The sequence below is a fragment of the Taurulus bubalis genome (assembly GCF_910589615.1).
Source record: "Taurulus bubalis genome assembly, chromosome: 1".
In the NCBI taxonomy this organism is placed as follows: domain Eukaryota; kingdom Metazoa; phylum Chordata; class Actinopteri; order Perciformes; family Cottidae; genus Taurulus; species Taurulus bubalis.
In genome coordinates this window covers 34,111,310-34,182,280 of record NC_136589.1, presented here as the reverse complement: position 1 = coordinate 34,182,280, position 70,971 = coordinate 34,111,310, and the positions used below count along the sequence as shown (strand labels likewise).

At 40.5% G+C, this 70,971-nt stretch overlaps 6 protein-coding genes across 7 annotated transcripts in view; all 6 read left to right on the top strand.

Moving 5' to 3' along the window:
- kif1ab (kinesin family member 1Ab) overlaps positions 1-11,793 on the top strand; it is a gene marked incomplete at its 5' end in the record, with an annotated part of 22,753 nt that extends 10,960 nt beyond the window's left edge. The window contains 32 exons of the mRNA XM_079220632.1: positions 33-112; positions 216-322; positions 457-540; positions 738-918; positions 1,159-1,231; positions 1,389-1,479; positions 1,585-1,733; positions 2,736-2,914; positions 3,241-3,378; positions 3,469-3,587; positions 3,708-3,793; positions 3,974-4,109; positions 4,211-4,385; positions 4,893-4,983; positions 5,091-5,209; positions 5,315-5,370; positions 5,545-5,653; positions 5,830-5,896; positions 6,090-6,174; positions 6,271-6,376; positions 6,601-6,624; positions 6,780-6,894; positions 7,018-7,151; positions 7,271-7,332; positions 7,442-7,587; positions 8,293-8,481; positions 8,595-8,666; positions 9,368-9,477; positions 10,121-10,240; positions 10,484-10,676; positions 10,779-10,897; positions 11,614-11,793. Coding sequence (XP_079076758.1) covers positions 33-112; positions 216-322; positions 457-540; positions 738-918; positions 1,159-1,231; positions 1,389-1,479; positions 1,585-1,733; positions 2,736-2,914; positions 3,241-3,378; positions 3,469-3,587; positions 3,708-3,793; positions 3,974-4,109; positions 4,211-4,385; positions 4,893-4,983; positions 5,091-5,209; positions 5,315-5,370; positions 5,545-5,653; positions 5,830-5,896; positions 6,090-6,174; positions 6,271-6,376; positions 6,601-6,624; positions 6,780-6,894; positions 7,018-7,151; positions 7,271-7,332; positions 7,442-7,587; positions 8,293-8,481; positions 8,595-8,666; positions 9,368-9,477; positions 10,121-10,240; positions 10,484-10,676; positions 10,779-10,897; positions 11,614-11,680 — 3,582 coding nt within the window. The 3' untranslated portion in view covers positions 11,681-11,793. The remainder of the gene's footprint in view (positions 1-32; positions 113-215; positions 323-456; positions 541-737; positions 919-1,158; positions 1,232-1,388; positions 1,480-1,584; positions 1,734-2,735; positions 2,915-3,240; positions 3,379-3,468; positions 3,588-3,707; positions 3,794-3,973; positions 4,110-4,210; positions 4,386-4,892; positions 4,984-5,090; positions 5,210-5,314; positions 5,371-5,544; positions 5,654-5,829; positions 5,897-6,089; positions 6,175-6,270; positions 6,377-6,600; positions 6,625-6,779; positions 6,895-7,017; positions 7,152-7,270; positions 7,333-7,441; positions 7,588-8,292; positions 8,482-8,594; positions 8,667-9,367; positions 9,478-10,120; positions 10,241-10,483; positions 10,677-10,778; positions 10,898-11,613) is intronic.
- Positions 11,794-19,764: 7,971 nt separating this feature from the next.
- Positions 19,765-25,001, top strand: espnlb (espin like b; the record flags this gene model as incomplete). Its single annotated transcript, XM_079216122.1, has 5 exons — positions 19,765-19,794; positions 20,314-20,446; positions 20,593-20,711; positions 22,469-22,648; positions 23,427-25,001. The coding sequence occupies 5 exons, from the start codon at positions 19,765-19,767 to the stop codon at positions 24,999-25,001; spliced, it is 2,037 nt and encodes a 678-aa protein (XP_079072248.1).
- Positions 25,002-26,174: 1,173 nt separating this feature from the next.
- rab6bb (RAB6B, member RAS oncogene family b) lies at positions 26,175-32,625 on the top strand (the record flags this gene model as incomplete). Its single annotated transcript, XM_079230929.1, has 8 exons — positions 26,175-26,244; positions 28,327-28,385; positions 29,106-29,159; positions 29,662-29,767; positions 29,914-30,025; positions 30,165-30,258; positions 30,660-30,726; positions 31,613-32,625. 8 exons carry the CDS (start codon positions 26,175-26,177, stop codon positions 31,675-31,677), a joined length of 627 nt encoding a protein of 208 aa, XP_079087055.1. The 3' UTR covers positions 31,678-32,625.
- Positions 32,626-36,017: 3,392 nt separating this feature from the next.
- aire (autoimmune regulator) lies at positions 36,018-40,694 on the top strand (the record flags this gene model as incomplete). Its single annotated transcript, XM_079237302.1, has 13 exons — positions 36,018-36,164; positions 36,435-36,609; positions 37,117-37,263; positions 37,367-37,432; positions 37,512-37,622; positions 37,821-37,945; positions 38,042-38,163; positions 38,281-38,353; positions 38,636-38,758; positions 38,907-39,028; positions 39,578-39,659; positions 39,923-40,021; positions 40,575-40,694. 13 exons carry the CDS (start codon positions 36,018-36,020, stop codon positions 40,656-40,658), a joined length of 1,476 nt encoding a protein of 491 aa, XP_079093428.1. The 3' UTR covers positions 40,659-40,694.
- Positions 40,695-57,473: 16,779 nt separating this feature from the next.
- On the top strand, positions 57,474-65,151 carry LOC306740892 (angiomotin-like 2a). Of its 2 annotated transcripts, none has more exons than XM_079223133.1 (10): positions 57,474-57,607; positions 58,144-58,942; positions 59,411-59,579; positions 61,019-61,163; positions 61,265-61,354; positions 62,001-62,296; positions 62,408-62,583; positions 62,740-62,969; positions 63,189-63,320; positions 63,813-65,151. In XM_079223133.1, the coding sequence occupies exons 2-10, from the start codon at positions 58,227-58,229 to the stop codon at positions 63,896-63,898; spliced, it is 2,040 nt and encodes a 679-aa protein (XP_079079259.1). In that variant the 5' UTR covers positions 57,474-57,607; positions 58,144-58,226; the 3' UTR covers positions 63,899-65,151. The 2 variants fall into 2 exon arrangements, with proteins under 2 accessions (XP_079079259.1, XP_079079258.1); XM_079223132.1 differs by having other exon boundaries at positions 62,692-62,969.
- Positions 65,152-69,470: 4,319 nt separating this feature from the next.
- LOC306753424 (uncharacterized protein) overlaps positions 69,471-70,971 on the top strand; it is a gene marked incomplete at its 5' end in the record, with an annotated part of 3,822 nt that continues 2,321 nt past the window's right edge. The window contains one exon of the mRNA XM_079237291.1: positions 69,471-69,773. Within this exon, the coding sequence (XP_079093417.1) occupies positions 69,471-69,773 (303 nt within the window). The remainder of the gene's footprint in view (positions 69,774-70,971) is intronic.

Here is a 70,971-nt window from a genome sequence, read left to right as displayed (position 1 = left end):
CACTAAAACATAGTTATCCTTATTTCCCTTAGACGCCTCATCTGGTGAATCTGAACGAAGACCCGCTGATGTCAGAGTGTCTGCTGTATTATATCAAAGACGGCACCACCAAGTAGGGTTTTTTATATATTTTGATTAATTTTTTATATATTAATCCAGATACCGTTTAGTTTCTGTGAATTTATCTCAATTGTTTTTACCGTATCTTCTCTCAGGGTTGGCCGTGAAAATGCAAAGTCTCGCCAAGACATTGTTCTCAGCGGCCATTTTATCAGAGATGAACACTGCACCTTCAGCAGCACCACGAGTCCTCTGGGAGAAGGTAAAGGCTGGCTGCTCTCTCTTAAGGGTACCATGTTAAATAAATGTTGTAACATGTAAATACATATTGAAAATGAAGCCATCCATATTATATATGTCTTTGTTGTAATAGTTCTATAATCTTCTCTTGAATAGGATGTGTCATCCTGGAGCCATGTGAAGGGTCAGAGACGTACGTCAACGGGAAACGAGTTAGCTCTCCCATTGTTCTGCGATCTGGTATGTGAGAAGCTTCACATGATTTTGTTAAAACAAAGAGAAATGTATTAGGAGAAAGAGAAATGTCAATGTCTAATTTTTGGGTTTGGAAATCAGGAAAGCTTCTCAAAAATTTTAGTACGACAAAACAGGTCTAATCTGTAATTAATGTCTTTTCTTTATACCAAAACTCTTATGTTTTCGTGTGCACCTTTTAGGGAACCGCATCATCATGGGAAAGAGCCACGTGTTTCGCTTCACTGACCCGGAGCAGGCTCGTCTGGAGCGAGAGAAGACGCCGTGCGCTGAGACGCCGGTTGAGCCCGTCGATTGGGCCTTTGCTCAGAGAGAGCTGCTGGAGAAACAGGGCATCGACATGAAGCAGGAGATGGAGCAGAGGTGTGTGGACAACACATAATAATAATAATAATAATAATAATACTGCATTTAATTTATACAGCGCTTTTCATAATACTCAAAGTTACTTTACACAACATTTAAAATATCCTAAAAGCTATGCAATAAAACAAATAGAATAATAAAACAAATACAAATTCATAAAAACGATAAGAACATTATTACTTCATTGCATTTAGTGATATTACTTTTCTAGCATCGAGCATTTTGAATCTCTTTCAGGCTTCAGGAGCTCGAAGATCAGTACCGCAAAGAAAGAGAAGAAGCCAGTAACCTGCTAGAACAACAGAGACTGGTGAGTAAAGAGAAATACGGTTTATTGCTTATTTTACATCTTATTTAATAATTAACATTAAAATGCCCGATGAAAAGAAATGGCTGCTTCAAATGTGTATTTACTGCGTACAGAAGCAACGCACTGTTTTTAATCTAGATCATATGTTTTCTTTCAGGACTATGAGAGTAAACTGGAGGCTCTTCAGAAACAAGTGGACTCCCGGTACCTGGAGTCTCCTGAGGAAGAAGAGGAACCTGAAGAGGAAGGTGATACTGTCAATTTTGAACTGACTCATCAAAACAATCATCTCTGAATCTGGCTTTCATTTGGTCATAATGTACTCACTCATTTCATGTGCCTTTCCCCCTCAGTGCCGTGGACGCCACGTGAGACTGAGTTGTCTCTGTGGGCTTTCAGGAAGTGGCGTTTCTACCAGTTCACCTCCCTCAGGGATCTGCTTTGGGGCAACGCCATCTTCCTCAAAGAGGCCAATGCCATCAGTGTGGAGCTCAAGAAAAAGGTGGGATTTTTGTTACCGTAAAACATTGTTTTTATTCAGTGTCATGTGCCATTATTATTTCATCTAAGATTTTTAGGTAAGTATAACATTTTTCTAGCATAACAGAATCCAAATCTCGATCCATATACAGGTCATTTTCTTGTAAACGTCTTAACGGTGACTCAAATACGTCTTTTCTTGTTGAGAGTAAGCATTCTTTTTTAAGTCAGAGTGCATATATGGCATCATTTTAATGATGCTGGTGTAGGAAGAGTTTACTCTTCAGTCCAGACTAGAGGCAGACTGCATGTTATTAAGTGTCGACCACAAGTCTCAGCCCAGTGAGTCATCACAAGGTAATACACAGTGCTTCATATTACATTTGAGCTCTGTCCCATCATCTATCAAATAAAAGGTGCATATGACAAAGCATTTTCTTCAGCCGAAATGAAACTTTACTGTCTCACCCAGTTTTGGATTTCAATAAGCAGAAAAACAAACTCTTACTTGCTAAGACATCCTTCAGATGTTGTGCAACTGTAGGTCTAAATAATACCTCACTTTAATCTGTGCTATTTGTAGACAGTAGGCGATTTGTTAATCGTTATGTAGTTTGAAGTATATTGTAGATTCAAGACAAAAGCGCTGTGGATTTATCACAGTTAGGCTACTGATATTTCAGAGCCATCCTCAAGGCCTTAGACTCTAAACTGCACAAACCGTGGTCAGATAAAGTATCAATCAGACTAGACTAACATATTTAACTAAACAACCCCACTCTTTCTGCCACTAGGGAATGGAGCGGGGGAGGCATTTTAACAAGGGACATGAATTTTGTTCATTTTGCTAACAAAGGGAAAGGCATCTCACATCGCCTACTGCTTGTAGAAACCATATCACTCCTCTTCTTTGTTGTGGTGATAAAAGGCTTGGGATTTATTTTGCACGTGATGATACCATGATATAATGCAGTGGCATATAAACCAGCAGTCACTCATGTTTTACGTCTCATGTCGTCCACAGGTTCAGTTCCAGTTCGTCTTGTTGACAGACACTCTCTACTCTCCCCTGCCCCAAGACCTGCTGCCCCCGAGCATCGCCAAAGAGAGGGAGAGACGACCTTTCCCCCGAACCATTGTCGCTGTTGAAGTACAAGACCAGAAGAACGGAGCCACACATTACTGGACTCTGGAGAAACTCAGGTACAGTGGTCTTGTCATTAAAGACCAAGTAATTACAGGGTTAAAAGCTAATTTCATGTTCAAGGTATGTTTATTCACTCATAAAATCATGTTTGAGTTCACATCCTTGTCATTTGATGCTGGTTTAAATTATATAATATAATACACACAAAACTACAAAATGTACCATTGATATTAATAAATGCAATCTATTAAAGCTTTAAAAGAACCACACGCATACCAACTACTCTCTAACAGTGCCTTATATGTGTTCATATTTCATCTCTGTCTTTATATCTTGTTTTACTCTATTCGTTTATCTTTTCTTTTCATGCTTCCCCCTGCAGACAGAGGCTGGACCTGATGAGGGAAATGTACGATCGTGCTGCAGAGCTCCCCAGCAGTGCTGTGGAGGACTGTGACCACGCTCTGACCGGAGGCGACCCCTTCTACGACCGCTTCCCCTGGTTCCGTCTTGTTGGCAGGTACGTCACCTCCCTGGAGGCTGTGTTGATTCGAAACTCTCCTCTTTCTTTTATTGCACAATAAATCATCACGTCCTACCTTCCCCTCAGGGCTTTTGTGTACCTGAGTAACCTGCTGTACCCGGTGCCCCTGGTACATCGCGTGGCCATCGTCAGTGAGAAAGGAGAGGTGAAAGGCTTCCTCAGAGTGGCTGTGCAGGCCATCTCAGGTACAGGTTGAATAGCAGTCCTACCACAGTCAGATGCTGTTGAACATGGTGGTGTAGCTGTTCATTTGTATCCAGAAATCCCAGTACAACATATTATCTCTCTGTTTTGTCCCAATTCAGCTGATGAGGAGGCCCCTGATTATGGCTCTGGTGTGAGGCAGTCAGGCACAGCCAAGATCTCCTTTGAAGACAAGCAGTTTGAGAAGGTACTAACTGGCGATTGATTTGTACTGGTCTTCTCTGAATGTGTCCTGTACAACCAATACAAGGCCAATATAATTTAAGCACGAGTGTTAAAAAAAGAGAGTTGGAATTTGAAATTATTTCTGAAGGGAAATGTTCAGTGTAAATGGGATCCAGGCTTATTGTTTTCTATCTTGTTCCAGTTCCAGACTGAGTCGTGTCCTGCTGCTCTCTCCTACTTTAACACCTCCCAGGAGGAGCTGCGAATCGTGGAGGGTGAAGGAGAGAGTCCAGAGATAGGAATCTCTGCCGATGAAGTCAACAACAACAATTGTCCAGGTGAGGTTTACACCACTGCTGAAATAAATGTTTAATTTAAAGGGAAATTCATCTAAAAAGTTGTAATACCAGACACGTGTGTTTTCATGTAGCAGTCATAGAGGCTCCCCCCAGCCCAGCGAAGAGTTCAGCTCTGGGTCTGGATCTTCCTCTGGACCTCTCCCCGGAGAAAGCTCTGTCCCACCTGAAGATCGGCAGCACCTTCACCTTCAGAGTCACTGTCTTACAGGCCTCTAGCATCTCAGCCGAGTATGCCGACATCTTCTGCCAGTTCAAGTAAGTTTCAAGAACGTATCCACCAAAGTCTTGTCAATAATATTGTCTATCTGCTACACATTTCTTACTTAATGCCTTTTGTTTTTGTCAGAATCCTCTCTCTCTCTCTCTCTCTCTATCTCTCTCTCTCTCTCTCTGTCTCTCTCTCTCTCTCTCTCTCTCTCTATCTCTCTCTTCTGTAAACAATAAATTAATGCCTGCACATTTACACCTCTTAAAAATAATGTTCTTAAAGCTCATATCCCATTGTTTAGTCACTAAATAATGATCTCAAAAAGAGTCCTCAACGCTTTAGATTTTTCCCACACGTTGTAGTTAAAGCTGCTTCACAAGAATGAAATATATCAATAATGAAATGAACAAGAATGTTTAATGATTGTAGATGTTTGTGGCAATTATCAAAATGACCAGTATGCATGGTGGTCCGCCTGATGCGTTTGGTTGACATAGTGTGCAGGGAGAGCAGAGGGAGGTCAGTCTTATATATAATGGCTTTTGCTTTTTTAGCTTCATCCACCGCCATGACGAAGCTTTCTCCACTGAGCCGCTAAAGAACACGGGCAGAGGACCTCCGCTGGGCTTCTACCATGTTCAAAATGTAAACAGTGAACATAACTTTCACACCTATTATTAGAAAAACATTTCTGATTACAAATAGTTTTCTCAAGGCTGTGTTTGAGTTGGATTTCCTCTCTTCTCTGTTAGATCACTGTGGAGGTGACAAAGTCCTTCGTGGAGTACATCAAGACTCAGCCCATCGTCTTCGAGGTGTTTGGTCACTATCAGAAACAGCCTTTCCCTCCGCTCTGCAAAGACCTGATCAGGTCAGGAAACTTTCATTTCCACCAGCCGGTGACTGGTTGTGAGGGGATATTTTTAAATGGAAAGAAAGTTTCCTCACGTCTGTTTTTTTTGACTTGTCGTCTTAGTCCGCTGCGACCTTCCAGGAGGCAGTTCCCCAGAGTGATGCCCTTATCCAAACCAGGTTAGCAGCGCCATTTAACGTGCCTGAGAGTACATCAAGAGTTTTGATTTATTCACGATATGATCTCCACAACCTGCTCCATTTCCTCACCTCCAGTTTAATATTCACTGCAGTTCAGTACAGGCTGGTTTACTCAGTGTCGCACCTTAATCTGCTCTCTCTTCGTTCCTCCAGTGCCAGCCACAAAGCTCAGCACTCTGACTCGCTCCACCGCAGGACCTTGTCATGCCAAATACGACCTCATGGTCTTTTTTGAGATCTGTGAGCTGGAAGCTAACGGAGAGTGAGTTGCATCTTTATGGCTGTTTTTCCACTTTAGTTACATAAAGCAAAGAACATAGTAGATCATGCTGTATGCAAGAAAAATACTTGTTTTCAGATTCTGCAGTTTATGTTATCATCTCTGTTAAAACAATTGAGTACTAACATTTAACACATTGATTATTTCCTTCTCGATAGTTACATCCCAGCTGTTGTTGACCACAGAGGTGGGATGCCCTGTCACGGCACATTCCTCTTACATCAGGTCTGACATGTCACACCAAATCCACAGTTTCATATGTATATACTCTATAGAGGGTGTTGAATATCATTAGCTGTTATATATAACACCTAATGATATGTTTCTGTATCTGTCATCCAAACATCTGGGAGAGAACTTGTTTTAAAATCTGGAAAAATTCAATTATTTTATTGTTTATCTTCTCCCAACTCCACAGGGCATCCAGAGGAGGATCACAGTAACCATCGCTCATGAAACAGGAAATGATATTGATTGGAAAGAGGTGAAGGAGTTGGTCATTGGTGAGTGGCAATTCAAAAACATTTTTGGTGGGAAGAAATCTTTTAAAGTTCAGTTTTTCTCACTGGATTGATCCCATCATAACTTGTTGACTTCAGGCCGTATTCGAAACACACCAGAGGCTGATGAAACCATCATAGACCCCAACATCCTTTCCCTCAACATCCTGTCTTCTGGATACTTCTGGCCAAAACACAACGACAAGTACACATTTTAGACTGATCTTTAATTTATTGAATGTTTCTTTTTTCCAGACCAGTTGCTTTGGTTAACATTTATTGTGCCTTTTATGATCAGATACTGTTTGGCTTCAATGCTTTTTTCAGTTTGCATGGATCAGTATGGTTTGCTGAGTTCAAACTTTTAACAGCTGCAGTTAAAAGTTTCTAACTCGTGTCCTGTTTCTCTCTATCCTTTGCTAACGGCAGCGTCTCCTTGGGAGTTGATCATAGGTATAAATGACAATCATTTAATCCAATCTTTTTCATCAATTATTGTTTGTGATAACAAAATGGTAAATTGCTCACAGGGTTTTCATGAGGTTGACACTTTTCTTTCTTTTCCTTTTTTTAAATATGCAAATGGTTGTATGTTTTTCGCATTGCAGAACTTTCTACCGATTTGAGGCAGCATGGGACAGCTCCATGCACAACTCTCTGCTTCTGAACAGAGTCACTCCCTATGGGGAGAAGATCTACATCACCCTCTCTGCTTATCTAGAGGTACTTGTGGACAGAAACAGTCAGTCAATGCTCAGCGTAAATACTTGTTTCAAACCAAGAACAATTCAGCCACATTATAACCAGACACTTCTGGATTCTGATTTGTTGCTGTTTCATATTTAGATGGAGAACTGCACTCAGCCAACGGTGATCACCAAAGATTTCTGCATGGTGTTTTATTCCCGTGATGCGAAGCTGCCGGCCTCTCGCTCCATCAGAAACCTCTTCAGCACCGGCTGCCTCCGGCCCTCTGAGAGGTACCGATTTATGGACATACAGTCTGAATCTTACATTGATTTTGGACTATCTCTCTATCTAATAAACGGGTTAAATGAAATTGGCAGTTAAACTAATTTCATCTCTCTCCTTCTTTCAGTAACCGTGTCACTGGAGTCTATGAAGTCACTCTTTGCCATGTGGCGGATAATGGAAGTCCAGGTGAGACCAAAATCAAAGAAAATATTCAGAAAGAATTACGACAGCGTTTCCTTTTCAACTAGAGTTTGTATTTTGGTTTAAAATACTCACAGAACATATTTTTCTCCAGGCATGCAGCGTCGTCGCAGGCGTGTGCTGGACACCTCGGTGGCATACGTCCGAGGAGAGGAGAACCTGGCTGGATGGAGGCCTCGCAGCGACAGCCTCATCCTGGACCACCAGTGGGAGCTGGAGAAACTCAGTTTACTGCAGGAGGTCAGTTTGTTGACTGAATAGGTATGTTAGTAAGATGACACCTAGGAAAGATCAATGATGTTACAGTTTTCTGTATATTTTGATTGAGCCTCACACAGTTGATCTAAATTTCGACTCAAGCTCAGTTTATTACCGGTCAGCAACATGTCCTGTGAAAACCACCTATATCAAAAGTCATCACCTTTTCATGAGAAAGCCAACCCTTTTCACAGCTTTTCACTGGACAGGGATGAAGTTGATGATGGGTGGACTACATGATCACATAACTCGCCTTTTAAATCAGCCCAACCATGTGAACATTTATTCAAACCAGATGTAAAATTAAGATTTTCAAATTGCACCAAGTGCAATATTTGTTAAAGTAAATGTGTGTCAAAGAACCGTGTTAAATTAAATATGGCCATGCTGCAGAGACCTCCTAATCTACACATCATATTCTACAGACAAAACACATATTTGTTTGGTACAGATCCCCTCAAACATCACACTGTAATTATTTTAATATCTATTTCAATGAAAATGAGAATAATTATGTAAAAGTGTTCAGTCAAGATGATTGCAATTAGATATTTTTTTGTGAACAAAGGCAAAAGGATTGAATCGTTGATGCTTTAAACTTGAAATGTCACCACCAGTCCCAGTCAAACACCCTGCGAGCCTTTCCATACCACAGACGTTGAAGTCTGTATCTGCTTGTGTGTTTAGGTGGAGAAGACCAGGCACTACCTGCTGCTGAGGGAGAAGCTGGAGGCGACTCTGCTGGCAGGACAGGATGCACTCTACAAGAGCAGCGACATCAGCGATTTTGCAAAGAGTCCCGTCCTCAGCCACAGTCCCGGCAGCAGCCCTGCCCTCGACATCCCCAACCAGAGGCAGAGGGAGCTGGCTGCCAAGGTGACTGCTGCTCCCCGGGGCCGCCAGTAAACCTTTCTTATTTTATATATATTTTTTCGATCGGTTACAGTTTTCATTCAACATCATCTGTCTTTCACTTTTTCCCTTTCCAGTGTCTGCGTCTGCTAATGCACACCTTCACCAGGGAGTACAGCCAGGTGAGCAGCAGTGCCAGTGAGAGCAAGGTGAGCCCCAGCCTAGGCCCTCTAACCCGGCCCGTTAGTCCTTCTGAACCTTTAGCGCTTACCGCTGTACCCTCACAAGATATTTAAGCCCCACTCTCTACCATTGCATTCATTCATAATTCAGTCATTTTGCAGAACAGATTCCTGTCTTTTTCTTTCTTTCTTCCTTATCCCATTATCTTAATATTATGTCTTATAATCACTCAGTAGACCGGGGTTAAATATTATCCACAAATACTAATTTCTTCAGCTTCAACAAGAAACAATTTTTTTTCAAGATAATATTGACTCAGGTTTACTGCAGATTTAAAACCATGTATCCATACCACATACCTATGGTTTAACATTTCCCCTCCTCCTTTACTCAGACTCATCCCGCCCCCCCTTGCTTGAGACTCTCCAAGGTTCCCACTAACCTGATGTTACTCCTGCATGTCCTCTTTAACATGTTAATCAGCAAAGGGGCTCTTAGATAACGAGGATTACAATAGTAAAGCGATGTTTTTATAGTACAATGCAAGAAAATGACAAATATTCTGATTGGATTGTTTTCTGAATGCACGTCTGTGGTGTTTGTGTTTAATTGTTTGCTGGTATGTTTTGTCTGTACCTGTGTTTGTCCCGTGTGTGTGTGTGTGCTTCTCCATGCATGATGTGTTGTGAATGTGTTGCTGTGTGTGTGATTGTGTGTGTGTTTTTAGCTTTCTGAGATGTCTGCGTCGCTAATGAGTGACTGCTCCTCATCTGGACTGAGCACGCTCACTCCGTCCTCTACCTGCCCCTCACTGGTCGAGGGAAATTATGACATTAGGTATGTGAATACGTGCAGCTACTCGTCGCAGTATAAGTTAAATACTATTGATCTGTCCTGTTTTAGATACTCTGCTACACTGTGCCTGAGAAGATAAATAAAGTATATGTTGTGTTTCAAGAATATTTACCTTCAGTTGTAATCAAATGATAACAGATACTCTGTAAATATTTTTTGATTACACAGTGACTTCTTTGGTGATGCATTAAACATTTTGTCTTTGTCACCAAAATATTGCAACTTTGCTTCAATTTCCTACATTTACTTAAAATAGCAAACATTGTTGTTGCTGCCGCTGTACATTTTTGTCCAGGAAAAGTAGGTTACCCTGATAGGTTTATTGAATTAAGCTTTTCATATGCTAAATGTTTCATTGGTGATATCACTATGCAACAAATATTTGCATGAAAAGCAAGTGGGGGAAGAAGTATTTTAACGATTTACTTAAGTAGAAATATCACAATGTAAAAGATACTTGTCTAAAGTAAGAAGTACAGAAGTATAATCTATTATTATGTATAGCATATTACATATAATTTTATTGTTTTTGCTGATGCAGTAACATGTAAGCACTCTTTTAATGTTGTAGCATGACAACATGTTCTTTTTGTCACATTAAGAAAATGTTGTTTGTGTTGTGTAGACACACTGAACCCAGTTCAGGAGCGTCCACACCAGATCTGGACCCGTACAGCCCCGTGGACAGAAAGAAAGCTCTGAGAGGATGCACCTTTGTACCTGACATACAGGAGATCCGTGTTAGGTCAGACCACACACACGCACACACACACGCACGCACACACACACACACATGCACGCACGCACACGCACGCACGCACACACACACACGCACGCGCGCATACACACACACACAATACTTGATTTTGAGTCACTGTGGTGAAAGTTAACCTTTTATTTGTAAATTGCAAACTACTGTTTTTGTTTCGGGTAAGAAAGTGAGAGTTTTATTGATTTTTTTCTTACATATTGATTTCATCGTGTGCAGCCCCATTGTGTCGAAGAAGGGTTACCTGCACTTCCTGGAGCCCCACACCAGCGGCTGGGTGAAGCGCTACGTGGTGGTGCGTCGGCCCTACGTCTACCTGTACCGCAGCGAGAGGGACAGCGTGGAGAGAGCTGTCATCAACCTGTCGTCTGCAAAGGTGGAATACAGTGAGGACAAACAGACCTTACTGCGGGTATGACTCAGCTTCAGTTCAATAGTAAAACAGAGTTTCAGATGAATTAATAAACAGTAACCCACTGAACTTGAACGAACTGAAGTTTCCTCATGTCTACAGACACCCAACACGTTTGCTGTGTGCACTGAGCATCGTGGGATACTGCTGCAGGCCACCAATGACAAAGAGATGCACGACTGGCTGTACGCTTTCAACCCTCTGTTAGCCGGCACCATCAGGTGAGTGGTGGAGAGACTGTAAAGAGAAAATTCATCTAAAGCATCATGAAAAACAGTTTCAAACAGCTATTCAGTCAATCTTACACATTTGAAATATAACTGCGGTAACTCTTTCCTATAGGTTGTCCTATACATAAATGGAACATAAATATTTAGAACTGTTCTATGTTATTTGTTACTAATGACTGTAAACATGCCAATCAATTAACATGACCCGGATCAGCAGTTCCCAACAAAGTAGTGTGCACCTGTGGCCCCTCATTACATGAGGTCTGAGCACTTTAAACAAAGACTGATCATTTTAAAAGAGTTGTTTCATTTAAAGGGTTTTTAGAGGCCTGAAGAGTTGAACACTTCCAATATACTTCACAAGCAGAAAAACAAAATCAGAAAAACTAATAATATCTTTTACCAGAAATATGTGGTGGCTTCAGATACTTTTCTTCCCCTCTCTCTTGAGGCGTCCCGACCTGCAGATTTTGAACCAATGACCTATATAGTCTTTTAGTCCACGAACCGCAGGTCAGCTCTAGATTCAACCATTAAAAATCAACAAACTAAACAATTAACTATAAACAATGAACTTACTTCAAATACTTACCTAAAATAATACTGGCAAGTTATTTTGTCTATTCAGAAAACCTCATGGGAAATTACAACAAATACTTACAAGGTACGTTTTCCATTGACTGACTTTCTTTCACGCCTCTCCTCAGGTCAAAGCTCTCCCGGAGAAAGTCGGTCCAGTCGGTCCAGTCGGTCCCATCTGCGATGAGGATGTGAGAGGTGAACCGGCCTGGTGGAAAACAACAAACAAACATACAAAACAATACAATCTAAAGGCTCAACTCAGCATCCTGCTCTAATGAACATAGACCATATAAACAAACGTATACATAAACCACTTAAATAACCCTCTATATGACTGTCCCACTCCAAAACATCCCTTGATCGCTCATCCCTAAATCCAATCAAACTGTCTTTTCTCTCTTTTGTAAGTCGCCACCTTAAAACCCTGCATGGTGTGCTCCCTCCTGACCTTTAGCAGAAACATAAGACAAACTAACTACCCAAACCTGTTAATAAACCTACCCCTGCTGGGCGTTGGGACTCGTTTTTATCAGCTTTTATGTAGAAATATGTTGTCTGTAAGGCTACCAGTTCCCTGTAGAGAGTTAGTATGTGGTCAGTCCCTCCTTTATTCATAATAACTGAAAATAAGTCCAAGTTTTAAATCAGCCATGTATTTATTTATAATTAAGGTGAGGGGGAAATTGCAAACATCAAATGGGATGTTTCGCTTTGTAGAGTTGTGTAAAGTGCAGGGATGATCGCCTCCATACAACCATCATATATTGTACATTACCTCAGTTTGGATTGGCTTGGAGCTCTACAGCATAGAGTATTTGTTCCACTACATAGTTTTATATAGCAAACAGATCAGTAATTTTAACATTGAAGTAGCATGAGGGATTTGTTCGGACAAAATGGTACTTTGTTGTTACTGTGTCGTTATTTCTTTAACCGATTCCAAGAAAACTGAGTTTGTTGGCTAGATTATGGCAAAATAATTCATTATCAGGAGACAACACTCATGCCCTTCTCGTTATATGCTTCTTTTTTTATTTATAATCCCTTGTGCGTAGAACCATGATGGAAAAGTTTATTTATTGTTGCTATTGTAGGTTTTTTGCACTGGTATTTATTTGTGACAGGACCACTGACCAGTTTTGTTGCATGGCACTTTATTGTCTGTATTGAGTTGATGTATTGTTTCATTTACTCAGAGTTATTATTTTTGACCAAAGCATTTTTATTTATTTTTTCATTGTAAATTATTGTGTTAGCAAATGTTAGAGAAATTGTTTGCTTTAATGGGAAAATATGATTTGCTTTCTTGCCTAGAGTTAGATGAGAAGATTAATACAACTGAATGATGCAGGTACTGTGAAGGTATAGACTGGTAATATATCAAGGTATTTGGTCTAAAATATTGAGATATTTGATTTTCTCCATATCGCCCACCCTATCTACGAGGGTGACTTTTGGCAAGAGAGCAAAAAACATATTCCCCAAATCTATTGCACTAAAAACTTATCAATTATACCTAAATTAACCCAAGATGTTTTACATGATAAATAGGCTACACCAGGAGGACAATTGTTCTGTATGTGGCTAGTTTAAAGGCACAGTGTGTGGCATTTAGGGGGATTTGTCAGATATAGAATATAATATTAATACGTATGTTTTCTTTTGTGTATAATCACAATGAACTGTTGTGTTTTTGTTACCTTGGAATGAGCCGTTTATGTCTACATACAGAGAAGGCCCTCTTCATGGAGTCCGCTAAGTTGGACCACCATGTTTCTACAGTAGCCTAGAACGGACAAACCAAACACTGGCTCTAGACAGGGTCATTAGCGTTTTTTTGCTGTGGCCCCCATAGTTACACACACTTGGCACACGGGAGACATTTCAGTTGGTTGAAATCTGCAACCTCACCGCTAGGGATTGCTATCGTTTTTTTTTCTTCCGATACCGGTGATAAACCGATACTTTTAAAACGATACCGGTGCCTAAACGGTGCCTGAACGGTGCCTGAACCGATACTTTTTTATTGCCAAGGCAATTTTTTTTCTTCAAATTGAACAATATTATTAACTGTTTGAAGTATACTGTATATATAAATTAATAAGTACAGACAAAACACACTTCAAACTACAGCTTCAAACCTTTTAACTTCAAACTATAAAAATATATATTTAAAAAAAAGAACAGACACAAGCATCAGGTGGCCTGATGGGACCGTGTGCAACAAAACTCAGACACTGTTGGATTCTACAAACTGCTACTTTACTGGACTACACGTCATCATTAATATCAACTGGAGAGATTTGTTCCAGAAAGCCGAGGACGGACGTTCAAAAGCTCGTGCTCGTGTCTCCAGCGATCTCTGTGTGCGCGCACTGTGTGTGTGAGCGCTGGAAGCCCCGCCCCCTCGAGCCCCGCTCTGCATGCAGGCAGACAGAGCGCAGAGCAGCAAGTGTGCTGTGATCCGCGCTATTTTAATAATCGTTTTTAGCGTGCGGCTACCGCGCTACCTTTTTAGTATCTATATACCGTGCAACTTTACAGAGTAGTGTAAAAAAAAAAGTATTTAAATCGGCTCAGGCACCGGAAGGAAGCACCGAAATCTGCGTTGCTTTTCGGTCCGGTAGGTACCGGATGTGTAGGTACCGGACGTGTTGGGTTCTCGGTACCCAACCCTACTCACCGCTAGATGCCGCCAAATCCTATCCACTGGCCCTTCAACCATAATCAAATAAGCACTTATTCTGTCTGTTATGGGCCAGCAGAGTTGCCACAGTAAATACGTTTACAATTAAAGTCTCATCCAGTAGCGAAATGGAAAGTTGTAATTGACCAGGACCTGTAATCTGTTGAAGGTTGCTTTGAGTGGGCAAGAGCGTTGTCCATGCACCAGATAGTGCCTCCCTTTCTTCACCTCTTTTTCTTCTCCCACTACCTTCATCGTCGTCTTTAACATCAACACTAAAGTTAGCTACACGTGTCCAAGATTAAGCTTTTATGTAGAGTAAAAGTAGATGCTGTGAATTTTTTTATATTTATGATCTATGTCAATGTTTTGGAGAGTGAATATTATCAATGATGCTATAGAGTATGTTGGTAGAGCCTGTAATAGCACCGCGTATATCTCATTATCATCTTCTGTAAATGTTGCATTTAAAAGCAATCCCCCTCTTAGCTTTTGTACTGTAGCTGCTAGTCTAGATATTTGCCACCTTGATGCTTGTGTCAGAAACAGTACAGTATGATTAGCTTGGTGTTGTTATGACTTCAATCTCCAGGGATGGTTTCTAGATACTTTTACATGCTGTGTGTTATTTTGCATTATACCAAGATGACCCCAAATTGTTTGAGATCAACATTATCAGTGGAAGAAAGAAAAGGTAACAACAAATATGTTGCCTTTGCTAGAGAGAACCTTTAAGGTTGTCATTTAGATGTTCTACTGTATAGTTTTCATTTAAAGGGATATTATCTGCATCTGTTTTTCACCTTCTTCTTTTGCAACTCAAAGACGTGGTCAGCCAACCATTTTGTCTCTCCCAGGCATTTTCTTTCTTGTTTGTTACGATCATCTTTTTGTTAAACCTGATTTATAATCAGATTACTGAACGTATTCAGAACTGTACGTCACAGGCCAACCAACCTGTTGAGCAAAGCAGCCTAGTACTCATAAAACGGAATAATACAAAGTTATATTTCACATTTTACTTTGTTGCTACGTAGGGCTTCTTTGATTTTGAAAATTATACTCTGTCAATTATTAAAGCATTAATTGGAATTACATGATTGATTTCGGGGTCATTTTGGTATCATCAACTTTGTTGCTTATAGATACACTGTATGTTGTCTGCTGAAACAGAAGACAAATGGAAAGTTGTATTTATAAAATTTAGAAAAGTGGATTCATTATGGTCTTAAAGTATATTGCACTCATGCACAATGCATCTTTATTTAATATGATTTTGTATGATGATGTTTTAAGAATGTATGGAAATACTGGTGTGTGTTTATTACAACCCTGTCCTGAAGGGAGAAGATTAGATTCTGAAACTCTACCATTTTTGCTTCAGCAATCAAACCATCAACAACACGGTACCAAATAGCATTTGGTTTTTGTTTGGTTTTGTGTCCAACTGGCAGATGACTCGCAATGCTTCCAGCCCTTATAGTTTAACAATATCATATTTTTAAAAAGAGACAGTTTTGATGCACTGGCCAATAATTATTGAAAGATAAATGAGTTGATTAATTTATATTTGGCTGCATTTTAACTGTCATAGCTCTGGATCTAAGCATGCAGGTCCACTTATCTTCAGCTGTCTTCTGTCCCTCTCTCCTGCCTTACCGCTTGCTAATGACAACAGCGCCCCCCCTGAAGTGCTGCTTGTAAAGTATTGTCATTCATGACCCTTGTAATGACTAAATGGAAACCTTCCTCTCGGCTTTGTCTTGTATATAAATGGAGATTTTCTGTGTTGGGTCTCATCACACAGATGATATTAACTCACTCTTCCTCTATCCCAAGATGAATAAGAATAACTGGCCTGCTGCTTTGTCAAGGGTCACCCCAGAGTAAAGAGTGCTGATCAGGGATCAGTTTTGCACATTTCAGCTCAGTGTGGGTGAGGTGGCCATGGTGGACCGGGTAGATGATCCCAGGTCTGCCACTCTTGCTCTGAGCTGCTTGACAGAAGCAGAAACAGGTCTAAAGCCTGTGATGAAGTCTTAATCTCAGTGCTCATGTTTATCTTTTGAGTGTTCTGGAGTTCTTTATCATGTCTGTGGACACGTAACAAAAATTGTCAAGAAAAAAACAAGGCAAATAAATAAATGAGTGTTGAAAATTATGCAACATCTGAGTGTGATGTGTTTGATTGTTGCTTTTATCCTTTTTTGCAAATGTATTATCAGCACACAATATGGCACACAGGACACCTCATATTATGATAGATGGATGGATATGGTTGCATTTCAAGGCTAATTACAATTATGCAGCACTGTAGTGCACAATTTAAATCCTCTTGTAGGACTGCTGTTTGTTATGTTGTGCACCAAACTGCAGATATACCTTGACAACTGCATGAAAAATAGTTATATTACAGGCTGTAATCTTTCTCAAAATTAATAATAACAATAACAACTCAAGAATATTATTTTCCACAGAAGGAGTTTCAATATAAAATTGTCAGATTCCATTGTTGTATTAGTTTAATATGAGGAATGTGCTGACTTCTTCCATGGCACAATTATGACAATCAATTCTTGATCCTGCATTCATCCCTCTTTTCAATGAGAAAACATGATTGTCCAAAAGCAACTGATAGATTAAACGTCATAAAATATGAACATGTCTTCCTGGAGAAGCAGATAGGCCTGCATTATCTGTACCCTTTTGATTTGGATCTTTTTGGGAAATATGTGTATTTGCTTTGCTGCTGAGAGTTCGATGAGAAGATTGATATCACACTCATGTCTATCTATTCAATACGAAGCTACGGGCAGTCGGTTAGTTTAGCATAAAGACAGAAAATGGAGACAGCAACGAAATCCACCTACCATTACCTCTAAAGCTCACTGATGAACACATCTTGATTGTTTAACCTGAATACAAATGTCAGGAGGTGTTTTGAAGATGTGGTATCTTTAAATAGGCTCTGTTCTCAATTCTTTTTTTATTTTTATTTTGTATATCCACAGCATAACTAGAACGGCCTTTCGCCACTTAAAAATACTTTTTTAGCAGAGTATTCTAAACTCGACAGGTTTAATATGTACTAAAGAGTAAAACAAACCTGACCCCAACATGACAGTGTTTTTGCGGACAGAGAAACCAAATAAATGGATAACATAACATAATGTTTCTCTCATGTCTGTTGCATAACAGTCAGTACTTTTGCTCAGGGTAAACACATTTGATCGCCTGTGTGAGACTGTTCTTCTGCGTTTGTGCAGCCTTCCATTATTGATTATGTTCTACTCCCCATGTGCTCAGCTGCACCAGGGTCAGTCAGACTAATCCCCTAGTAACAGAGGCAGAAATACTGGACCCGACACAAAGGCCTTGGGCTGAGTAAGGGTCACCCGCCTCCCATTAGATACTGAGGTTACAGCAGACTATCGATGAACAATACGTTTGGTAAGATAACTGTCAGCCTTTATATGTAATGAATGTTGAATATTTAATCATGTGTTGTCTGTCTGTTTCCATATCTCTATCTACCTGCAGTCACTGTTTGTACTGTACACATGCAGAGAGCTAAACACTCCCATAAAGTTTGAATACAGCAGCCACTGAAAGCAATTGTGGAGAAAGGAAACTGTGGAAACAGTATTAGACAGCAAATTAATTGCAGTAATTATAAATTAGAAAAGAAGAAAAAGAAGAGGGAGAGAATAAGAGGGAGAGAGAGAGACATATTCATACATATTAAAATAAATGATTATAATCAAAACTGGTTTCACAAAAGTATATCAGGAAATGAACGGAAGAGATATCAAGTTGAATAAAGATAAACACAGTAATTATTTAGTAATTATACATAGTCCACAACAACACAAGTAAACAGAGTAAAGAACAGTAAAAGTAGCCCAGAAGTAACAGTTAGCATTAGCTTCAGCTAGGCTAACTGGCTGGCTTTGTCATAAGTAGATTGATTATAGGAAAGATAAATCAACAAATCACATATAAATGATCGCAAATTCAGCTCAAGTAAAACCAGTACTAAAGGATTATGTTCTTGCAATAAATAGCTAAAAGACGTTGAGTGTGAGGTTTGAACCTGGTCTGAACACACACACACACACACACACACACACACACACACACACACACACACACACACACACACACACAGATCTGAGCATGTGAGAAGGTGTTCGACCAGAGGCGCACGCACACACGCTTGCTCCATCAGCCAACAGTATGTTGTCTCCTACATACATTCAGGGAGCTATTGTTCTATACTTCCAAGTGCAGGACATCCTATCCCACTTCTTTAATTATGCACACTAAGATGGCCCCCTGTCTGAGGTTTGGGTCCAGGTGATGCTGCTGCTTGGTCTGACTGTTTACTGGCTGCTCCAGAGTAAAGAGACAACACCTTCTGGATTTTCTGCCTTGTTACTTTTTCCCAGTCTGATTACATTTTTATATAATTGTTTTAAACATATCATTCATCGACTCTCACTTTGTTGGCGATTCCACAGTTTCTGGACCATATCGTAAGTACTGCATGCATACTGATATATATATATCTATACATATATATATATATATATATATATATATATATATATATATATATATATATATATATATATATATATATATATATATATATACTGTATATATCTGGAACTTAAGGAATGAAGTCATAGATGACAGTTTTCTTGTCTGTCTGTCTTTCTTTCTTTCTTTAAATAAATAGAGTAGAATGCGTCACATGTTTTTGGAGAGATAACATTGTAAACCTTCTTTAACCAGCAAAGCCTTACTGAGATCACAATCTTATTTTCAAGAGTGTCCTGCTAAGATAGGTAGCAAGACCAATGAGTTACAGACAAACAACACAAGACAAATGACACAATGTTTCAGTTTGAAGTGTATTGCACTATTGCCGTAACAGGTGGAATGAACACATTATATTGGTAAATGCACTAAATACAATGCATTTAGCATATAACTAATCCAATGTGTTTCAAGCTTTCCCCAATCCCAGGTGGAACAAAGATATTAGATGATACATTTACTTAACATGTAATCTTTCAACATTATATCGATGTATGTTGAACACAAAGCATTAAAAAAAAGCTAGCTACCACTAACAAGGAATCTGACTTCTTACGTTACGTTATGCATAATTGGGAGAAACACTGTTAATGTCTGTGTAGTATTTATGCTATTGAATGGCGTGGCGCTTGTTAGAAAGTCCTGTGAATCAGTAAGGTCACCTGAAGCAGGATATCATGTCTCTCCAAGCTCTAACACACTTTCTCCTGCACTCTGTGTGGGATACGCTACCTTCAATGACTGGGGTCGTGTTTCACCACTTTTTGTTTTTGTTCCAATTGCTACGAGCTCTGGCCTGTGTTGAATTGAGCATGTGTGGCATCAAGGGGGCCTCGGTCTCTTAGATGATTACTTTGAAATTGTTTATACTCTCTGCTCTGTGTCAAATTTCTTTTGCTCATTTTATCTCGTTGTTGTTGCTGTATTTCATTTTTGTTATCAGTTTCAGAAAAAGGAGCTCCTGCTGCTTTGAACGTCTGGAGTTTGAATGAGCAGAGCCAACATGGAGAACAGCAAGGTGACCAATCATCAGTGCAGGTTTTTAAATAACAGTAGGACACTGTAACACGGACAATTAAAACAATACAACCCACAATTGGCTAACGGCAATAGTTGTTTGCTATAGCTCACTCACTCAAGCAACCGGTCGCTTGATCCTTTTGACGAAGATGACTACTGTACTAAATTCCCTAATTTCTGTAATAAACGGCAGAAACAAATTGGTAACCAGTGCCTTCAAGCACAACTCAATTATCTTCTAATTCTCATTCATCACTGAGTTTACATACTGTAAACAAGGAAGCTCAATATAGGCACAACCAAATGAATCACTAGATCTCTTAGAAGGGTAGTAGATATTGAAATCAAAGAAACAAAAACACTTTGGACAAAGCTATTTTCTGATGATAACATATAAGTAAAAGCAAAACAAAGTGAACTGTCCCTTTAATAATTGCTCACCCCTGCCGTGTGTGTGTGTGTGTGTGTGTGTGTGTGTGTGTGTGTGTGTGTGTGTGTGTGTGTGTGTCCCTAGCAGCCAGTGAAGGAGGTGCTCCCCCTGCCTCGCCACCCTTCTCCACTTCCTGTGACCTCTTCTTCCCTGACCCCTGCTGCCACTTTGAAGAAACCCACCACAGGCTCCATCCAGCATGTACAGGTGGCCTCGTCAGGTGCTTAACAAAGAAACCGCATGTTTGCATTTCATTGTCTACAACTGACACAATATTTTGCAAATAACTTATCCCTTTTGTGTAATAAAAAGAGTAATTTTAAAACAGAATTGTTGACAGTTGGCCTTTGTTATGTTTGTTCACAGTGGTTACATCGTTCAGCCACCTAAAGCCTCCAGAGACGGATCTTACGCTGATGTCCCACATGAAGTCTCTGAAGTCTCTGAGGCACGCTGGCTTCACTGCGGTCTTCACTGGACAATCGGTGAGCCAGTGTGCACGAGAAATATGTGTAAAGTGCAAAAAGTAACATAGAAGTGCGTTGATATTGTCTTTTGGAAAAATTGGGTAGAACTGACAAGGTGTTATTCAAAAAAAGTGTACTGTACATGTGTAGAAAATTAGATGCTGTGGTGTGAAGTTTTAATCCTTATAATGTGGATCTTCGCCTTTTAAAGGCCCTGTGCTACATTCTTTAATCTGGCTAATTAATGCTAATTCTGTGAGATGTTCTGTTGTGAAGTTTGCAGATGGCACTACCTTCATAGGTCGGATTACAAACAATGATAAGACGTTATATAGAGAAGAAATCAACAATATTGCTGAGTGGTGCTCAGTTTTACTGTGAGAACAACCTATTGCTCATGTCAGAAAAACCAAAGGAGCTGATTGTTGATTTTAGAAAAAAGGAGGGAAAGACACACCTCTATCTACATCAATGGAGCTTAATTGGAGCGGGTAAACAGTTTGAAGTTCATGGAAATTGTAGTATTTAAGTGTGTGTACTGATATTTAATTGTCTAAGTATAAACACGCTGTCCTTGTGTGACCATATAAGGCGCAGTGTGCGTCCATCTTTTATTATTCTATCTGAACTGTGACCTGGATGACATCATCAACAAGCGACACTCCCTTGAACTGGAAGTCAAGATATTACAGGAATCAGCATCAAAAGCAACCTGACATGGTCATCGCACATCTCCCTCCTGGTGAAGAAAGCTCATGAATATCTTTTTAAGGAAACTGTAGAGCGAGTGATTAAAAATTGTCCTGAACATCATTAGTACCCATCTAAGTGAGTACTCTGAGGATTTCAAAAGACAATACCCACCTCAGCCACAGCCTGTTCTCCCTGCTGCCGCCTGGCAAGAGATACAGAAGCATCAGCTTCTGTACCACTAGACTTAAGAGCTAATTAACTAAAGAAGCGTCTTTGAGTCTTTGAGTAATTAGAAAAATTATTATTATTATTAATTCATCCTCCACCATATATTATAGTTTTGCTTTTTTGTGTATTTTTCTGTGACTTCAAACTGAATTTCATTGTGCAACCATGTTATGACAGTATATGAAACCCTCTAATAGTGTAAACCTTGTCAAACTTATCATCATTTTATTTTAATATGATAACCCAGGAGGGTTGAGCTATGCATGACATCACCAACATTAATGAACAAATAGGAATGACAAGGACGTTGATGAGCTGAGTGATAAACACCAACATTTAATTAATGTTGTATTATTTGTATTTTACAGCAAATATTTACTTTATTTAGTATGACTTTTAGGACTAATTGGTGCACACTTGATAATCATATAGCTAATCAACAGATAAATATTCAAGATTCAAGATATTTTTATTGTCATATAGACTGATAACAGACAGTTACTCCGTACAATGAAAAACATATTTTGCTCGGTCCTCCTTCCACACAGAATTACAATATGTTTAAGGTAAAAATTTGATTTAAAATTAAGAATACAAAAAAAACATTCCTATGAATGCTAACAGTATAAGAACAATTCAATTCAATTCAGTTTATTTTATATAGCCCAACATCACAAATACAAGTTTGCCTCGGAGGGCTTTACAATCTGTACACATGACATCCCTATCCCGGGCCTCACATCGGATCAGGAAAAACACACAACAATATGGGAACAGTATTGCACAATCAATAATAATGTTATTTCCACAAATGGCTTTAGCTCTGACTGTCTCACATGGTTGAACACTGACAGAAGCTTGACGGCGAGGAGCTACTGGAGGAGGTACCAATTGTCGATGTGATCCTGGCTGACATCGACTCCCTGGTGCCCACTCACGATGAAGTCGGTCGCCCCATAGCAGAGTGGAAACGACAGGTGATGGTGCGGCAGCTACAGGTTAGGCTGCAGGATGAGGAGGCACAGAGGAGACAGGTACTTTTTAAAAAAAAAGTAAAATAACACGCACAAATAACACGTAAATGAGAAGATGCAGAGACTTTCTATAAACACACAGGTGTGTCAGAGAGCAAAAATCTCACTCAAATCCAAAGTGTCAAATAAATGTGGCTCATGAAGTACCCTTTGCATGTTTTGTTTCTATTGTTTTCAGACTAAAAAATCTGAAGTGCAAACAATAAGATAAAAAAATAAAAAATAAAAAAATAGCATTTTTAACTAAATCAAAACAGACAGGAGTGATAGAGTAGTATTATTAGGAGTATTATTGTCGGTCCAATCTACACATACTGTGTTCTATGTTTTATTTTTAAGAAAATATGTTTTTTAAGGAACAGTTCAACAATTTATAATAAATATACTTATTATGTACTGGACTATTTCTTGGCTGGAAGAACTGACTTCCTGAAGTGATCATTGTGAAGTTGGAAATTACTGCTCCCAGCCAAGATATAGTGTGATATATAATCCCCTATAACACAGCAACATGCCATTTTTACACTTGGTTTTTGTGTCATTAATCAATCAAGATGTGGTGCTGGTAGACAGATACCTTCAGACAGAGCCAGGCTAGCTGCTATTTACAGTCTTCGTGGCAAACTGGCTGCTAACTGGAGCTTCCTACTGAATGGGCAAACATTCTCATCTAACTTTTGGAAGAAGAAAGAGAATAATTAAAAATGTAAAATGATTCCTTTGTCAAAATCAGCATCTATTAAGATTGTTTGCTTGAATCTCTTCGTCCCTCTAACAGGACATGAGTAATGACTACACCCCAGTGGATGGCTGGAAGTACTCCCAAACCCACAACGCAGTCTTGGGCCCCTTTGGTGAGCTCTTAACAGAGGATGACCTGGTGTACCTGCAGCAGCAGATCGAGACTGTTTCACTGCAGAAGCGCTGCCAGGCCTATGAACTGGAGCTGACCAGGCTGACCGAGGAGCTGAGGGTCATCTTACCTGATCCAATCGTAAACATCTCCCTTAACAAAGAGGTCCTTCAAAAGATGGATGCAGAGGGCACAATGCACCTGACCTTGCCAGGGTGGTGCAGTCGTGTCTCAGAGATTGTTAAGAGTATGTCACTGCTGGTGGCTAATCTGACACAAACCACAGAGGACGGGGGTGAGAGGAGGATAGTGGAAGGCATGATGGAGGAGATGAAGAGTTTGCAGGGGGTAAGAGATGGTTTAGGAATTAATTTAGGCCAGGGATTGGTGCAGCCGAACCAAGAGATGATGCAAACACATGGTGAGATTTCTAGTGGATGTCGGATTCCTCATATAGGGATGGCGTCAGCTTTTAGCCATCGTCTGGAGACCAACAGCTACAGCAGAGCGCGCAGGGAGAAGGTGGAGAGGGAGATCCAACAGTCTGGAGTGTCGGTCAGAAACCTCAGATCCAACTTTGAAGGTCAGATTGGTGGTATTTATCCCTTCGCTGGGGTTGTGAAAGGAGGCAGTCAGGTTGTGTTTGGCGCGTCCGGAATAAAAAACCAGGATGACAACACAGGCCTCAGTTTTAAGATGAGCCCTGTGATGGAGACGACCAGCTTAAGGAAAGAGCGTATAGTGGTGCTGTTCTTGAGCCACTGGAAAAAATCAGCATATGCTATTTCAGTGAGAGCAGCGAGAAAGAAACAGGGACAAGAAGCGCCGTTAGGGAGAGTGACCGGAGCATCGCCCCAAAAGAAAATCACCTCCATGTTTCAATTCTGCAGACAACGAGGTGCTGTGGACAAGATGCTGAACTCCTGGAGAAATAAACTACAACTCAAAGGTGCACAGAAGTCCTGTTATTCCTCCTCTTACTCCTCACAAAATCGCACACCTTGTGTAACCTTCTCCCCGGAGCAATTCCTGCCAGACGTGGATGGTGCTGCAGTGACCCACGACAGCTTGACCCTTGACCTTTTCATGTTGGGATACTTCCACATCCTAGAGCAAGAGCTGTCACCCGAGGAGAGGAAGATGAGGCATCTACTCTGCTTCGAAGTTTTTGACCACGTCAGCAGTTTCTCCTGGGAGGTGGTGAGGGACTTCCACAAGGCGGTTCTCCGGGAAATCCGGACGGGGGGTCGAAAGTGGAGCGACGGCTTCGAGGACATCAAAGTGTGCTTCTTTGGGGACTCCAGAGCATGCCGCTGTCCATCCCCATTACCATCTTCCTCGTCATTGTTGTCAGATTCCAGACTTATACCCACAGTAGTTATAGTTCCAACTGCGGCTCCAGATGAGTTTGGCATTGCGACAGACATTTGTAAATACATTGACCGCAGCTTTGCTTTCTGGAAAGAGAAGGAGGCAGAGCTGTTCGATTTTGAACATTAGCATTAAGGTTGAATTTGACATTTTTACACAAAATGATGACAAAATTATGACAATTGGTGTGTTTATATTTAGTAAACTGACGGGAGCCGAATAAAATTATGTTGAAAATGCATTATTTTGTAAAATCAAGTGATATTTAGTAGTTGTATACATCCATTTCCTGCTCACACAAAACGATCCTTACTAGGCAGAGGAAGCAATGAAAGTTGTCATCCAGTTGCATGGGAAGTGTGGGATCAAGGGTTTTCCTGAAGTTTGACTAAAGATCTGTATTTCTCTGCCTATCCTGCATCAGTTTTGACCATTCTTGTTTTGACCTGCCTCCCTTATGGCCCCAAAATGAATGGATGTCTGATATTAAATAAGCTAGAATGCCCCTTAACATCCTCACTCAGTTTTTTGGTGCTGTATGTTTCGGAGTATAAAGAAAGTTAGTGGACTCACTTTTAAAATGAGGTTATTTAATTCTTCTGACTATCACAATGTGGAGTGAGCTATGCAGTGGTGAATATATTCAGATTATTTAAGTAGCAATACTACAGTATAAAAATACTCCATTACAGGAGTTTATATTAATATATTATATTTTGAATTATTGTATATCAACTAATCGATTAAACGACTAATCCTTTCAGCTCTAATTTTAAATACTTCATATAGTGTTGGGCATTTTCATCTGCATCACGTTTTTTTAAATGATGAAATAATTTATCAGAATATTTTGAATCTGTAAAGTCCCTATAGCCGTCAAATCAATATGTATTAATTCATAATGAATTATATTTGCATTTTTGGAGTGGAGTAAAGAGTAAATATGTATCTAGATATAGGGTGAAGTAGCATAAGGTATCATTAGCACTGTTTAACTTCATGTGGTCTGCTTTCACTGTAACCAACCAACCAAACAAACATGTATTCACAATATTATGTTTTATCATCTTCTGTCTACATAAAAACACCAGTGTCGTTTCGTTTCCTGGATAGAAAGGTGACGGATAGAAATAGGTGAGGTCGCGCAGGCGCATATACTCCCTACATTGACAGGAGGATGCTGAGCTGCATTCCCATCATTCTGTGAGGAGAGGAGGATCCCCCTGCGCACCCACAACCGTAGGAGACGCCGAGCGATAAGAACATATAACATAATCCAAGTTGAGCTCTTTATCTGCCACCATGTCAGCTGGAGGAGATTTGGGGAACCCCCTGAGGAAATTTAAACTCGTATTTTTGGGAGAGCAGAGCGGTGAGTCAAATCTTGGGGAGGCTCGGTGTTATCCTCCCCTTATGCTAAATATGCGTTTACGTAGAAGGCCATGTATGTAATTGTTGTTGATTTTGAAATTGTTTTGCTGAATCTCGAAGATGTGGCCGACTCACTTTGGGTAATTTCACGCCCATGCACCGTTTGGCAGAATCTGCGACTGGAGAAGATCTTATTAACCGAAGAAGAAAAAAAAAAAAAAAAAAACACCGCATGCATATTAATCGCACTCTTGGATTAAATATAACCATCATGCTCACTTCAAAACAATTGCTTATTGCACTAAATATCCCCAAGGATGGTCAAGCTGTCGCAAATGGCCACACTTCGCATCCGAGCCGGCGATATGTTCGGATGTTTTGATGTGCTGCAGTGACCGACAAAATATGCTCAGCCTGTTTTCAGATGACCGGTTTATTATTTCTACAATGAGCAATCCTTTATTCCATCACATGGCAAGTGTCTAATATGTTTCCTCCACCTCTCGTGTTTTTATTTATCAATTTAGAGAAGATAATAAACAGTCCCCCATGTGTCAGTTCGGGACACACCCTAGGCTGACGATGTCTGTAGCATCTCTAAACCTCGCAGTCTCCGGTTCGGGGCCATGCATAACGACATTATCACGGGTTTAACAATAGCCACAACATTATACCATTTGTTTAATAAGCCATCTATTCAGGGTGGGAATGACTGTGTGTGTGTGTGTGTGTGTGTGTGTGTGTGTGTGTGTGTGTGTGTGTGTGTGTGTATGATATGATGTGATGGCACACATTCGGGAGGTGCTGATCGATAATGGTTTAGCGCTGTAAAGCTGCCTGAATACGTGTTCAGACAACCAGGGTGGCAGCAGAGGAGCACATATCCCATACACTACAGCAGCAGAATACACATATTTAAACCTGATGTGACAACAGCTTGACTGAGAGATAGAGAGAGTGTGCATGTGAGGAGGCTGTGTGTCGACTTCAAGCCTCCTTGTGTGTTTGTGTGGCCTGCACTGCAATGTTACTGTCCATGGTGCTGAATCGAGGCCTGGCGTGGTCACTGCCCATCGCTGGCTTCAAAACTACTGCTGTCTGCATAGAGAGACTCTGCATTAGAGCCCGGGGCCTACTGGAAAAGTACAGTCCTCACTTATGTATAGATGTGACGGAAAATTGTGTTAGAGACGGTGCTGGGTGGGATGTAAATAAGAATACAGCTTCCAAGACTCACCTTGATCCCCTTGAGAAGTCTCCATCCAGCTTTTGCATGCTGCTAAATATATGTGTTGGATGTGTCTGCTCAAGGATGGCCACTTTCATTTTGGGGGATCTATACAAATGTTATACAAATACACAACACTCAACAAAATACACAATTCATATGATCATAATGCTAAGTAAGTTTAAGCAAAACTGTCAAATATTTTGAGGGTGCTGCTTCTGCGTTGTGAGGTTTTTCTGCTTTTCTCTGTTTCATGTCACTATAGTATTTATTGACACATCATCGATGAAACCAGTTCATTTCTCATTATTGACATTGTTTATCATTTGACATTTATTTCATATTGGTTTGATAGTGAGTAACATTTACATATCTATTTCAGCAATGTGAACAATTAAGTTGTTGTTGAAAATTATTCATGCATCTCACATACTGATGTTATGCATTTTTATAACTTTAAAATCATATTTTACATGTCTGATCTTTCCCTTCAAAACAGAAAATGTACAATAAAGTGTATTTTCTTGCCTCTGAGGGAAAACAATTAATTATATTTAAAAAGTTTTTTTTTAGTTCCTTTTCTTTCGTACTTTAACAATGTTGTCTTGTGAGGACAGTTGCATGCTGAATTATCAGACAGATTATAAGGTAAATGAGATGGCTCATGGTTTGTGTTTCAATGTAATGGTTATAGTGTGATAGTGATATTACAGTGGCTGTGGTTGGATATTATATGCATTAATTTTCTCACACCAAGGAACACAATGGACATCCATTTTCATATAATAATATTCAATCATTCTTCTTGATTCTTTATGATCTGAACTAATACCTATTCTCTGTTCTCTCTTCTAGTGGGGAAAACATCTCTCATCACTAGATTCATGTATGACAGTTTCGACAACACGTATCAGGTGAGAATCGAATAAGATCCAGAACAAAAAACATAAAAAAACAGATACACTTACAGTATATAGACAAGTTTATTGCATGATATGCTGACTGGTTATGGTCAATAAATGTACTGAATAAGTGATGTTGTGGCAGTTCTCCTTGTATAAACTATATTTCTATATTTCTTGCCTAAATGTATTATCACTGTTTTCACAAATCCTCCTCTGATGTTAGATTTGAATACATGTGGACAAATCACCTCATAGGTCAAAATGAAATAAGCCTTCGATGGTATGGTAGATTACCAATTGAATAATGTTACAGCGATGTTTCTTTTTGGCCAAACATGCCTGCTTGATGTACAAATTGCAAACCAGGGTCTATATACAACAAGTGAATTGAGACTGTTATCAATGCAATTATCAAAAGGAAATATTTGTATTTGCAATATTACGCTCTTAAAAAAGAATACAGATTAGTATGTCCCTTGCCTTTCTTAGAAGTTAGGTAACAAGTGTGAATGATTGAGCCCTGATGGCAATTCAAATTAAATTAGTTTTTCAGTCTGATTCAATTTCTGTGCTTATTCAATTTTATTTTTTTTAACTTAACAGGTTTTTGTATTTTCCTTCATTTAAACAACGGTCAATCTGCGAGGAAAAACAGATGGAGCGGAGGACATTTAGCTTTTAAAGTCTGCGTAATACTGATTTCCCCCCTTTGTTCTTTCTCCACTGCAGGCTACCATTGGAATAGACTTCCTATCGAAGACAATGTACCTGGAAGACCGAACAGTAGGAAGCCTTGATTCTCATTTAAAATTCATATGTAGTTCCACGTGTAAAGAGGAATTAATTTACTCATACTTGGTCTTGTTTTAGCCAGTAACATCCAAAGTAAGAAATATCACAATTTCCACTCTGGTTTCACTAATCTTTGATTTGATTTGCTTAATCACTTCTCCCTTCACAGACTAACGCGATTATTCTAAGGTTATTTCTGCTGGTAATAGCTTTGGTTTTTCTAGCCCTAAAAAGTCAAAGCCTCTGTCATGGATCATCTTCTTCAGCTAGTATTATTACAATTTCTTTGTCAGCATATTATGCTCTAGCAGCCTGCTCACAAGCTGATACTAGCTTATCCCACCCTTTGGATGTGTACTTATGAGGCCTTACATCTGTATAGTCTGTGTGCAGTATGATGGTAAGGTGTGTGTGTGCGTGTGTGTTTGTGTGTGTGTGTGTGTGTGTGTGTGTGTGTGTGTGTGTGTGTGTGTGTGTGTGTGTGTAAATGCAGGTAAGGCTGCAGCTGTGGGATACTGCTGGACAGGAGCGTTTCAGGAGTCTCATCCCCAGCTACATTCGAGACTCTACAGTAGCTGTGGTCGTTTATGACATTACAAGTGAGAGAGTGCTAATTTACCTCTGAGCATGTATGCATTGTATGTTTCCACCTGTCTGACACGGTAAATAAGATGTATTTAGGGGAATTCAACGCAGCTAACACAAACAAACAACTACGTTTAAAATAAGACTCTGGTCTCCACAGATGTGAACTCATTCCAGCAGACCTGCAAATGGATTGATGATGTCAGGACAGAGAGAGGAAGTGATGTCATCATCATGCTAGTCGGCAACAAAACAGATCTGGAAGAGAAGAGGTGAGTTACAGTTAATGTAGTCTTTGATATCTTTAAAATATTTTTCGTGGAGCAGAAACAATGTTGTTCAAAGCAACATATATATAAATAAATTATCCTTCGACATTATGATGCTGAACCTGGCCTGATTTTTCTACAGGCAAATCATGATCGAGGAAGGAGAACAGAGAGCCAAAGAGCTGAACGTCATGTTCATCGAGACCAGTGCCAAGACCGGCTGCAATGTCAAACAGGTGATCCGTGCAGTTTCACCATATTTCACAGCATTTTGGGAGTCAGTTACTACCAGCTTTTCTGCCATTCCTGTGTGTTGGCGATCGAGTCACCAACGTGAATATTTAAAATATTCTATGTAGAAACATGTGGAAAAAGTAGTAACAAGTGTGATGGATAGTGTGCACATCCAACCCCAGTGAGTACAGGACAAAAGTAGCAAACAAAGGAAAAAGAGAGCATGTCTATATATACGAAAAATATAATATACACTTGTTTGCACATTTTCAACCCCCTTACTTTTGCTATCCTCTCTTGCATGCTCTCCAATCATTATTGTTATTATTTTTAAATATGCTCTGATCCCTAATTCTCCCTCCTCTCCTCTCATCTCTACCCTCCTCCTTTTCTCTTTTCCTAGCTGTTTCGTCGTGTTGCAGCAGCCCTCCCTGGAATGGAAAGCTTGGACGATGCAAATCCTGAAGGCAGTATCCTTTTCAGCCACTGTGACTCACTTTGCCGAGAGCCACACAGCCAAGAAATAGAAAGCTTATTTTTAATCTCTTAGTGGTTGTTGGCTCCAGTACAAACAGGCCGCCCAGCCGACTGTCTACTGAGGCATCAGTCATTAAACCTTATTTGCTTAGTAGAGAGGAAATGCACAGAGCCAGAAAGGTAGTATGGAAGCACAGTATAGCACCACATAGTGGGAGTCTGGGAAGTGACATACATTGAGGATGTGTGATGGAGGATGGATGGCTGATTGAAAAGAGAAATACTTATCAATAAATGGGAATTAGTTCATGTAAATATATGAAATTAAATTTCTACATTCTATTGCTCGACCTGTTTTACAATTGAAGCATAAAGTTACAGAAAATTACAGTGTAACTATTTAGAACATATGGAGTATTAATATAATACTTTCTTGTTACTTATACCAGACAAATGTATACCAGCAAAGAGGTTAGGGAGAAAGAGGGTAACATTGTGCTTTTTTAATACTAAGTATTTATTGAATAGTTGCGGGTTACCGTAATATTATAACATGGTAAAAAAGATTGAAGTAATGGGTCAACATAGTTACATTGCAAAATAATATAGTGCAGTGCTATTATAATTACTATTGTGAGCATTTTTTTTTTCTTGGGATAAAAACATTAGCTTAAGCTGTGGCCACAAGATAGTAACTTTTTTATTTTTATGCAGGAAAAGTGCCCATCAAGTATTTCATTGATGACCTGTATGTACAACCTATTTACACTGTAACTAGTATTTTAAAGCATTACCCATTTAACTGTGACATGTCAGTTTATAGTATTTTATTGTTTTCTCCTGAACCACCTGACCTTTTCTTAACTGGACAATTCCCAGTGATTGACATCAAGCTGGACAAACCAGTAGAGCCTACTGTCCCCGAGGCCAGTTGCTCATGTTAATGCAGAGCTGAGATCGGACAGCTCCCTTCACACCATAGGCTTGTTGTGTTGCTTACTACTGGCTAGCTTCCAGTTGACTTCTCTAATTGGATATAGGATGTGGGCCTTGTATCTGATTGGACAAATCAAATGTTATCTTTCATTCTTGTTCAGTTGTAAAATATTGTATACTTTGTCAATATGTAAGTGACTGGAGGAGAAAAGGGGGGGAAAAAACAACCAAACGTTGAAATGAAAACGAGCAAAAAAACTGTTTTGGAAGAATGAAAGAGGAAAACGGGACAACCAACGGAATTCTTTTCGCTGTTATGTTTTGTATTTTTTATATATAAAAAGGGAAAGCACCAAAAATGATGCCTAAACATAGAAGGAAGAAATAGTCGGGGGGTCGGCCATTTTTCTAGATGGCCGAACACGTCTGAATGTCTGCAGCACGCATGCACGTTGATCTGATCTTCGACCTTTTGCCCTTCAGGGTCTCCGCACTCTGAATGGAGGTTGACTATCTTAGAATGTTTTATAGCATCTCTCTATAGCATCTCATGACAAAATGTATCTCATTTGATATTCCCAGTCAACTTTCAGTAGGTTCACTAACAGTAGCTGTGAAAATGTGGCACTCTATCTCTCTATGAGTTTAACTTTTTTAGAACAAACTGTACTGTGGTTAAAAAAAAAAGAAGTAATAAAAGACAACTTACTATCACAACTCCCGCTCCCTCCAACCACTCCTCTCCCTTTCCCGGTTCCCTCAGACCCTCTCTCCTTCCCATTCTCTCCCTCCCTTCATCCCGGTAATACACATATAACGATCCACTGTAATGCACTGCACTGTATATAATAATGTAATATGTATGTTGTGAACGTCCCTCTGTAGAAGTGGTCCTTGTTCACCAGTATGAATAATGTAATAATGTTAAATGATTAATAAATTACAGATTAAAGGGCTTCACTCTCCTAAACATCAACATTTACATGCTAGCAATATTGTCTATTCTATTTAATCTTTAATTTTTGTTTAAGTCATGACAGAAAATGTATTGGTTCATATTGTTGGAAAATGTTAAATAGGCTACCTCAACTCATAATTCCACAAGGTGTATGCCTTTCACCATTTTCAAACCTAATTGTAATAACTTTGAGTAGAGCATTGCAAGACAACACAAACACCATGCTGCTGGAGGTCCAGGCCGTATTGCCGGGCCTGCTGTATGAAAGGAAGGCATGGGTAGAACCAGAACCAGGGTTGATTGGGGCTGACTGCCAGATCCAGCTGAAATAATATGAGAGGTTTTCTAAAGTTAATGGAGTGATACATTACAGAAACACTACCATTTCCGTCCACAAGGAACACCAAAATCAACACAAAATGAAAGTTTCTTGTAGTAGCTTCCGAGTCCGAGAGCTTGGTAATTGGCAGATTGTTCCTAATAGCCTCCGCTGCACAGAACACTGTATGAATCCATCATCATCCAAATTCTGCTGACATAGAAAGGAGCTGAGAACCATTCTCATCAGGCGGAACAACCGTTCCCACAGCCCACCATGCTGTGCACATGCTGGTAAAACTCCAACCCCAACCTGTGACAAGACGCCCTGAATCCAATCATGATCCAAAGCAGTGAGTGACTCTTTTAGTTCTCTTTCTGCCTCAATGAAGTACCATTGTCTGACCTTAGGTGCACCACTTGTCCTCTCCTGCCAATAAAGTGCCACAAAGTGTTGATGCATGCATCGGTTTCCAGCGAAACTGCTATCTCCAGATGGACAGCCCTGATACAAGTAAATATAACACTGTATCATTAACAGGTTGACCTTACCCTCTTTACTTTGATTGGTCCACAGTCATCTACTCCTGTGTTGGTGAATGCTGGTGAATGTTGGTAGATCATGAATTATTCTCACATGGGAAGATCTGCCATCTTTTGTTTCACTGCTCTTCCATCGTAGCGTCTGGAAAAACTGCATTCAGCAATGATGTTTCTGAGAGCTGAATTGGCGTTGGTGATCCAAAACCTTTTCCTCACCACGGACAGAGTATGAGTCCGTCCACCAAGTCAGGAAACCGGATACCTCCAAACCACTCAAGGGGTAAGGTGTAGTTAGATGGTTCCTTTAAAGGTTCCAGAGCTGGTATTTGCCTTTTGATATGAAGCGCGGTGCGATGAGATTTACCACAAACTTTGCAAGACAAGCCATGTGACCAACACATAAGCACACAAAGTGAACTCTCTGTTCCCCCTCCTTGTGCTTCCTTCCTTTGAACTGTTCAGACTCATCCAATAAGTGATTGCGAGCAAAGTCAAGGCATCCAGCTTTCTCAGACTTCCACAACGCTCAATGAATGTTGCAAGATCTATGAAGTGAGCTCTGTGGTTAAAGCATAGGCTGTAAGTGCTTTACCATCCATACATTGCATTGTTTCCCAGGTCAAAGCCTCATGTATGCAGCTGCAGTTTTATACAGATTTCCAAAGTGTTCCTGTAGAAGACCCTTAGTTCTCACAGCTGTCCACTTCTAAATTGTTCCAAATAATATAAACAATCTGCTCTTCTTGGCTTTTCCTCCACTTCTTGTTCAAGGCTCTGTACTGGAGAGGGTATCTCGTGCTGGCAGAGATCATGAATGCTGCTGGTGCACCAGAGCAGCTGTTATTTTATTTTGCATGTGCATGATGGTAAGTATGTCTCCAGGCGGATTTACACTGATTTGATGGTGTGTAGAAGGCCTTTCTTCATCCTTTAACTGAGCAGTTGTTAATTGGTCCGAAAGACGATGCGTTCCCAATATATTGTTTTCCTGCTGTTGTTCATTGGGGCTGCATTGCCGTTGTGAAGTAGTTTTAAACCATTGCTCAGTTTCCCTGGATCGCACATCCGTTAACAATGGTTCACCAGGTGGCAACGGCCATTTTGTTTCTTAAATTTTCCTTCCGGCTTGTATTCCTTTGCCCTAGGATTTAAGCCGTTGACGTAGCAGTGGAAGCAGCTAGTTCGGCTTCCAAATCAAGCTGCTAGGTTTTACCTCCTCAGCTGTTGCTCCTGCTCCTCCAAAGCATGTCTTTCCTTTAAAGCTGTGCAGCTCTATTTGCCTCCACTTGTATCTGTGCCGAGGACGTGATACTTGGCTTACCACTTGTATCACTCCTTTCACTTGAGTCTTTAATACCAACATTAGAAACACTGCAATTTGGATTAATAGCATCCTCAACATTTCAATTTTTATACAAATTACCTTTATTGGATGACTTTTTTTTTTCATCAGCAATACACTCATTATTAAACAACATTTTTGCTTGAAACCATGTTTCATTTTTTTCCTTTTCATCACATAGTAGACCCAACAGAGATTCATGCATGCATTTACCTATTTCCAACACCATATTTGGTTCTTACAATGTGTATCTATCCATTCATTATCGTTAACCGTTCACATTGGGGCTGGAGAAGATCCCAGCTGACATTGGACGAAGGCAGGGTACAACCTGAAGAGGTTCCCAGACTATTGCAGGGATGACAGATAGAGAGACAACCATTCCTTTTCACATTCACACCTACGGGCAATTTAGAGTCATACTGTATATGTGTGCTGGATATTTTATTTATATTTAGTTTGTATTAGTCTTTTTTAGAGTGTACTACATTCAGTGAGAGCAACAGAGGAAAATAGGCGGAGAATGTGGTAATCAACCAAGCAACCATATAATCAGTCTGTCAATCAGGTAATTGTTTACAGTGTTAATGTTCTCCTGTCTATTGCACAGCAATAATTATCGCACTAATCCTGAGTTCCTGCGGTGAGACAGTGTCTGAAAACCTGATAGCTAAGGGGAAGTAGTGGTGGAAAGAACCTTTTAAAAAGGAAACTGTCACTGTTATGTTTTCCGGTCGTTTACACTCAGCCCTCCGAATGTAAGAGGACAGGTATTCCCCTAGATGGACAGCCCGTCATTCGATCCCCCTGAGGATCATCAGGCGGACAGACAGCAAGTGCTTTTAGTAGACACATGAACTCCACAGAGACAAGAGGTCGAGGGCAGCTTTGGTTAGATTTCCTCAAGGGTGAGACCTTAATGTGGAGTTTCTGAACATTTCAGGCAGTCAAAATGAGTTGCATCAGTGTACATATGCACGGTGTAGTGATGTACATACATATTAAAGAAACACTGGAGTACATATAAAAAAGAACATGACAGATAGTCACATGATTCAATATCAGCATGAAACAATATGTACTTCTCTGAGAAGGACACACCTCTTCCATTCACAGTACCTTTTGAATGATCTTGGGTCCTGTGTGGTCTGGATCACTTTGGATCTCATCGACACACAAGGTGGATCATGTCCAGGACGGGAGCTTTTCGGGACACAAACCTTCGCTCCCTGCTGAGGGAGCTGCGGACCGATATTGCTATGGCTGTAGATGACCCTTTCCCTCTCGTTTATGGTTTGGTGGACAAAAATATCATCACTGACCAACTATTAAAGGTAAGAAAAAAATATGAAAATATGAATTTGAGTGGAAATGTCAGCGGTTTTCTCTTGTTTTTTTTCCGTTTTTATTACAATAATTTGCAATTTGTGTGAGCATCAAACACTGAAACCATTTGATAGAACCTTTTTTTCATTTCATAATTCTCCTGTTGTCCACAAAGTAATTCAGATCATATTCCTGGAACTCCTACTTAGATTATGACATGTATTGCCATGCATACATGGTTTTATTCAGAGTGCAGAGGTCACATCTTGTTTTCATAGGACACCCTGGAGAAGGACGGCAGAGAAGGGATCCACAAGGCCATGTACTCCCTCCTGTCCTGGGTCTTGGAGCAGAGCAGATCCACCATCCAGGCTTTCTGGAGCAACTTGTCCAAAGACTACAACCTGGACAGCTACCCCAAGCTACAGACGCTGTTCACTAACCTGCACTCGAGTGTGTATTCAAAGTTTCACCAAAATATCTGTTAATTGTATATAGTGTGCCTGTTTAATCATTTCAACTTGATTGCAATGTTTATTCTGGGACTTACTTTTCTGTCCAGATGAGTCGGCTTCTGTTTCCTTATACGTCTGTATGTAACACCTTATTTAATGGATTTTTCAGCCATGTTTATCAAAAATATACATGCTATTAAAGTCAAATAAAACCCATATTGATACATGGAATAGAAATATATACATTGAGATTTTTTTCTGTAAACTGAAGAAAAGACTAATATTTAATTTCATAATACGATTTCTGTTTTTTTACATACTGTTTATTTTCTGAACAGTACATTTGTAGAAAGTGATTTGGTTGGAAGTAGAAGCTTCCATTTCCCATCCCAGCTGTTACCTTTAGTCACTGTACTTTCAGAACAGAGTTTACTATCTACGATTAGTAAGAACAATTTGATGGAGTTCTTTATTATTCTGTAATATGCTGACATTTTGTTGGCAGGATGGGACGCCGCAGGCTCCAGAGCAGAGAAGAGATCCTCTGGAGCCCATAAAACTTCTCACACCAAGAAGAGGAGCCACGGGGAGAGAGAGACAAACTCAGACAATCTGCATCCACAGTATCATGCCAAGACAAGTGATGGACCAGGTTATTTCCCATAATACATCTCTTCTGACTATGTCTTCTAACAAAAACTCCCCAAAAAACTAACCAAAAGGATTGATCTCCTGATGATACATGTTTTCCCCAGGGGGTAAAGTGAGGCTGTACAGAGTGAAGAGTGAAGCTGTAGCCCCACAGCTAACATCTGGAAACAGTAATTACAAATCATATTCCAACATATATACAGACCATGATTTATTGTCATAAAACCTTTAACCCTTGTTCTGCCACAGGTGTTCAGGCGGTGTCGTCTTCAGTCACGCTGTCTTCCTCCTTAACTGAGCCGCCAGTCAGCCATGAAGCCACAAAGAAGATCCATATCAAACAGATGTTGGGCTCTGATGGTAGGCCATCTGTTTTTTCAGTAGTCACGAATATCGATACAACAGCCTAGCATCATTAGGACATCAAATGTGAATGTTTGAATCATTAACTGGTTTAGGGAAAATATGTTAGATGAAAGAAGATAGACGACTCGATGCGCCGAAAATAACATTTGGCAGCATGATGAAACATATTTTCAATCTTTTGTTATTCAACAGGAAATGCCAGAACAGTTGGTGAGGAGTTTTACTCCTGTGATCAGTCAGAGGAGATAAATGGACCATCCAAGTCCAAAGCCCTTAATAACATGTTTCACCACAAGGGGGAGACAACTGCAGCCATGGTAGCATCACCTCAGCATCCACTCATTCACAGTCACTCAGTCTTTCCTTTCGCAGGTGTGTACATTTGCTTTTGTTCTGTATTTCTGCGAGTATAGGTGCAATATAATGATGATGAGTGTACAGTGTGTAAGGATGGAGGGGAGCTGATTTGTTGCGATGGCTGTCCTCGAGCTTTTCATCTGACCTGCCTGGACCCTCCACTCACATCGATACCAAGGTGAACAATAAAATATTTAAACCACAACCTATCTGTGTGTAAGTACTTTTATATACTAGCGTGTTTGTGTGTTCAGGGATGCCTTATTTTTTAACAACACATATTTTGAATCTACAGTGGCACTTGGCGTTGTGAGTGGTGCTGTGGAAACAGAGTGAAAAGAGATAATTATACCCAAATACCTTTACAAGTAAGTATTGAAGGGCGTTTAAATAGTCTGTACATACTGAATGTGTTTATGTTTATGTTTATTTTTCGTATGAAAATAGATTAAAATTGATTGATTTATTAAATACTGAGAAACAAAGGTGATATAAATAACTATTAGTGAGCTGCTTTCTATATCAAATCTCACATTTCCAGTAATTTCCATGTTTTCTATGTTGAATGTCACTCATCTCTAATCGTTTTTAGTCTGCAGGGTTATTGCTCTGCATTTTCTCCTCATGGTTTATAATATTTATTGTCACAGCCCCTCAATGCCCAGCAAACAAACACAAGCTCAAGCAACTCCATTGTAGACCTCTCCTTCTTCTCGCTCTCATCCTCGCCTCTCAACAGTGTCACGGCTTCTATGACTGAGCTCAGAAACCAGGTAAAGACTTATGTTTGATGCAATCTTTTACTTTGTCGCACGTAACACCTAATTTTGCCTTTCTTCCCTTTGCGCAAATTGTAATTTTGTAACACTGCTACTTGCAAATACAGTCCTTTTTGCTAAAATGTATAAAATGTGTATCCAGTGCTCCGGCGGAGAGCTGCTCAGTATTAGGGAGGTGTGTGGTGTTTGTCACATAGAAGGAGGAGACCTGACTCACTGCCTCCAGTGTTTGCAGTGCTTCCACATGCACTGCCACTTCTCCAAGTAAGACATCCACTCCTCACTTCCTCTATCACTGTACTATGTTTCACCAGAAGACAGCATGGTTACTTCCCACAAGTTTGACTCATTCTAATCTCAGCCTCGGTTGGATCATGTTTGCATCAGTTTGTACATACAAACATCCCTACTGGCAAAGTCCTTCCTCTAGATTCCTGTTTGCGCTAGTATTGATCATCAATGTGCATTAAGGGTGCGATGATTGCCGAGCTAAGTCGCCATTAGTCGCCAGCTAATGGCGACTAATGGCTTGCAAAGGCTGCAGCAGGGTGTACAGCTTCATGTGTACTGTAAATGAAGATCAAAATGCTACCAGAGACACAGATGACATATGAAACCGTAAATCCAGGTGATGATCTCATGCTATCACCAATTGTATTGACTGCGTTTCTCGTTATTTCCCTATGATAAATTAAAGAGAAATTTAAGATTCCGTTTGCATGTTTAGTAGAACATCAAAATATTGATTTGATAGTAACACTATACACCGCAGATCACAGCCTGACTCACTCTCAGTGTGCTTGTGTTCGTTAGAGGGAGATCCATCTGCTCGTCCTGCTCCCGGCCCTGGGGCAGCTCTGATGAAAAGGAGGCTGAATCATTCAGAGGCGTACAGGTGTGTGTGTGTGTGTGTGTGTGTGTGTGTGTGTGTGTGTGTGTGTGTGTGTGTGTGTGTGTGTGTGTGTGTGTGTGTGTGTGTGTGTGTGTGTGTACAGATGATGTACACATCTTCATTGTCTGAAAATGATGGAGTGTAATCTGTGTAATCTTGTGTGTGTGTGTGTGTGTGTGTGTGTGTGTGTGTGTGTGTGTGTGTGTGTGTGTGTGTGTGTGTGTGTGTGTGTATGTGCGTGTGTTTGTGTGTGTGTGTGTCTCCAGCTCGCCCCAGGGGTTCAAAACACACTCGTTCACGATCAGTACTTCTCCGTCCCTGATCCCGTCCTCCATAAAGATGAACTGGACTCCATCCTGGGAGACGTGAGTGATGCTCAGTTACATGTCGATAACACACTTGTAGACATGATATGAATATAACATGTCAGACCTAAGGTGGCTGCACTTTTTATCACACAGACTGGGGATGTCGAGATAAAATGAGGAACAATCAATTAGTGATGTATCGTGGTCATGTTTGTTTTATGGTCTAGTTTAAATTCCCACAAAACATTGCTTCTGTATCTAAAATAAAGATGTTACCACAATATGGAAATCATGAATGAAAGACATAAGTTCTTAGGTACCAGTGAGTGTTAAAAATACGTTTTAAATGAACATACAAGTCTGTAGAAACTAAAGACGGTTAAAAGTTAAAAGAAAGGAAAAGTTGAATATTTATGACTGATGAGAAAAGGTAGCTAATTATCAAAAATATTTTTGTTTAAGGTGTGAGGAATATGCAATATTGCAGTGATTTAAATGTGTTGCGACTGGACTACGTTGCAAGAAGGCACGATTAATGGATTTAACGCATGTAATAATACCAGAGTAACAGGACATATTTAATTTTGTTTCTGCTGTGTTTGTTTCTCAGCAGGGCTCCCTTGACGGCATCTTGCAGTGGGCTTTCCACAACACCTCTCGGCCTCTTCCAGACACTCAAGGATGCTACAAGTGACAGACAGATGATCTGCACTCAAGTTTGATCTCTCACAGTTTGAAATTATGCTGTAAAGTATAAATGATGACATGAACATAGACAAATAAATGGAGGTTACTGAATACACTGTTTTCTTATTTCCTGGCTTACCTGAAGTAAACTTTTAGTGGTAGAACATGATATTATTTGCTTAAATATTTTAACATTTCTTTATATTTTCTTTTCAAATGGCGGATTTAACAAATGTGCTCAGATGAATGTGAGTTCATGTAATAACAAAAGTGATAACTGAACTCATTATTCACAGACTAAAATACATACTTGTGGTCCATATAACTACCGTTAGATTGGTTTGAAAATTGAATTTGTGATTTTTTTTTTTTTTTAAGGTTTTAAATAATATACAAAGTCATGCACAGATGAGTAAAATGTTTCTGACCTACCAGTGTCTTTGATGACTTTCTAGCAGCAACACACTACAGGTACAGAAGGAGTCCATATACTTAAGTCATCTATTTGAAAAATGTCGGGGCTTCTAACCGTAACGACCAGATGAAGCTGTTGCAGGCCAAATGGACCTGTTGCAGGCCCCTCTCTGACCCGCTATCTCTCGCCCTGTGCAATGTGTATGTACCCTGTTGCCTCCAAGTTGCTATTCAGTCCAGTGCAACCAGCACTCCTGTGTTGGAATAATAACTGTGTTAGTTTGTAGAAACTTATTTTACTCAGGATCTTGCACCATGTGTGAAACTAAATAAACAAAGCTCACGCCTTCTACATGACACTATTGCATACATTGATATTATTGATATTAATTGTGCACAGGCGGAAACCTCCGTTTCTGAAAAGTGAAGCCAATGCGGAAGTGTCTTAAACTTGCATTTTCTCTACTGGGTGGGACTCCTCTGGTTGCAAAAATAACTCTATGAGAAGATGTGTCTACTTCTGACTTGATTCATTATCTCACTAAATATTATGACCATAAGTTTAGGTTCTGAATTGCTAGTTTAAATTATTCTTCAACACAGCACAATGCTCATTTAGTAAATTATGGTCCCATTTAGAGGGAAATAGGGTTTTATTTAGGGCGTGGTCACTTTGGGATTGACAGGTCAGTACCATGTAATTGTGCGGTCTTGGAGCTCTGTTTTTGTCTCCAACCCTTTCAAAGTGTGTTTTCAATTCATGCAAGTTAATTGGAAACAATTTTTCTCACCTAAAAATATCTTATACAGTGTTTGGTTGCAGTAAGCAGTCCAACAAGCCAACGGGTGACGTCATGGTGACTACGTCCACTTTTTGTATAGTCTATGATAATGCAAGGCATGCTTTAGTGATGGGGTTGCTTGCGTTACCAGCGTTGCTGCACTGATGTCGGAGGGCTAAGATCTCTTTTTAACTTTCAATTACATGACCTAACAAACTGAAATATATCCACTTCATAAAATTGGCATCATCCCATACTGTCACTTTGGAAACCAAGTCATGCATTTATGTACTGTTCATATGTCTGAGCTGTTTTTGTGTGAGTGAATGATCATATATCTCGAAGAAAGGCAGTGTTGGAGGAGATGGTGAACTCACTGGTTCACAGTTTGCAATCAGGACCCAGGCTGTAACACACTGTCACAGTGTCTCAGTGTCTCACGGCAAATAAAAGAGACAATGCAAACTTCCACATGTGCACAAAGACAAATAAAGGGCCCCTCGGACTGTGTGGATCTGATGAAGAATTCGCATTCACACGTTACACCAGATGGTTTTAATATGATGAGGTATGCACGCTGAGAAATGCCTCTGTTTAACAGGAATTCCTTGAAGACTATCACTTAGATGTGGAATGTTGTTTTTGTCATGGGATTCAAGAGTTTTAGCATGACTGCCAGAGGGATGGAGCTCGGCCAAGCAGATTTTTCTCCCCTCGGTATTTGGTTGCTATGGTTGTCAGCTCCTTCAGGCCCAAAACAGAGGATGAGAAACATGTTCCAGTGTGTATGTGTGTGTGTGTGTGTGTGTGTGTGTGTGTGTGTGTGTGTGTGTGTGTGTGTGTGTGTGTGTGTGTGTGTGTGTGTGTGTGTGTGTTTCTGTGCAAGTGTGTCTTGTTTGTTTATGAATCCACTTTCTAAATGGCTCATGAAACATCCTACATAGTTGAGGGCTCTGTGTCCTCGCAGGGAAGGCAACAGCACTGACAGAGAGACTCTAAAACATGAGGGAGATGCAATGAGAAAAGAAAAATCTGACATATTAAGTCTAAAAGTGTACGTAATTATCAGGAAGTTAGCACTGCTACACACAGACATCTTAACGTCTTTATTTGTGTCCAAATTGCAGTTCTAATGTTTTTTCTCATTCTGGCTAAGGGGTATATTTTGCAAAAACATCTGATTTTCTTTTCCTGTGAAGGTTTCAATCCTGACTCCTGCTTAACTATCACACCGCTTTCTTGTTCTAGTTGCATACCACATGAGAGAACACATGGAAAAACTTCTCTTTTCAGAAAGAAAAAGAGGCCAACATCTTCTCACCACTAGGTGGCGTCCATCTGTGATGGACGTATTGAAACACTCATTTATGCAGTATTTCACTCAACTCAAGCAGCCCTCACAATGTGATAAGAGGAAGTATTTCCTCTTTCAAAACAACGTGTGTGTAGGAATTACAAGTGTTTTACCAGAACAAAAACTATTGTCAGAACTATGTCCAAAATAAATCTTATCTTTACAGAGCAGTGCTGGGAAGTAAAAAAGGTTATTCAAGTACTTCACTCAATTTAGCTTGTCCTCTACTGTACTTGGCCATTTACATCGTAGGCTACTTTTTGATTCTAGGCTATTACATCTCAGTGGGAAATACTGTATTTTAAGACTTAAAATGCTGCATACACATGGATGCATCAGTAATACAAATGGAAGTACACTCTGAATTAGGCCATTTAACTGTCTTAGCAGAAGTAATTTTACTTTTAAACGATCATGAATGCAGGACCTTTACTTGCAGTCGAGTATTTCTCCCCTCTTGTGTTACGGATTTAAGTAAAATAACTTCACATGGACGATACCTGCCATATGCAAACAGTTTTTCTGTGGACCGCTGCTTTCCGTCGATCTTTTGATTGAACTATAATTAAAACATGGTCACTCTATCCATCCATTTCCTCAAAACATGAGTAATAGCATTTAGAGTTCTGAGTGCAAACAATCTTGTGTGAAATCACACAGGCATTTGGTATAACTATAAAGTTTGCTGTTGGTCTGATTCTTGGTCATCATCTCCCTCATCTCACCATATCTTCTATCTTATCTCATATATCTCATTTCCCGCTGCACTGCATTCCTATATGATGTCCATTGAGGCAGCCATGTCACAGAGGCTATCAAGAATATTAGTAATGTCTTGTGTCAGGCCTCAAGATATTACTAGATCATGTACACCCTCTTGTCTGAGGCTGTTTTAATGAAATAGGTTGACATTTTGGGAAATTATGCCCTCTTGCTTTTTACTCCAATAGTTAGATGAACATGTAGCAGCAGTGGTTAGCTTATCTTAGCATAAAGACTGGAAATGGGGAAACAGCAACAGCTAGCCTGGCTCCGTCCAACGGCAACAAAACCCACGGGCGTGGGGCTTTGCCGAGAAACTGGTCCAAGAAGGTCACCCTCTGGAAAAATGCTAATGTAGTTATTGTTATGGAACTAAAATTAATACTTTCAACATGACAACCTAGTTTATGTCCCTGACACACTGCTTCATCAGGCTGATGAATACATTTTAATTTATTTTGGGAGACTGAGTGTTTCTCAGACGTCAGTTAAATATTTGGAAAGTGAGAAAGCAAGAGTTAAAATAGCATTAGTGAGACGCACTTTTCTGTGTCTGTGTGAAGGTTACATTCCTCGAACATACACACACACACACACACACACACACACACACACATCCTGTTACGACTCTGTTGGTCACGGGCCTGGAATTCTTTGGAAAACTATGATAGGTGAAATTCCCACGCTTTGGGCATCCTCTCTCCACTTTTTTTTTATCATTCCATACGTGCGGGCAGCTGTCCAGTTTGTGTTCCTGCTGTGCAACCGATGTTCTGAGGGTTTCTAGTGAGGTGAAGCCTGCACCACCTCCAGTCAGGGACCCTCAGCTCTTTATTGCATTGTTGTGGGCAGGAAATGGCGAGAGGCCCTCCATTGTCTTAGCACAAGTTTCACAGCAGAATAAGGAAATGCTCTGAGTAACTCTGAGCCCATGGCACTATACCTAACGTTGTTTCCAGTAACTAAAGTTTTATTCCTATTTTTTCTTAAGTGTTTTTGAATATTTAAAGTTCAACTACACTGCACTGTCTTTTAAAAAAAAATAATGACTCATCATAACTAAAATGCAGCCTACATAAAAACGTCAGATAAGGTCAGTCAAGGGTAATTTGTATTGCCACTTTATACAGAATATAGAATGTGTTTTGCTCTTAAAATATGTGATATTGATGGAGAGAGATATCCAACCCACTTGTATTGCTTGTTAAGTTGCTTTATTCTGAATGGTGATAATATTTCATGGGGCTACATTTTGTACAATACAGGGTTTTGAGTTATGGTGTTGTTTTGTCTTTATACATATATACATTATTTAATACATGCAGCATTTCTACCCAACACCTGTACATAGGAGTAGTTTGAACACCACTGCATTCATTTAACAGCTAGTTGCTTGTTACTTTGCAGGGAAGATATTCAAATAATATGATATTATCAAATTCACAAAATATGACATATTTGTTTTATGTTATACTGCCTTAAGTTGTCCAACAAATGTTATACAATATGAAATGCTGTTTAAAAATTATTTCATAAACAATAACAATCCAGTTACATATATATATATATATATATATATATATATATATATATATATATATATATATATATATATATATATATATATATATATAAATGTAACACTCCAAGAGGGGCCAATATAACTTTTGTAAGTATTAAGTATATTTTGCACATAATACTTATATACTGATGGAGTATTTTTGCATTGTGTTATTGCTAATTTTACTTTAAGTAAATGATTAGGGGATCTAAATAAGCAAACAAAAACTTCTAAATTATTACAATAAGTGAAGTTTTCCTGCTTCACATCTGAGAAGTTTTACCATAACATAATTGAGATTGCAACTTCTGTTTCCTTTGTAACGTTTTGATTTGGTGAGATGGTCCGGGTCCAACATTCCCATGTTACATAAGAGGGGTCTGTTGAGTTCTTATTTGTGTTTCTGATCTTACAAGTAGATCAGAACATACTGTTAGCTGGGGGTGAACCCACTGCCAACACACACAAACACACACACACACACACACACACACACACACACACACACACACACACACACACACACACACACACACACACACACACACAGCTGTGTCACATGCTCTTCCCATTCTGCCAAGAAACGTCTACCCCCCTCTTCTCTCTCCTGACATGAAGTTTCCACTTTTAGTGAAATTTAAGGGCCAGTTTACCTTCCTGGTGTGAATGATGCTCAAACTGTAACCCGACACGAGGCGCGAGTCAAAGATAATGATCACTTTGCTTGGCTTTACAATGAATAAATGCCTTTTCTCTTTTACCGCGCAGCCAAGAATGAAGCCACTGAGTCATCGCAATGCAGCAAGAATAATCTGACATGACAGCGGCTACCCAGCATCTCTTTATTTGTCTAGACATCATTCATTTATTGTGATTTACAGCAATTTAATAAAACTCCTGAAGTGACGATCTGTGGTCGCTTCTGTCTGTCTTTCCCCTGCTGTTTAGAGTAATAAGGTTAGCTCTGTAGACAAACATCTAAACCTTTGCTTAGGGAGAAGAAAACTCCTCTAACTCTCTCTGTGTCCCGCGAGGAGGCCAGATAATGATACGCTGGCAGGCCAGATTGCAGGGTTGCCATTGGGCTGGAACTGTAAACACAGCGGACAAACCTCGTTAGGACATTCCAGAAATGTCCTCAACTGGGAATTCTTGGAAGAGCTTCTCTGGTGTTTGCATTCTTCCTTTGGGACAGCGGCGTTAACATCGTCTCCTGTGATCACTGCCCCGTCCCGAGTGGGAATTATAGAAGGAGGAATGGAGGTCAGCAGATGTCGACCACCCCTCTGCGAACTGTGAACTGGACAGTGGTGACGCAGATACAGCCAATAATTTCAGTACGGCAGATGTTTGTCCTTCTTTTTCCGACATTTTGCATAGTTTACGGAAGATTAAGCCAGTAAAGTTTCCTCAAACAAAGCATTTATGTAAAACTATGAACTTTCACTGGACAACAGCTAAACCAATGGATAGCATTATGCTAATATGCAAAGCTATTGTAACAGTAGCACAAGTGGAAAAGAGTCATAAAGTCAGCAAAGTGTTCCAGTAATGTGTGTGATAGAGCAATATGTAAAATGTAAAATGTGCTTATATTGTGCTAACATTAGCCACCAAAAGCTGCATGGTCATTCCAGACCAATTAAAGCTGCAGCAGCAGAAATACTTGATCTACTGAATTATGAAAGGGTGTGTTTTATTACATATTAATGCAAGTTTGTATGTGAGAGGAGGAATGTGTTATTTGTTCTCTCAAAATGTACAAAGCAGCACTTTAAAGCTTGCACTATTGACCAGTGGGTCAACTGACTAAAGGGGTCGCTCATAGTGACAAACCCATATAGAGAAGCAATTGTCAGCAGAGCATTTTTAGGATCTTTCTGATGATTGTTTTGGTTTCGCGGCCTGCAGCTTAACTGCTAGTTCAGTGTCACCTCATTGCCAACAGCTTTCATAAAAAAAAAGAGAGAAAAATCTCCAAAACCAAACTGTACACTAACTGACCCGCACCAAACAGCAGACAGAAACAGTTAAAGCAATGTAGGAACACATCAGCTTTCAGTCTCATGACGGGTAACTCTGCAGACAAAGGGCTATATTTCGGGGGTTCCGGTGTAGCAAGCAGATATCCGGACCAAGACTTCCTTTTCTGTGCTCTGCTCATTGTTTACTCCCCGATTAGCAACTTAAGATTCAAGATCAGAGTTAAAGTTGAGAGACAATGTGTGCTACGTTATTATTTTACAAGTTGCCAGTTTACAAGAACTTTTTTAAACAATAAACTGCAAAATCATTGTCAGACGATAGCTGGTGGGTTCTGCTATTGCGTTTCAGCCAATGAGTTCCATCTCTTTTGAGACGGACCTTTTACCTGGATTTAACCAAAGCGTACTTGAACGTGCGTGCTCCGTGTCCACTGGATGTGTACACTACTAACATGTTTGCTATATTACCTTAATGAGGTGATACGTTTTCTCATCTTCTTTCTCTGCCCCCCAAAAAGTGTCCAAAAAAACAACTATAGCTGATTTAACTCCTCAAACACTTTTCAATGTAAAACACCTGGAGCTATATTCACAAACATTCTGAGACGACTCTCAGAGAGCTCCTAACTACACCTAAAAATGTCCATCTATCAGGGAGTTTTAGCTTAGCAGTGATTGAGGAAACTTCTCAGACCTATGGAATGTTTGAAAACACAGGCCCAGGCCGCGTTGCACTGGAACATTCACATGCAGGTAGTAGTTATGTATATATATATATATTTACTAGACTATTTATTTACCATGTTCCTTTTTTTTTTAAATAATCTATTTGATATTGACAGGGAAAAAATGGCCTATCTTTCATCAATCTCTGTGATTGCTGGCCTGTGTAAGGCATGTCAATCTAAACTAGTAAACACTGCATTTTTTCAGTTGCCCAATATCTTATCTTTCATCTCTGGTGTTGTTGCATCAGGTCGGAGTGCGTCTCTAATGAGATTGCCTGCAAACATTATCCTGCACAATCTTATCAGTCGTGTTTTATTAATTCACTGTCATTCACTGGAGAATATTTTTTGTGAGTAACTTTTGTCTTGTGAATGTCTTCCCAGGAGCAAGTATCTATTCTAGGGAACTCACATAGTCAAATTGACCAAGAATAAAAACAAAATCATCATAGTCAGTATTTGGGTGACCGTTCGTTTCTATATTTTTATTCACAACTATTGATTTCTACCAGGCTTTTGAGTTGAGATATGGTCATCTTGGTACAATACTGACCTCAGTGTCATAAGGTGTGTTTGGAAACTACAATGTCATGATCAATTTCTGCACATTGAATGGATTTGTTCTGAATAGATGCAAGCTAGTGTAGCAAATGTAATGTAACTGGAGCTGTGTTACTATGCTGAACATGTGGGGCATTGGAAAAAAATAGATCAGATAACTCCAAAGCGGAGTGTAAAAAAATCTTCTCATGTGTCACACAGAATAAAACAAAATCAGTTATCACAGTTGTTAGTCATAGTTACTTCTTTTAGTTACAAAACCATTTTTACATGGCATGAATTGGGTTAGTTGTGTTTGGATGTAATAAGTAAATATCGATAGAGAGAGAGAGAGATGCAATGATATTCGGTCTGTCTGTTATCCAAGAACATATACAGTGCAGACAGCTGATCCACTGGCGGCGTTATCTATCTGGATAAATGCACAATGTGACTGTTCATTAACTTTAAAGCGAGTCAAATGTTTTTTTTCTTTCATGCGGTATCAGTGGCTATTTGAATTAGTCTCAGAATAGACATTTTCCCCTGGCTCCCCCTGCCCAGCCTTAAAAATAGACAGTCTGTGCATAATAAGACAATGCCCTTCTTTTAGTCGACACAATAGTGTCTCTATGTGTCAACAAACACATGCAGGCCTTCAGTTGCAGCCATTTACATATCTCACAGCTGAATCATCGTCAGTTACTGGCAGTAACACAGAAGCTGGAAATCTTCTGTAAGATAATGGGCAGAAACTACTCCCTAGTGTCAATCAAGTTGAGGTATGTGACAGACAGCTAAAATAGCAAGCTCCATTATTTATTTTTTACAGAAAAACTAGGTACATAGCATTTACTGACATAACACCAAAAAGTTTGGTTTCAGAGATGAGAAATACACATTATTTTTAATAAATAAAAAAAGTTAAGATCCATGGAAAATACAAAATAATAAAGAAAACACTTTATCAAAATTAAAAAAAACAAGACAAAAAGTTGTCTAAAATTGAAAAAATAATTAAGAGGTAGAAAGGAATGGAGCGATACATAATAATGATAGTAGTTATTGCTTTGACATGTCTAAATGTATAAATCATGTATGGTATGAAAGAAGAGTCTGACCAATACTGGATCAAAGCCAATATTGATATTTGAGAGATGACTACAATTTGAAAATAAACTTCCTTCACAAGGATCCCTCCCACTTAAGCCAACATGAATCGATATCGGCCATGCCAATGTATTGTGTCTTGCTCTAGTATTGAACGGAAGTCATTAAAGTAAATACATAAATAACACGAGTAATAAACGAGTCTGTGTCTTAAAAGGTCAAATCAGGGTTGTAGAAGTATTCTGAAATTATTCTGAAATCAAATAAAGCAATAATCGTAATGTTAATTCACATAGCACGTACAACAAACCCTGATTTCAAAGTGCTTTAGAACATATAGACACATACATTAACTAATAAGATCAACAATCAATGTTATAAATTAAATAACAAAAAAAAACGAAGAAAAAACTATACAGATGAGTGAAAAATCAATTTCCAGATTTGCTCTTTTGATAATGGTGGATGGTAGTTAGCTCTGTCTCAGACGTCATTTCCAGATCTCCCAGAGGTGTTTAGTTGGGTTGATATTTGGTGAGGTATGCAGAGCGTATCCAGTGACTCTTCAGAGCGTCACGGATTAGTGTGTAAGATTGCACAATGTAACCATGGAGTATTGCACAACATCAGAATGACAGTTGTAGGAGTGCACATGTCTGGTATGCATTATAGATGTGTTGCCAACAGCAGGGCATGTTCTCAGTGTAGGACATTTCAGAAGTGTAACCATATTATAATGAAGTTACATTTACATCTGCAGGTGAAACATTGACTTGTTCAATTTATCCTTACCCCCCCCCCCCCCCCCCTCCCCCCCTTACACACACACACACACACAGTCTCCATCCCAACCCACATTCACTGTTTCTGCACCATGGAAAGCCCCTGGTACATTTTCTGAGCCCGTATACAGACACAGAGCTTCTCTCTCTCTCTTTCCACGGTGCCGCTAGCCAAAGCCAGCCATCAGATCACATGCTATGTGCAGCCTCAGCAGCAAAGGAGCACAGCTATTTGCTGGGGGCACATAGGCTGGGGCCCGAATGAATGACTGGCATTCTGGTGACCTCCCAGGACGGCAGCCGACCGCTGGGATGGAACTAAGGCTGTTTTAGGACGGGGGGTCACGGCTTGTTGCTGTGTCATTTGTCTGCGGTAGGCATGTTGTCTCCGGGGCCGAAGGCTGCAAAATGTTTTCACACCTCTAAAGGCTAGTTTGGGACTGGTATTTATAAAGGGACCTGTGCCTCAGAGTAACGGTGCACAGTTTGGTGAAGTTACGCTCCGAAGATCGGGATGACTGAGACTTAAGTAGATCCAGAAAACTGAATAGTCACTCTACAAAATGAGCAAACATCTGGCTGCTAGTTTTGTGGCTGATAGCTTTCGTTGTGCAACTTTATGACACCTTTTCCATCTTGACACTTGACCTGTCAAGATTCCTGACACAGACCAGAACTACAGTTAACTTGGGCAAAGCTACATTGTGTTAACTCAAAGAGAAATGACCGAAATGAAGCTGGTGAAATAAGGGGATGGGAAGAAAATGGAAAAGGGATCATCATTACAGTGAGACTCAGCTATTTGCCCTCAGCGCTGTGTGAGTAATATGTCTGAAAGCAGCGGCCAAATATTCAGAGTGTTTTGAGACAGAAAAGAAAAAGTTAAGTTGCCATGGCGAGGTCAACATGTATATCATGGCGCTAAAGGTGCAACATGTAAGCGTATTATTACCCATGAGCACAACATTCCCATAAAGTCTATGTTGAACAGGGTCGTTGATGAATCAAGGTCGGGGAGAATTCTTGATTTGAAATTCACAATCTGTTTTCTTTATTTTCATCCGACAAAAGTCATGTTTACAATCGCTCAACAATAGTTTAAAGGAGCGGACAGACAGTGTCACAAGGCCTTTCTTATGTTTGAAAAAGAAGAACATAAAGTAATATTTATATGCAGTTATTGTGTCGTATCTGAGATTTATTTTTAATATCTGCTCTTACTAGCTAGCTATCTCTGCTGTACAGGTGACTTGTACTATTACAGTGTGTTGTTTAGGTCCAGTCAATTGGATCTTATTTGAGTTTTTGTCTATTCTTTGGATGCTGGTAACACTGACTTCCACGCAGCAAAGCACAATACACAATAAGACTTCTCAGATATCATTACTGAGGAGAAAAATGTGGATTTTCCGGTTGTGCAGATAGGCGGGGTTGGGTGCATGTGGTCTCTCTGAAAACACACCTGAACATCACAGTTGGGCAGACATTTTTTTAAATGACATTTCAATCATGATATTAATTTAAAATTAAAAAGGAATATGATGTTTTGGGAATTAAGCTTGTTTACTTCCTTGCTGTGTTAGATGAGAAGATTGATATCACTCTCCTGCTAAATATCCCAACTCTGTCTTCTACAAAATGACGTTCCTGCACATCTAAACTGCAATCATAATTATGTTTCAAGGCAAGGCAAGGCAAGTGTATTTGTTTAGCACATTTCAACAACAAGGCGATTTAAAGTGCTTCACATAAAAGCATTAAAAGCATTAAAATATAATGCAGAAGGAAACAAGATTTAAAAAAACGATTAAGAACATTCATTTTAAAACAGTAAAACACAGTAAAAAAACAAAAAATAGAATAAAAGTTGCAGTGCAGTTTAAGAAATAAATAAAATGCAGTAGAGAGATTCAGAAATTGATAAGGGTATCATATTTCTGGCTGGATTACGGTTGCAAAACACATAGTTAACGTTGTAAATGAAAAATAACCATACTAAATTTCACTAAGTAACACTTTATTTCTTCTTTGACTAATCTGCACAACACACCTTCAACACGCAATACACATCTGTTTTGTCGTCGTTGCACACTTGAGAGATTCACCTCTTGTGACTCACATCTGAAGTCTGTTTGCTGTTTGAATGTCTGGAAATTCCCCCTCAATGCAGCTCGACTTGCTGCAACATGCGGAGACTCTTCACTTTCAACAAACATGTAACCAATGGAAGAATTTATTTTCTTCACAGGTGTCCTAACAGAAGAATCAGGTCAGATAATGCTTTCACTGCTCGCCTCGACATAATTTCATCTTGAAATCCACCCCAGCATCACGAATACAAGCTTGTCGACAGCGGTTTCCTGAGAACAGGATACCACTTGAGTGCAGTGCACCTCTTCCCTGTCTATTGTGTACTGTGTGAATGAGGAAGCCATCCATGGATGTGAGAGCCAAGGAGAGGAATCCATCCCACTCCTTCCAACACTATCAGTTACATTCCTGACCAATCCTGCCATATCAGATGACCTTGTCTGCTATTCTGTGTCATTCTTTCCCACACGGTCCGACACTGTAACATGGATCCTGTTCTATCCAGTCCCTTTAACTCTTGTCTCAAGCCAGATAGAGTGACCGCACTGTCAGATAATCCCTAAATCCAAAGTAATTTAGATGTTAAGGATGCATGAAGGAACAAAAGAGATAAAAGGAAAGACAGAGAGTCACACATATTGTTGTTAAGTCCTCAGTTTAACAACATGGCAAATCTCTCTTTACATAAACTATGACAAGTAAAACAGCCTTCAGCCCATGTAATGTGTCCTTTAATGAAAGCTACAATGACTCCAGCTCATTTTACACCATCTCAGAGTAGAATGCATAAAATAGATCCTAATTACAATGTGCTTGGGGTTATATTTATCATATATATTATATTTATGTGTTGAGTAGTTGTCTCAACTGTTTGGAAGATTGACTGTTTTGTAGTTAAACAGCTAAATCAAGTAAAAGCTCTCTTCCTCATGTGCTATTCATATCTATACATGAGGACTGGTGCAAATAATCTTTGATGAGAAGAAAAATGTTATTTAGACATAAGGATCAGTTCACGGTACAGTTGAAAGTATGATTCTTATTTTATACGTTCTATATGAGTCAAGTGAAGGGAGGGTGTTTGAATTGATATTACATTAAAAGAGGCTACATTCCACATTAATGATGAGTCTTTGGAAAATTACAGCTTGAAGTTGAGCTCTTTAATTTTCTCATTAACTCTGGGAAGTTTAAGATAGTGGTTCCCCACCTTTCTTTTGGCTTGTGACATCGTAAAACAACACAATGTCTGTATGTGACCTCCTGTTACCAGTTGTAGTTGAATGTCAATGCACCAGATCAACCAAAGTATAATTCATAAATGAGGCCATTTAACAATATGTGAAGAAAGACAGTTTGTGTGTAAAGACAGGATGTGCTCATGCTTGTTTGGTCGGCCTGAAAGATGTATGTTGAAAGAGAGGAAGTAGAAAATCCGGTTCATGCAAGTCCAAACATGAGTAATTAATTCATTATTTACAACACAGATGAACCTAGGTGCCTTTGGAAAACTGTCAATTGGATTTTAAATTTCATAATATTAAACTGGATGAAAGTGGAACTTTTTGAATTATTCACAGAATAACAGAAAATCCATATTGAACAATAAGCGGACAAACTAAAACTTCAGTAGACATAAAATGTGTGTGTAATGTGATTAAATCATTTTTATCATGCACTTCATTTAAACTTTGTGGAGGCACATCGATGCATTTTAAAATCAATAACGTAGAGTAAAGTTTGATCAAAGAGCGTATTCACAATAACAGAACACACACACACACACACACACACACACACACACACACACACACACACACACACACACAGTGTAGTCTTCCTGCTTCCCTCCCTTTGACAAAGACATTTTATTCTGACTTTAACACAGGGCTCAGATGAGTAAATTTAGACTCAGATTGTTTCCAATTGTGTAACTGGTAGTTTAACTACTCTCGCTGTTGCCTCACTTGTGATCATGTTTCCACCAAAACCTCAAGAGCAATATGATTTTACTGTGTAAAGCAACAACACAATTATGTTTTATTTTCCTCAAAGCCACTCTTTTTTGCACAAACACGTAATTACTCATGAAATGTAAGTTGTATCTGCCCTGGGGTCGTCTACGAACTGTCACTGAGGAATTTTTCTAGCCATTTTAGATGTTCATCTCCTGTAATGACTTTTTGAAAGCGTCCTTAATTTCAAAAGGGTGAGCCTTGCATTCTTTTGGAAGTTCACAGGAAGTGTGGCACAATGGAGGACAAAATGGCCAGAGGCGTTGTCCACCAGCAGAGACACGCACACACACACAGGGAATAGAGGAAGTAGTGAGGTGGTGTTAAATGACACGACCAGACTTTTAAAAAGGAGACTGTGCTTCTCCACACAGTCTGGATCTGAAGGGGAAATGCAAACATGTTCCACTTTGCTGACCAGTCGCCTCCATGTGAGCGCCGCCCACAGAGACGCAGTGTCTGCATGTATTTTTTTTTTTTAAAAGAGCCCATTTTAGTATGCTGCATCTGAAACATGACGGGAATGTGTGTGTGTGTGTGTGTGTGTGTGTGTGTGTGTGTATGTGTGTGTGTGTGTGTGTGTGTGTGTGTGTGTGTGTGTAGTCAGTTCAATACCAACTCATTGTGTCTATAGATTTTTAGGTTTAATGAGATAATCAGCCTGAGGCCAGTGGCCACATACTGTACAATAATCAATGATCGTTGTGCTTTGATTGCACCCATTTGTGTTTTGTCTGCTGGAGGGAAAAGGTGGATTCTACAGACGCAGGATTGCATCTGTAAACCTCCCTATTCGTTTGTTCCTTTCTCTCCCTCCACATCCCAAACACCTGATTGGTCTGTTATGTGCAAAATCTCAGCTATTTGGAGGGCCCACAGTAAAAGACAGAGTCCCTGTCTAAAGTCCTCAATATAGCATGTACAGGCGGATAATAAATAGCTCAGTCTTGTCTTTTGACTCAGACAGAAATAAAGCCTACCATAAAGAGGACGTTTTTTATCTTCAAGAAAACAAAAATGGGTGTTCCCAATGTTGGAGAAGATGCTTAAATTGAATGACCAATTAACTTAACATGTGAATGGAAGAGGGGTTAACTACCCCCCAGACTGTCCAGCCATCCATATGTGTTGTGACTCTGTGTGTGACCTGGTCTCAGCAGGAGGACAACTCCTGCGTATTTGAGATCTGTGCCCATCTGGAGAATTCTCTAGCCTCTGCTCTGCACCGTGTAGTGTGATGTTGGGTACAAAGAGCCACTGTGTGTAGTAATGGGGCACATGCAGACCTCAGATTCCAGTGGACAGCTGCCACACACCACACACACACACACACACGCACACGCACGCACACACACACACACGCACGCACGCACGCACACACGCACACACACACACACACACACACACACACACACACACACACACACACACACACACACACACACACACACACACAATCGAGGAAAGCACAGTGTCAACATACTTTCACAGACAAGAGGAGTTTCACTCATCCATAGTGTCCTGCAGTGAATGCAAGGAGCTTGAATTACTCTGCAACAAAATTCCAAGCAACCTGATTCGCTGTAGAGCTTTCCCTTCCTCTATCTGTCCCAAATAAGACACAAACAGATTAGAGAGACAATAAAAAAACAGAAGTACATTTACTCAAGTACAATGTTACTTGAGTATATGTCATTGTGATGCACTATAAACAATACTTTTCACAAATAAATATTTTACTTCATACAGTTTAGACTTGATATGCAAAATATATTTATTTATATGCAGTTTATATCGAATTAGTTCCACCTTAGCATTAGCCAAGTCAAACTAAAGGTCCAAGGTGACAATTAATTTGACCTAATTCTACTTTTGCACATCTCCTATAAGGGAACTGTTCATGAATACGTTGGATTATCTTGAGTAAATGGGTCAAGAATTCCTTGAACAAGAGCCATCGCTGTTATTCAAATGTTTTTGGGGGATCTGAGCACCACAAGTCGGTGGCCATATCGTCTCATTATAATGGAGAGAAGAAAGACATATTTATGTACGAGAACATTCCTACCGACTGCAATAAGACTTTATAATAAATCACCTCTGGCCAGATCCTCCTTCAATTGAATCATTAATAGGTTGATGACATTTGAATATGTTTCAATGAAAGGTGTGAAATGTCCCTTTATAACATGTTTTTACTGATACTTCTGTTCAGTAAAGTCACGTATTTACTGCAGCGCGTTTACCTTTTCTATTAGACTTTTCCTAGACGGAATACTTGACTTATTTTTTTTTATCACCGAATGAGTCCATTGGAGAAACAAAAGTTTAGTGCAAACACCAACACCACTTACAACGCCTGTGAAGTCTCGCAGGCGTGAGCTTTTGCGCCAGAATACAATACAGATAAGGCATCTCTTGCGCTTTCACGGAGCATTAATGCATTCATTCCCGACGCTCACAGGCCCTATCTATCATACACTTCATTTAACTCCTCATTGGGAATGCTCAAGCGCATTGCAGCCTCCCTCCTCCTCCTCCTCCCCCGTGTGGTTTTACGCTTTTGATCCCAGAGGGACCTCGCGTTTTACATTCCTGGCATTCCGACCTCAGTCCCTCCTCGGTTACTTATTATCGCCGCCTGCTCTCCGCAATCATTTCACAGCAAGAGAGGAGCGCGGCAGCCCGTCCGGGAGGAGGAACATGATACACGTATGACTCGGGGAAATACATTTAAAAAAAACAACAACTCATGCAAATAGAGGAATGATTCTGACTTTTTTTGACGTCGAGATCGAGAACAACGTTTCGTTACGATGAGCGCGTGAGCTGGTAAGAAGAGCCTCTTTTTTCCCCTCTCTCTCTTTCTCCCTTTGCCACAACAGAAAAACGAGCACAAACACGAAGAAAGTAACTTATGGTTCAAACTTTTGAGATTGTAGTGCATTGTGGGGGAATTGAACGCTATGTATGGTGTTTGTTACGGGGTAAACTGAGCTATAAGACCAGAGATGAAGTTATTTTACAATGCGGTTTTGTGCGCTTTTGGAATTATTTTTTTTTTGCCTGCTGTGGAAAAATGTCTCCACATTTCTGTGTTGTCGCTGTTGGCGAATTCGACTCAAGGCTACACTGTTTTCACATTATATTCGAGCTAAAAAATAAATCAGGAAGCGTTTATTTATTAAATAATGAAAAGAATATGTTTATTTTCTGTTTTAAGTCAGTGTAGCAGGTGTTGTTGTTATTGCCTACATGCCTCAAACACAGCCTTTCATCTGTATGGCATTTTGTCAGTATTCAGTTGTCTCCTTTTCTGTATACGTTTGACTGATTGTACTTTATTCCCTCATTCTGCTCTTTTTCAGGTTGGCATCCGATTTATTTTAATATTTTCAAAATAAGAAAGAGTTTGACTTGTCCGTAGAGAAGATAACAACGCACACGAAGCATGATGTCGTCCACTGAAGAGCCGTCTGGAACGGTCCTGCACAGGCTCATCCAGGAGCAGTTGCGCTACGGAAACCCCACAGACACCCGCACCTTATTAGCCATCCAGCAGCAGGCCCTGCGTGGAGGCAGTGGAAGTGGACCCAGCAGTGGAGGCGACATGGGCAGGAGCCCACGATCCTCTTTGGAGAGTCTCACTCAGGAGGAGCCTCCGTTCCCTCAGCTCTCTGCGAGGCAGGAGCCCCAGGGCCAGGAGCACCAGGGCGACTACCACCACTCAGAAAGTGGCTTCCAGCTCTACCAGCTACACGGGGAGGAGCTGCCAACTTATGAGCAGGCCAAGGTGCACTCTCAGTATCTGGCCTCCCACTGGACCCCAACAGGCCCCACCAGGCAGCTCCATGAAGGGCTCCTGCATGAGGGGGCCTTCCACGAAGAGGCAGATCTGATGGCGCTGAAATGCAGCCACGTGCGGTCCCTCAGTGAGCATCGCATGCAGATATCTCTGGAGAGGAGTGATGCAGCTACTAAAGCAGAGGCCATCAAAAGCACCTCTCACAGCTACCCTGAGCTCGCTTACTACGCACCGCAAGGCCTCCAGAGCACAAGACAGAGCCTGGACAAGCGCACCCCGCCTCCAGAGTACTCGGCCCCCATCCAGGGCCACGGATTTATCCCTCATCAGGTCCAGGAGCCAATGCAGGCACAACAGCACAGGTACAAAGACAACCTCAGAGGGCATAATCATGTGTGCTTGTTTTCACCATTAATCACATGACATCATAGACATCCAGACTTGCATTCACCTTTCAGGGCTCGTCATTGTGTCTCGCATGCGTAAACACATACTTATTAATGTGAGTCACACTGTGGACTGCGTACCAATTTGCTTCTTGGAATACTTGGAGGTGAACAAGTCCAGCCCCGCAGGTGTTTGTAATGCCTGGCATAGTGGAACAGGATAGTTTCACATGCTTGTGTTGCCTTGGATGCCTTGACAAAAGTATGTTCCTCATATAGGCTTTTACATTCTTTACAGCCACTGGAGTCAGCTTGTCAGCTCCTTGATAGACGGGCATAGAGTGATATTTTGGATGCCTCGCTCTTAAATAGCTTAAGATGGCCGCCCCCAAACATCCTGAATCTGCCACAAATTCAGATGTTTTCACTCTGTCTGTCTCATAGGTATGTCCAGTCGGGTCAGCCAGCTGAAGTCCCCTGCTACAGCACATTCACCAGCCTGCCACCTGCTGGCTTGGAGGAGCCCAACCAGGTGGAGCTGCTGCTGATGGAGAATGAGAGGCTGAGGCAAGAGCTGGAAGCACACAGGGAAAAGACTGGCCGCATTCAGAAGGTAAGGAGAGGATATCCGTGAGAGAAAGTCTTATTGTTATTTATTGCGGGTTGACAACTCTCACAGGTCTTGTTGAATACCCCAAACTCCAGCTGGCTTTCCATTTAAGTCAGGGGGGTTTCATTGTACTTATTGAAGCCCAATACAGAAAGAGGGGTTGTCACAACATCCGCCACTCAATTTCAGAGGGAAACGCTCCAAAGTTATTTAGCTGCTGACCAGCCAGACATCATCCTCCACCCCCACACCTGTCTATGAAACCCAAGCCCGGTCGACAGTTGTCCAACTCCAGGCACACTCCCTCATCTGGACGGGACAGATGAGATCAGCAGCTGCTGCCTTCCATACCACTGAGGCACAAACAGAGGTCACAGCCTGCTACTGTGTTTATACACTCCTTTCATTGTGGGGCTGACCTTGTGGAGGCCGTAGTGTGCATGCTTGTGTGTGTTTAGTTCCAGGGAGGCCATAGATTTTCAGCGTAATCTAGGGCTTGTCAGACAGCAGTTGATCGGGCTGTGACCCGCACACACAGCTGATGGGGGTTGGGGTCCGCGGCAGGTGGTGGGCTGCTGTATAAAAAGTGAAAGGTCTCTTTTGTTTTTCCACCAAACAGCACGTTTCCCACCTTCTCCCAGAGCCTGCTTTTTTTGTTATGGACTCTCCAACTAAACCAACTATGACCTGAGATAAGCATATTTTCTTGATCAACGTGGTGGAACAACAGCTTCAGAGACATTTGACACCTCAGCCAATCTTTGCAAAAAAATCCACTGCTCTCTCTGCTGAAGTTATGTCACATGGCCATTGCCTTGTCTCAGCCTAAAGGAATTATAATTGCCGGGTTTGGAAAGTTTTCCCCGTCAGGCCGCAGCCCTGAGTAAACATGCCTGTGTGACTGCTATAATGGTGGGTTTCTCTTTGCCGTTTCCACAACCCAGGCACAGGCATGCACACCTTCCCTCTGCTGGCAGCCTTCCCAGACCTCTGTGTGTGTGTGTGTGTGTGTGTGTGTGTGTGTGTGTGTGTGTGTGTGTGTGTGTGTGAGAGAGTCGTTGTGTGCATGTTAACTTGTTCTTTGTGGTGTGTTGTGTACGTGCACTCTCCTGTGCGCTCATACACCTGGAACTAGAGCTATCAGCCCTCAGGAATGTAGATATAAATCAGTCTCACAGGGAGTGGTGCGGGCTTGAATTCCTTTTCAGAATTATACTGCGCGCGCACACACTGAGTGTACTGTATACACACAGTCGCATATGTACCCTGTCGTACATAATGTATCTATGCACTGTAACAACATGAATCAACATTCCAGCTCCTCCCTAGCATGTGAAGTAGGTTAACCGAAAATTCCTCTTCTCTACCTTCTCCTTTTCTGTGCTCCTCTCGCTCTCCAAAATCTTTCCCCCATCCCCTCTTCTTTTCTTCCCCTTTTTCAGTTGGAGCAAGAGATCCAGCGTATTTCAGAGGCTTATGAGACGCTGATGCAGGGCAGCTGTAAGAGGGAAAACCTGGAACAGACACTGAGGAGGAGGCTAGTGGCTGAGATCAGGAGGCTGCAGGACTTCAACAGAGACCTGAGAGGTAGGAACTCCTGCCACACATAATACCACATTTAAATATCCTGATAATACCAGATCCAGACTTATTTCACAGTGTAATTCTAAAACATTGCTGCATTACAGAAAACTTGGAAAATGCAAGAACGCATGTTGCAAAAGAAGTAGAAGCAGCTGACCATAACCAGCACATCATGGCGAAACTCCTTGAACAAAGTGAGTATGTCATTCTCTTTGGCTCTCCTCTCCCCGGCTCTATGTTGCATCCTCCTTTGTAATCAACATGCCTGATTGCATCGGATCGTAGCATAGCATGGGGCCCTTTTTGTAGCTAAGGGTGTCCTGCATGCAGGAATGTCTCTTGCATAACCTCATCTTATTTGGTGAGAAAGCACAATAATAGGGAATTCAATCCACGCTCTTCTTTGCAAAGGGAAAAGAGCGGGCTCTAAAGCTCAGAGCAGCAGTGGAAGTGATAGAAATGAGGTCCCCCCACCTGTTGTTAGTGTGATTTATGCTGTCTGTTTAAGGAACTGGACTCAAGCAGAGTGGTGGTGTTTGTATGGCCTTGATGAGGAATGGCCTGTGCTATGTGGGTCAAAGGGATAGGGCGGCTTTCTCCCCCTTCCTCCTCCTCCTTCTTCCTCTCAGCATTCCAGGAGTGCTTTGCTAAATGAAGAACACTGGCCACCATGTAGCAACTCTGGTGCTTATTACTGTGGTTGGACTCAGGAGGGAGAAATTATAGATTTGAAGCTCATATGTATTTGAGAAAAGAACCTCAGACTACTATTAAGATCGTGGCCACATTTATCAAAACATGCCATTGACCTGCCAACCTTTTACTTTTCCTTCGCTTCAGACGAGGAGCAGAACTCTGAGCGGGAGCGCGTAGAGCGGGAGCTGGAGCGATTTCGATCCACAGCGGAGGAGCAGAGCCTGAGGGCAAAGCGACTCGAGGAGGCCCTGGACGCAGCTCGCGGACGGGGTCGCCAGCTTGAGGAGGAGTTGAGGAGGAAGAGGGCTTATGTGGAGAAGGTGGAGAGACTTCAGAGTGCGCTGGGCCAGCTACAGTCCACCTGTGAGAAGAGGGAGACCCTGGAGATGAAGCTGAGGACACGACTAGAGCAGGAGCTCAGGAGTCTGAGGGCACAACAGGTAAATATCCTGTCCTCGGCAACAATCAAAAAGACTGATTTCTGGACTGTATCCTTTAAGTAGTTTTATCCCGTGCCACCTGTTTTAAAGCCACTCTCCCTCCACCTCCAGAGGCAGTCCCAGCCACCAGGAGTGACCATGGGCTCCCTCCAAGAGCGCCTGCGGGAGCGCGAGGAGAGAATCTTGGCCCTCGAGGCTGACATGGTGCGCTGGGAGCAGAAGTACCTGGAAGAGAGCACCATGAGGCAATTCGCAATGGAGGTGGCTGCCACGGCCGCTGCCCAGAGGTAAACATTGTCCACTTTTGCTTTACATTTGCCGGGACGTCCCATGTACGCATGTTTTTTTTCCAGCTCATTTGAATTTGAGTCAAGCCCAAGTCTTTTCCTTTACAGAGACACCACCATCATTAACCACTCGCCTTGCCACTCCTCTAACAACAGTTTCAATGAGGACCTGCCAGTTGCTGACTACAGGAATCAGGAGATGGAGAACAGGATCCGCGCTCTTTACGCTCAGATCTTGGAAAAGGACGCTGTGATCAAGATCCTCAACCAGCGGCTGCATCAGGACCAAGGGCGGAAGGACGAGCAAAGTACCCGCACAAACCTCCTGAGTACAGCCTCTTCCAACCCCTCCATCAGCACCACCAAGAGCAACGCAAGGAGTAGTGGTGAGGATCATAATGTTGCCCTTTTTTAAATAAATAATACATTTTGATGATGCTAAAGCTAAGCAGCCGACTGTACTTCTTACATTGCACACTCGCACACGGTATATTCCAGTCAAACCCTCTTCTCTTATTGTGCGAGCTTCAAAAAAGTATGATTTTTTTAATCCCCGTAATGGATAACAGTTGGAAGCACTGCTGACGGATACGGTTGTCTTTTAGGTAAGAGTCTCTCGGATGATCAGACTTCGCCAACCTGTCAGTTCTCCACTCAGTCCGAACCTGGAACGCTAGAACGGCGGGTGGAGGGAACGAAAGCCAAGGAGGCTGCCAGCACAACGAAGCTCAACAGCGGTGAGCAATCTATCAAATATGCATGAGTGTGTTCGTTTACGAGGGCCAATAAGCCATCCAATAGTGCTCTCAGTATGAATCTTGAATGATAAATAATTTGTACTCATGAATAAACAAGTCTTCATGAGCTCAGACAAAACACACACATACAGCATTGAAGTACTCTCTTTTATAAAAAAGAGAGTACTTGATTTTGGGCCCTCGGCTTCATGGATGCTCAGATTGATTAACCAAGCCGCCTCCTAACCAGCCAATCAGACAGCATCCGTCCAGGTCATGGTTCATAATGTGGGCTTTGAGGAATGTGCATGGTTAGGAAATACTGTGGATCTGTTGACTGAGCATATTTACATATAGTGATCTGTTTGAGTGTGGAAAATCCCTGTTTACCTTTAGTCATTGATAGCTGAGCTCTATCTTGGACATTCTTCTTATTTAGCATTTATATATTTATTAATTCTGTCCTCTTTTTTCTCTCCCCCCCCCCCTTAGACAAAGCAGCGTCCAAGAAGTTGTTATTAAACCCCTTCAGAGGCCTGGATGAGCTGGAGTCAGAGGCAGTGGAAATCTTCATTTAAAGAACCGAGAGGTGGATTTTGAATGAGGGGAAAAACTATTCTGAGAATCTGTGAAGAGTGCAAGTCTTTGAATAGAGAGTGGATTAAATGTTGAATGCAAGAATTTCGTGGAAAGAGGCCAACGCACGAAGAAAAAAATGACTGTTGACTTCACATTTTTTGAGAAAGAGCTGCGCTCTGACTTACTCTCACTAAGCTGGACAGCTGCAGGCAGTCTGCCCAGCTGAAAGAGAAAGATGAATCTTCTGAGGTACTTGGATAGTATTGTGGATTGTAATAGGGCAACAGAGAGTGTTTGCCAAACTATTTATATAAATATATATATATATATATATATATATAATTGCTGCTCCCCCTCCATCTCCTTTCTCAACCCAGTAAATTAAGAAGCTACATATTTATACTTTATATATATACCTGGTTTCCACATTCCCCAAATATTAACTTAAGCCTCATGCTCTTCTCGAAAAAAATTCTATAAAAGGTTATCTATGTGACCTTCATTCCCCTGCTCTCTCTCTAAAAAATCAATCTGAGTAACCTCATTCCCATCACATGGATCTTATCTGTTTGGAAGACCTCTCTTTGTTCAATAATTTAAGCTCATAACACATGAAACACTGCTGATTTGAATGCTCTCACTGTCCATGTCTCCTACACTGGAGTAGCTGGCTCTGCAAAGGCTCAGAGGTGTGTGAACGATGAGTTGCATAATATATAGAAGACAAACCGATACAGACGCGGTGTTGTTTGTCATTTTTGGAAGGGTGTTGCATCATGGTGTTGATTTCATCATCTGCTTTTAGGATGACTTATTTTCCTTTTTTTAAGTATGTTTGCATGTGTGATTACGGTATGTGAGTGTGTTTCCTGATGGTGAATCTGCTGGTCTGGTCACCATTGTGGGATACAAGTTGAAAACTACACCGTGTTGTTGTTTTTTGTGTACTGTGAGCTTTGAACTAACAAACAGGTTAATTATTATTATTATTTTATTATTATTATTATTATTATATTTTATACAGATGTTTGTATTGTTGTTTTAGATAGTGCTTTGAGCAGGCTGCCAAAGAGTTTTATGTATGTTTGTTGTAAGTTATGTGCCGACAATCACGGGCATGTCAAGCTGTACACAACCAACCAAGTGTTGACTTAAAACAGACATTTCTGTGAACTTCAAACAATATGAAGGTTTTTACAGTTGAATTCATGCGACATTTCATAAAGCAATAAAATATTCTAATATACATTAACCGCGAACTGAGAATTGTTTCATTTGCGAAAAAGATCTGGCTATTTGTTTTTCTTTTCTTCGCTGACATGAAGATGATCTCAAATACACTCATAATGGTATAAAAAAAGTCTATTCCAGTAAAAGTTGTCTTCCTGTTTCCTCTCACATTGTCACCCTACCTCCTCATTCCTGGGCTCTTGTTCCACCACAGAGAAGAGTGCTCTTCATTAATGAATACCAGAGCGGAATTCTTTTGGGTTCAACTTTCTCGGGTGGCCTGCTCTCTTGTTCTCTTCTTGCCATGAAGAGCGTGCTTGACATAGATCACATTCTCGTAGGGACACGTAACCCTACAAGTGACAAAGACAGGTTTCTCCCAGATTAGCGTCTAATAATGCCTTTTGAAATTCCTGTGAGCCTCCATAAACCTTTGCTAACATGTGCTGCATTCCTAAACCCTTTGATTGCCCGCGATTGAGCTCGCACCTAGAGGTGTTTGTGAATTATTTCAGGAAGCGCCAAGGCATGTGAAGATGAGAGAATGGAGAGCTCTGTCATGTGGTGTCTGTTTCAGGATGGATCTTTCTCACACACACACACACACACATACACACACACACACACACACACACACACACAGATGTCAACTTGTACCAGTTTGGGGCGGTTATGCAGCGGGACAATGACGATGACTATAGAAGCTTTAGTGTCATCTGGATCCACTGAAATGTTTCAACAGTCGTCGTTCTGCGTGCAACATGTGTGTGGAATCTGAAATATGGCTGTGGTAGAGAATATTTCACACATTTTAATTTTAAATGCGGAGCTGTGTGGAGCAATAAGTAGTGAGACTCCTTGTATCCATGTTTGGTTTGGTTTGATACAATGAAAACACGCCGCACGAGACTTCTTGTATTTGCTTGCTTTATTCACCAAATGTTTTTAGGCCATTTTATTTAGTATATTTATAAAATGCAACAGTATCGCTTTCTAAAACAAGCACTATTAATTAAGGGGTTATCAAGTTGGAACTAATGTCTTTTGGGTAAACAAATTAACAATAAATAAATTATAAGCCAGTAATAAAAACAAACTTTGGCTTGCCAAGTATTGAAAACTAGAAAGAGGCTGCAGATCATCTGGACCAAAATCCACTTAACTCCAATTAACTTAATAACATTTGAGACGTGAAAACGAGAAATCCATGAGCATTGATAAGATAATTACCGACAAGTATTAGTAGATTATTACCAAATAGAAAGGATTAACCCGAGACAATGAGATTTTTTTCCACAATGTTCAATCTCAATTTTGCTCTTATTAATGCTTACAACTGAGCAGCTGATTAATAATTGATTAAGTAATTCACCCTCATCCTACCAACTGTGATCCCTGCAGACCGTAGAGGTTTGTTGACATAGCTTGTTGTCATAGCTCACAGGTGCTCAATCAGTTTGTTCCCAATTACTTTACATCACTGTTTTATGTTTTAACCGGTGCTTTTAAAAATTACCGATGTATTGGGGTCTTGGAATATACAATAGAATAGATGGATCAAATGTTTGCCATGCGTCCTATTTTAAAGTATGACACACTATCAGTCATTTTGAAGGAGACATATATACATTTCCTCATGCACTCAATCCACTAGCGTTGTCAAGCATCCTCAATGCTGAAGTGTCCTTGAGCAAGACACTGGATCTCGACAGCTCCAGAGGTGTTGATTCGTTGCTCTGACCTCCCCGTGGAGGAAGGAGTGTCTTTCTTAGCACTACATCCTAATTTCTTAATGTGACACCGGTCAAACAGACCTATGTTAGTTTAAAATTCTGCCAGTAAGGGAGTTTTCTATTCAGTGTGATGTTGCTTTTACATTGTATTCACATACTAAAACATGACAGATGTTTCAAAGAAGGAAAACAGTGCTGGGGTGTTTCTGACAGAGAAGCTTGTATGTGAAAACACAGATCAGGAACTGGTGGTATGTGAGATGCCATCAATCTTATTTATGAATCTTGTCTGGCGTACTGACTGACAACATTGTAAAGACTCGCCAACATTCCTCTGTGAATGTGAATGGCAGCTAACATGTTTCGACTGCAACTCTCTTTCTTTCCCATAATTGATATGATGAAGGAGGATTGAATGTAAATGGGAGTCAAGGGTCAAATTCCTGTTGTGCTCAAAACATCCAAGAATATTTAATTCTCTACACTTTTTTGAACAGTATTCCCCTCCTTCCTCAGGCTCCGTCACATGGGAACTTCATATTGACAGTGATCACCATGAAAGCAACGGGTTTGTTGCTGTGTAAACCGTGGAAACGATCTTCTCACACTGGCTGTTTGTGTGCTCTGACGGATTTATTGCCCCCTCCTAATGTTTACAGTTTAACAGCACATTCCTACCAATAATCAGCCTTTGAAGTGTCGGCACTTTCAGCCTATATGCTGTCGGCGAATGATGATATCAAAGTGAGTAAAGTAGGCAAATTGGAACGCAGACTGCCCTCGACTCACATTGGTATGGTAATTGATATTGCTCTATCTCTGAAGAAAGGCCAAACACTCATTAAGTACAAAGACTTCAATTTAGATATCTGTGGACTAAACAATAGCTATTGTATACATAACATGAGCATGTACACACATACAAACAAACACAATGAAGGAGGAAGTGGATGAAGGAGGAGTCAGTGTGATGAAATATTGATCGACTGGCCTCCTCAGGGCTGATGTATGCAGCACTGATTGATGGACACATGGAATAACTTGTCAGATATACAGGAAGCAGACAGCCTCATGATGTCAATCCACAAAGCCCAATCATTTAGCACTCCTGTGGGAAGGCCCGATATGTTTTAGGATATTAGTGATACGTGGGTCATTCCCAGAGGGGCATGAGAGTCACTTCTCACCCCCTGCTTCCCAAGCCTGCAGTTTTGAGTGTTGCTGCTGTGAGCCTCAGTGAAAAGTCAGTATTATAAGATGTAATGCTAGGCTTTCCACTGATTTTCAAAAGAAAGTTTCCCAAAAACTTTTTACCGAGGAGTTTCAAATATGGCCATGTGATTGTTCTATTCTTCACACATATGTCTAGACATAGACATGGGATTCTTAACAAGTTGTTCATCTGTTGGAAATCATCGGCATTTAAGAAACTTGTGTTACAGGACATTTACATGATGCACAATGTGTTAATAAATGGACTATGTTTTGATTTCCTGACAAATGCCCCGAGAGGCATTAAATAGTTAAAAGACTCGAAGAATTCAATGACTCGTGTGGATTATTCACACTTCCAGCTCTGAATGCTCCACCTCCTGGAAAACATGTGTACTTCGTTCTTTGTCTTGGGGGGGATTAGATCTGTTAACTGCTTTACAAAACTGCACACACACACACACACACACACACACACACACACACACACACACACACACACACACACACACACATGTATGACTGAGACACTCAGGAGGGTTTTGTGTGTTTTAACTGTAGGGTACAACTTGTTTTAACTGAATTATCAATTTTCAATTATTATTGTTTATCAAAATTGTATTTTATGTTATGCTTTGTTTGACATCATGTATTAATATTATAATGTATAATTGTTCTTCAGTAACTTGTTTAATTTTATAGGTAGTAAGGTCTTTCTTGCAAATTGCATCTTGATCTTATTGGGATGTCCCTGATTAAAGCCTGTCATATACTGCATATATGCATATATGCATTCCAAATGCCACAGCCTGGGAAATAAGGTAATATACAGGCTATTATCAACAAAAGTACACACAAATGTCCTACTAGATACCCATATGAAGTGACGTTAAATATCACAATAGTCAAAAACTGGCAACACTTTTAAAGCCAAACAGCACCACCTACTGGAGCATCTGCGGACTATCAGTCTGCTTTGAAACTTTCATCAGATTAAACTCTGTTTTTTGACTCATCTTTTTCAAGTCAGTAATTGCTACAGAAGTTTCATATTAATAACAAGTGTCCCCACAGCTTGGAGGAGGGGGTGGGGGGGGTAAAAACAAAAGCTACGACGGTGTGATGACCACGGTGCTGATCCAAAACACCGCCCACTGGCCGATTTCCCAACACACTGCAGGGTAAAATCAAAACCACAATATGTCGGTGTACGCCTGACTCCAAACCGTGCGTACCCTCCACTAAACCCCGCCCATTCGAGAGTCGCCATCGCCATAGTCGCAACAGCGGCTAGCTGATGTAGCTCAGCGCTGTCGTTGAGGACGGAAGGGAGACCCCGTCCGCCCATCTCTTGACCCGGTTAACCGCAGCGGGGACACAGCAGCCCGACCCCAGCATGTGCTCCGTCCTCAGATGTGAGTCGGGGCGGCGCGGCGCGCAGCGATTTAAGTTGCCGGAGGATCCGGAGAGGAGACTGGAGTGGATCCAGTTCCTCGGCGCGGTCAATATGCAGCGATTCAAAGAGTCGTCCTGGACAGACATCACAATCTGCAGCGAACACTTTAAAGATGCCTGTTTGGACCACCGGACACCGACCCACCCAGGTGTGACCGGACAGGTGCAGCTCACGTTGAACCCCGGCGCGGTCCCATCACTGGGTCTGCAGCCGGAAGAGTCTGAGGAGAGCCCGACGAGTGTGGTGAGTCTGCTCTGACGGCTGTAAACACACGATGATGATGATGATGATGATGACGACGATTATCCCCTGATGCTGCATCCTGCCTGTGACATGTATAGCCGACAATATATATGTATATATATATATATATATATATATATATATATATATATATATATATATATATATATATATTGTGTGTATGTATGTATATATATGTATGTATATTGTGTGTATGTATGTATGTATGTATGTATGTATATATATATATATATATATATATATATATATATATATATATATATAATGTCAGGGCTTGTTTGATTTCATACATAAAGCCTAAACTAAGTGATAGGAGGTAATTTCATTGCCATCTACTATAGAGTCAATATTTCGCCCCCTACAAGATATACTATTAGGTGTTTATCAAATAAAGTTAAGACAAACTAAGAAAACAGAATTTCAAAAGTGATGATTTTATTGTCAAGTGAGATGATTATTATTTTGTTCTGTCTCTAATTTTAAAACCCAGAGATATGTACAGCCATTTATACTGTACGTGTTTTCATTTGTTCCTTCATGTGTTTATTGTATGCTGGTATAGGAGTCATTAGAGCAGTGTGATGCAGTAGGTAGTCAAAAGTACTTTAGAGTACAGTCAGAGAGATGTCCTGCAACACTCGAGCCACCATAACAACACAGAAAACACACAGCAACCGAAATGTCACGTCCTGACCTTTTACTTCCTAAATATGAAGGAGGTGCAGATCCACGTTTTTTCAAAGGTGCTAATCCACATTTTGTGTTCTTGCGTGTTGCCGCACAGTAGCCCTCTGCTAGGCTCAATAACAAGACTTCACCCGGGTCAAGTTAAGTGCCATGTCGGGCCGTTAAATCCAGTTACTTGCATGCCTGATCGGGCAAGTGGTAAAATAATTAAACACTGAGAATGGAAGTAAAGTAAATTCAAACATATGGTACTTTTAACATGGAAACTAATATAGTTGTTAATGTATTGTAAGTTTTTACTCTTGTTACTTTGTGTAGGAGCCTGAGGAAACCACAGAAGTTGCTTGTCTGCGTGATCAAATTAAAACATGTGATGGCCCTACTGCCTTTTCTGAAGAGTCGATGGGTAAAAGTGTTTGATTATAAAAAATGTATTATTGAAAATGAAGTGCAGCGAAGGATCTTTCTCACCCTTTAAACCTAATTTGCA

Bases quoted from the DNA above. Each gene is read 5' to 3' on its own strand.
- LOC306740892 (XM_079223132.1), top strand. From the start codon at position 58,227: ATGATGTCGTCCACTGAAGAGCCGTCTGGAACGGTCCTGCACAGGCTC. The intron at 62,297-62,407 runs GTAAATATCCTG...CTCCACCTCCAG, and splicing joins GGAGTCTGAGGGCACAACAG to AGGCAGTCCCAGCCACCAGG. The intron at 62,584-62,691 runs GTAAACATTGTC...TTTCCTTTACAG, and splicing joins GCCACGGCCGCTGCCCAGAG to AGACACCACCATCATTAACC.